Raw genomic sequence first — 72,089 nt, 5'->3', positions numbered from 1 at the left:
GGAGTCTTCAGGCTTGAGGCTAGAGGCTCTAGACGAGGCGAGGCTTGGCAGGAGGCAGGAGGATGGAGTCTTCAAGCTTGAGGCTAGGCAGGAGGCTGGAGTCTTCAGGCTTGAGGCTAGGCAGGAGGCTGGAGTCTTCAGGCTTGAGGCTAGGCAGGAGGCTGGAGTCTTCAGGCTTGAGGCTAGGCAGGCTCCTCCTGGGCAGGGTGCGGTTCACCTGGGCAGGGCGCGGTACTCCTGGGCAGGGCGCGGATCACCACCCGACGGAGGCATGGAACAGGAAGGGACAGAACCAACCGTAGGTAATGGGAAGACGGCTTGGCTTACCCAACAGAGGCAAGGGACAGGAAGGGACAGAACTAACCACAGGTAACAGCAAGACAGCCTAGCTTTTCTGGGTGGAGGCAAGGGACAGGAGGGAGCTAGGAACAGGGTTGCTCCAGGACAAGACTGCAGGCAAGACGAGGCGAGAGTTACCAGCAAGACAAGGCAAGGCTTCAGGCAATGCAAAGAGAAATGAGAACTTCAGGCAAGGTGAGAGTTACCAGCAAGACAAGGCAAGGCTTCAGGCAGGAAACAGAAGGCAGAGGAAGGGATACAAGGAGTAAGGACTAGAACAATCCAGCAGCCACACCCTGGTCTCTGAAGGTATTTATGCAGCCAGACCCAACGAGCATCAGCTGCCTCAATTAGAGCTCAACAAGAACAGAAACAGGGTAGACAGGAAAACCTGGAACAAGGGTCAATGGACCGGACCATGACAGTCCTTCGAACTCCTTTTAAAAGTCACCAACTGTGCCTTTAACAAAGAGGACCAGTTTTCTGTGGTGGAGCTATCCCCCAGGCGAGGTGGACACATGGACAATTCCCCACCAGTCAACCCCTTTTCCTTTTTTCACTCCAAGAGCAACTGGTTGATCGGCCTCATCGATCCTCCACAACCCACCTTTTCTGCGGGTGCAACAATGCTCATTCAGTGTCCAAACCCTGTGTCTGAGGTCTATCATCTGACCTCCTATTTTATCTTCCCATGATGAGCATCAACTGTCATTCAAATAACTCCTCCTTCCTCTCTCTGTATAAGAAATGCAAGCAGGCAAAAATCCTTGAGAAGTATCAACAACCTGCTGAAAATCATAATATCAAGTGTCCATTAAATTATGCCCTCGGTCACCATAGCAACTTACTAGCTGCTCGGTGCTGTCTCCAATTCAGCAGAAATCCAAAAGATACTTCCAGTGCCTTAAAGTTATAGTCCAACAGTTAGTCTTCATCTCTCTCTCTCTCTCTCTCTCTCTCTCTTTCAAAACGACATGTCAATGTTAAATAACTCTCTCTCTCTTTTCAAAAGCACAGTTAGCAGGAGTAAACGAGCACAGTTCATAGGGGTAATTCAGGACCCCGTCACATAAGGAACACAACGGAGAGGGAGATCACCTTTAAGTGCGGGATGCCCCTCGCGCACTTGTTCCCAGTGACGGTGATGTCTAGTGCCCCCGTGAGGCCCGCTGGAGGAAAACTATTAGAGAACAGGGGGCTGACCGAGGAGGCCTTGAATTTTGAGGACTTCCCTGTGCCGCTGGAGTGTAAGAGAAGGTTGGTGGAGAAGATATTGAAGCTAGAGGATGTCTTTTCTCAGAGCAAGTTTGACATGGGTTGTTCCAAGAGCACTCTTCACACTATCTGGGTGACAAATGACACCCCGTTTAGAGCAAGGTCGCGGTGGCTGGCCCCAGCAAATGTGGAAGATGTGCGGCAGCACTTGCACCAGGTGAAGGCTGCAGGGATTATCGCAGAGTCCCGAAGCTCCTATGCGTCCCCCTTAGTGGTGGTAAGGAAGCAAAATGGGATGGTACACATGTGCGCGGACTACAGGACCCTGAACCAGCGCACTGTCCCTGACCAGTATACGGTTCCAAGGGTTGATGACACGTTGGCCTGTTTGAGTGGTGCCCAGTGGTTTAGAGTATTGGATTTGCGGAGTGGGTACTACCAGATTCTGATGAGTGAGACCGATAAAGAGAAGGCAGCCTTTATCTGCCCCCTGGGATTTTTCCAGTTCGAACGAATGCCCTAAGGCATATCGGGGGCCCCAGCCACCTTCCAGCAGCTCATGGAGAGGACAGTGGGGGACATGAACCTGCTGGAGGTATTGGTGTACCTGGACGACCTGATAGTGTTTGGATCTGCTTTAGAAGAACATGAGGAGCGGCTGCTGAAGTTGCTGAGTCGGTTGAAGGAGGAAGGGTTGAAACTTTCCCTGGATAAATGTCAGTTCTGCAAGACGTTGGTCAGCTATGTTGGACACATAATCTCGTGAGATGGAGTAGCTACTGATTCGGCTAAGATAGACGTAGTGACCACTTGGCCAACACCCCAGACTGTGAGCGCCCTACGCTCGTTTTTTGGGGTTCTGTGGGTACTATCGGCAAATCGTGAAAGGAAATGAGTCACACATTGAACCAGCTTTTGTGTGGCTATCCCCCGTGGGGAAGAAAAGGAAGGGAGACCGAGGGCAGGAGGCAGGAGGATATCTGAACCCGTCAGAGCCCTTTGGACCGAGGTGGGATGCTCAACGCGAAGAGGTGTTCCAATCGCTGAAAAGGGTGCTGACACAGGCCCCAGTGTTGACTTTTACCAACCGCCAGAAGCCGTATGTGCTACACACTGATGCCAGCCGAGAGGGGCTGAGGGCTGTCCTGTACCAGGAACAGGGCAATGGATTGAGGCCGGTGGCATTTGTCAGCCGAAGTTTGTCACCTTCTGAGAGAAACTATCCCACTCACAAGTTGGAGTTCCTGGCGCTGAAATGGGCGGTGGTGGACAAGTTGGTGACTATCTATATGGGGCCAAGGTTGAAGTGAGGATGGACAACTATCCTTTCACTTATATTCTGACCTCAGCAAAACTGGACGCTACAGGGCATCGGTGGTTGGCGGCCTTGTCTGCCGATGAGTTCAGCCTGAATTACCGGCCAGGGAGCCAGAATATCAATGCAGATGCTTTATCTTGTTGGGCCATGAGGGTTCAGGCACGGACGAGAAGTGGGAAAGTGTCCCTGCCCCGGGAATGAAGGCCATGTGTCAATTTGCTAGCGATGCTAAAGCCGGAGACCCAATGGGGCCAGATCAGGCAGTGGATCAATTGGGGGTAGATAATGAAATGCTACCCACTGTTTACTGTAATGTGACTGCTCTGAAGAACAGGCAGTTGCCGGAGTTGAGCCCCCAGGAAGTGGGGGCGGCTCAGCGGGATGACCTGGGCATTGGCGCTATCTGGTAGGCGGCTAAAAAGAGGGATATGGCTCAGGCAGAGAAGGCAAAACACGACTCAGTGCCCTTCCTACTGAAGGAGTGGCCTCGGTTGAAGCTGAAGAACCACGTCTTGTACCGGGTCACGTCGCCTCCGGACCACCCCCGGCGCTGGCAGCTGGTCATGCCTGAGAAGTATCGAAAGGCTGTGCTCCAGGCTCTACATGATGATTCCGGGCACTTAGGGGTAGAAAGGACCTATGGATTACTCAAGGACCGGTTTTACTGGCCCCGGATGAGGGGGGAGGTGGAAGAATACTGTAAGACCTGTAGCCGTTGCGTCAGGAGGAAGACCCTGCCTGTGCAGGCGGCCCCGTTATCCCACTTGCAGAGTGCGGGACCCATGGACCTGGTGTGTATGGATTTCCTGTCTATTGAGCCAGACACCAGCAACACCGCCAATGTCCTGGTCCTCACGGATCACTACACTAGATATGCGCAGGCTTTTACTACTAAGGACCAGAAAGCAACTACAGTGGCGAAGGTTTTATGGGAGAGGTATTTTGTTCAATATGGCCTCCCCAAACCGATACATGGTGATCAGGGACAGGACTCGAGAGCAGGCTTAACCATGAATTACTGGATATGCTTGGGATTGAGAAATCCAGGACCATGCCCTACAAACCACAGGGTGATCCTCAGCCCGAGAGGTTTAATCGGACCCTGTTGCACATACTCTGACTTTATTTGGTGGGGAGAGAGTGTAAGAGGTTTCTTTTTTTCATGTTACTGCTAAGGCTAATAAAATGGCTTCTTTGTTATGTTATTAAAAAAAGGCTTTTTCTGTAATAATTATTGCAATGTAAGGAGTTCTCTCTCTCTCTGCTTCTTTGGGTTATATAATTGATAAGAGAGTGAACCAACCAACGAGTGTCCATGTTATTCTTTTTATGGGTGATATTCTGTCTCATATGGCGGGGAACCGTGTGGTTTGGCAGGTTTTAGGGAGGAGACCCGAAGAAGAAGGACATGTTGGACGCACTCTGGTCAACCACCGTGGCTGGTCCCAGGCGGCGGGTCGAGGGGGTCGGAGGAGATCGCATGATGGAAAGAGGACCCCATTAATTGAGCTCCAATAGTTGTGCATGAAGTGATTGAACACTGATAAGCCTGGTGCCTTTTACTTTCCCTTTTATATTGTATCTCTATTAATTACATAGTTCCAGTAAGATTTATAAAGTGTAATCTGTAAATCGTACATTGTGTGCTGACTGATATTTGATGCGTGAGTTTGTACCATGTGGCATTACACAGCAAACAGTGAGACACGTTTGGGCGGGCGGACGGGGTTTCCCCTAGATAAACACGAGCCGATAGCCCTGAGCGTTACATTAGTTAAAAAAAAGGGATATTTTGAAATACATATAAAAATTTTGGTGAAATCATCATTTTAACTGCATGAATTCGGCTGGCTAACGAAAGTGTAAGTGGATTCCATATACAAAATAATTGCTTCATGAAATCCACTAAAGGAATCAAATTAGCTTTGTAAAGGTCTTTATGATTTTTAGTAATCATAATACATAAATATTTAAAAGAGTCCATAACTCTAAAAGGAGTGTCATCAGATATAGAAGCAGAATCATTGAGAAACATAGAAACATAGAAAATAGGTGCAGGAGTAGGTCATTCGGCCCTTCGAGCCTGCACCGCCATTCAGTATGATCATGGCTGATCATCCAACTCAGAACCCTATACCTGCATTCCCTCCATGCCCCGTGATCCCTTTAGCCACAAGGACCATATCTAACTCCCTCTTAAATACAGCCAATGAACTGACCTCAACTGTTTCCTGTGGTAGAGAATTCCACAGATTCACCACTCTGTGTGAAGAAGTTAATCTCAGTCCTAAAAGGCTTCCCCTTTATCCTTAAACTGTGACCCCTCATTCTGGACTTCTCTCCAACATCGGGAACAATCTTCCTGCATCTAGCCTGTCCAATCCCTTTAGGATTTTATACGTTTCAATAAGATCCCCCTTCAATCTTCTAAATTTGAGCGAGTATAAGCCTAATCGATCCAGTCTTTCATCACATGAAAGTCCTGCCATCCCAGGAATCAATCTGGTGAACATTCTTTGTACTCCCTCTATGGCAAGAATGTCTTTCCTCAGATTAGGGGACCAAAACTGCACACAATACTCCAGGTGTGGTCTCACCAAGGCCTTGTACAACTGCAGTAGTACCTCCCTGCTCCTGTACTGGAATCCTCTTGCTATAAATGCCAGCATACCATTCGCCTTTTTCACTGCCTGGTGTACCTGCATGCCCACTTTCAATGACTGGTGTATAATGACACCCAGGTCTCGTTGCACCTCCCCTTTTCCTAATCGGCCACCATTCAGATAATAATCTGTTTTCCTGTTTTTGCCACCAAAGTGGATAACCTCACATTTATCCACATTAAATTGCATCTGCCATGAATTTGCCCACTCACCTAACCTATCCAAGTCACCCTGCATCCTCTGAGCATCCTCCTCACAGCTAACACTGTCTCCCAGCTTCGTGTCATCCGCAAACTTGGAGATGCTGCATTTAATTCCCTCATCCAAGTCATTAATATATATTGTAAACAACTGGGTTCCCAGCACTGAGCCTTGTGGTACCCCACTAGTCACTGCCTGCCATTCTGAAAAGGTCCCGTTTATTCCCACTCTTTGCTTCCTGTCTGCCAACCAATTCTCTATCTACATCAATACCATACCCCCAATACCGTAAGCTTTAAGTTTGCACACTAATCTCCTGTTTGGGACTTTGTAAAAGCCTTTTGAAAATCCAAATATACCACATCCACTGATTCTCCCCTATCTACGCTACTAGTTACCTTCTCAAAAAATTCTATGAGATTCGTCAGACATGATTTTCCTTTCACAAATCCATGCTGACTTTGTCCGATGATTTCACCGCTTTCCAAATGTGCTGTTATCACATCTTTGATAACTGACTCTAGCATTTTAAATGCTTGGCATTGCATATCCACCGTCAACCCTTTAGTTATTATTTGCCAGTCTATCTTAGCTAATTCACGTCTCATACCTTCAAAGTTACCCTTCTTTAAGTTCAGAACCTTTGTTTCTGAATTAACTATGTCACTCTCCATCTTAATAAAGAATTCCACCATATTATGGTCACTCTTACCCAAGGGGCCTTTCACGACAAGATTGCTAATTAACCCTTCCTCATTGTTCAGTACCCAGTCCAGAATAGCCTGCTTTCTAGTTGGTTCCTCGACATGTTGCTTCAGAAAACCATCCCGCATACATTCCAAGAAATCTTCTTCCTCAACACTGTTACCAATTTGGTTCACCCAATCTATATGTAGATTGAAGTCACCCATTATAACTGCTGTTCTTTTATTGTATACATTTCTAATTTCCTGTTTAATACCATCCCCAACCTCACTACTACTGTTAGGTGGCCTGTACACAACTCCCACCAGTGTTTTCTGCCCTTTAGTGTTATGCAGCTCTACCCATATCAAATCTACATCCTCCCGGCTAATGTCCTTCCTTTCTATTGCGTTAATCTCCTCTCTTACCAGCAATGCTACCCCACCTCTTTTTCTTTCATGTCTATCCCTCCTGATTATTGAATATCCCTGAATGTTGAGCTCCCACCCTTGGTCACCCTGGAGCCATGTCTCTGTGATCCCAACTATATCATATTCATTAATATCAATCTGCACTTTTAATTCATCCACCTTGTTAGGAATGGTCCTTGCATTGACACACAAAACCTTCAGGCTTGCTTTTACAGCACTCTTAGCCCTTATACAATTATGTTGAAAAGTGGCCCTTTTTGATTTTTGCCCTGAATTTGCCGTCCTGCGACTTTTACTTTTCACCTTACTACTTTTTGCTTCTACCCTCATTTTACACCCCTCTGTCTCTCTGCACTTGTTCCAATCCCTCTGCCACATTAGTTTAAATCCTCTTGAACAACAGTAACAAATGGTCCCCCAGGACATTCGTTCCAGTCCAGCCCAGGTGCAGACCGTCCCATTTGTACCGGTCCCACCTCCTCCAGAATTAGTTCCTATGCCCCAGAAATTTGAATCCCTCCCCCTTGCACCATTTTTCAAGCCACATATTCATCTGATCATATTCATTGAGGGGAAATAATTCATTTTTATGAAGGTTTAGTTTCTGTCAGGTTGTGCTCCCTCAGCCTTGTCTCAACAGACTTACCACAAAGCACTGGGGCTATTTGCCCATGGCTGGGACAGTGTTTGATGGGTGCCAGGGCATGTCCACACAGTGGTGGGCCTACACACCACATCGCTGGGGCCCACTACTGCTCCGAGATCCCCTGTAGTTTAACCTGGGACGGTAAGATACCCAGTTGCCATGTGTGGCTCCGAGGAGGCACTGCAGGAGTCTTGGTGGTGGAGAGGCTCTGTACTGGCAGGAGGAGGCTTACACACTCGGCTCCTTTCTTCACCCTCTATTAAGAAGGCTAGCCAGCGGCAGTAGCTGTAAGCAGAGAGTAGCAAGCAGAGAGCACTGTGCGTCATACAGTATGCAGCATGCACTAACTACAGGCACTACTACACTACTGTACTAGACGCTTCACACACACCCTGTGAGCAAATACTCCCTCCCACACACATACACACACACAGATGCAGGGAACAATCCATTAAACATCACAGGAAAGCATCTCGGGACGTCCCGAGTCTGGGAAAGTTGACAGTTAAATGCAAGTCCCTGATATCAGTGAACAATTGGCTGGGATTCATGGGGTCTGACTGGGTGAGGACAGCAGGTTTCACTCACAAATGGACGGAACTGGACTATTTGGACATTTACACTGAACAACAGCCTCACACTCACTCTCACTGAGTCCAGACAGAACAAGGAACATGGAACAGTACAGCACAGGAACAGGCCCTTCGGCCCACAGTGTTGTACTGAACCAATTAAATTTGTAATCAAATGGCCAACAACTATTCTCTTCTGCCGACACAATGTCCATATCCTTCCATTTCCCTCACATTCATGTGTATATCTGAATTTCCCCAATGTACAATGTACAACATTATGGGCCGAAGGGCCTGCACTGTGCTGTACTATTCTATGTTCTATGTTCTATGTTAAACCACAGTAACTTTACATGATGTAGATGTGGGTAATAACAAACCTATAAAACAACATCTATATCGTATGAATATTGAAAAATGCAAACTTGCTGAACAAGGAATTGAGTATATGTTAGAAAATGATATTATTAGACCTTCTACTTCGGATTTGAATTCACCTTGTGTCATGGTACCTAAACCAGATGATAGTATCAGATTCTGCACTGATTACCGAAAGGTGAACATTATAACAAAAGCCGATGCTTATCCAATCCCTAGAGTGGATGATTGTGTAGACAAGGTTGGAAAAGCTAAGTTTCTTATAAAGATAGATCTGTAAAAAGGATATTGGTGTGTTCCATTAACGGATAGAGGTAGAGAAATTTCTGCGTTTATGACACCTTCTGGGTTGTATGAATACAACGTTTTGCCATTTGGAATGAAAAATGCTCCGGGAACATTCCAGAGAATGATTAATTCTGTGATTCAAGGGTTGAAACACACAGATGTCTATATTGATGATTTACTCATGGGGAATGACACCTGTGAAGCCCTTATCTCTGCAGTGGAAAACCTGTTTGAAGGGCTCTCAAAAGCCAACCTTACAATTAACCTAGCTAAGAGAGACTTTGGCCATGCCACTGTGACCTATCTTGGTTATGTTGTAGGTCAAGGCAGGTTGGCTCCTGTTCAGGCAATTTCTGAGGTTCCCATTCCAACCGGCAAAAGGGCTCTTAGAAGATTTCTGGGAATGGCCGGATATTATTGCAAGTTCTGTAAGAACTTTGCTGATATTGTTCTCCTATTTCCTAACCTCCTGAAGAAGGGTGGAAAGTTTATTTGGACAGAACCTTGTCAGGAGGCATTTGATAAATTGAAAGCTTTCTGATGTCACCAACCTGTGCTCAGGTCACCCGATTTTGCCAAGCCATCCTCCATAGCTGTGGATGCCAGTGATGAAGCTGCAGGAGCAGTGTTACTGCAAAGGGATGATTATGACGATGTTGAACATCCTCATGCCTCACTTTTCAAAGAAATTCAATGAGCATGAAATAAATTATTCCACCATAGAAAAGGAATAATTATCACTTATTTTAGCTTTGCAGCATTTTGATGTGTATGTTTGCACAGCTCAGAAAACACTTGTGGTTTATACATATCATAATCCATTGGTGTTCTTGAGTAAGTTGAAAAACAAAAATAGAAGGTTGCTAAGTGGGAGTTTGACTTTGCAAGAATATGATCTCATGATAACTCACATTAAAGACAAAGAAAATGTAATTGCCAATTATCTTTCTAGATGTTAATAGTGCAATGTAATTTTAATAATGGAGTGGACTTTAATATTTGTATGTGCTCCTGAAATATGTTGTATTAGTTTGTAGTGTGCTGAATTATAATCGCATATGTATTGTTCCATATATTGTGTATTGTGGTTAAAATTTTGCTCTTACACATCAAAATTTTCGCTTCTTGGGGGGAGGTGTCACGTGTCCACAGATTCGTTTACTGTGGGTGTCACGTGTCCCCAGATTCATTTTACTGAGGGTCCACAGTTTCGTTTGTGTGAGCGTTACCTTATGACATATGCCGACAGTATAAAAGAAATGTGGACAGTGCTGAGAAGGAGTCGAAGAGAGAGAGAGTGAAGATTGCAGACTTTGAACTATCCGGGAACAGCTCATGATCGAGAAGGGTAAAGTCTAATGCTTACCCAAACCCAAAGGATTTGGTTAATCAATGGCACACTGTGCATTGTGGAGACGTGTCTGTTCTTCATATGATCCATGGGTGTGGATTTCATGACAGTCACTTTGTGAAATCACTCTTCGTGGACTTCAGAACAGTATTCCTCGGCTGGGATCTCTGGTAACTGCTTCTTCGTTCGCTAGCCGTAGAATCTTTGGAATTTGCCGTGATCGCCTCGTCGCTGCATTGTGAATCCACAAGTCTCTCCTCTCACCTATTTCGTGCACTACTGGAACTCTCTGAACTACCATTTTATGACTGTACTTGAGTAAGATTTGTTAAGAACAGGTTCTAAGTTTGACTGTAAGTGAGCCGTAGACGCATAACATTGTTAACTTCTGTTCAAGAAAGTAGTTCATTTAATTTTCTATATTTTCGAGTAAATGTAAATAAATATAGTGATTTCAATATTAAAACCCGACTCAATTTATCATCTTTTGCTGCTGGTTTGTTACGAAATCGTGACACTATCCAAACCAGAAACACTGGATCAACACAGAGCGCGACACAGAGCTTACGTTGCTAGTGATCAGCAGGAACTCAAGAAATGCAGCTACAATCTGTGCAAAGTTATCAAGGCAGCGAAACAGCAATACAGGGACAAGATTCAGACACAACTCTCCACCAACAAGACATGCAGCTTATGGCAAGGTCTGCACACCATCGCAGACTTCAAAGCTAAATCCAGTGGAATTTCCAACATCACTGCCTCTCTCGCAGATGAGCTAAATCTTTTTCACGCTTGATTCGATGCTGCTAATACTGAGCCCCTGAGGAGACCTATGGCTGATGCGACCGACAGCTTTGTCTTCTCTGAAGCCAAAGTACGCATGTGTTTCCAACGAGTGGACAGTCACAAGGCTGTGGGACCAGATAGAATCCCAGGGCAGGTACTCATGATATGCACGGCACAACTGGCAGATGTGTTTACAGACATTTTTAACCTCTTCATGTCCCAGTGTAGAGGGCCCCCTGCTTCAAAACATCCACCATTGTTCCTGTACCCAAAAAGACCAAGGTAAAATGTCTGATCAACTGGCATTGGTTACACTCACCTCAATAACAAGGAAATACTTTGAGAGGCTGGTCAAGGACTACATCTGCAGTCAGCTGCCACCCACACTGGACCCCCTACAATTCACCTACCGACACAACCAATCGATAGATGACGCAATAACCACAGCTCTACACACCATCCTTACACATCTGGAGAAGAAGGATACTTATGTATGAACGCTGTTTTAGGACTACAGTTCAGCATTCAACACCATAATTTCCACCAGGCTCATCAAGAAGCTTAGAGACCTCGGCCTTCACCCTCCCTCTGTAGCTGGATACTGGACTTCCTGTCAGATCACTGTCAGGTGGTAAGAGTGGGCACCCTCACCTCTGCACCTTTGACCCTCAACACAGGTGCCCCTCAGGGCTGTGTCCTAAGCCCCCTCCTTTACTCTCTGTATCCCATGTCTGTGTCACCGCCCACAACTCCAATCTGCTAATTAAATTCACTGATCACACTGTACTGTTTGGCCTAATCTCAAATAATAATGAGGCAGTCTACAGAGAAGAAGTGGTGTCAAGAAAACAACCTTTTCCTCATAGTCACAGAAAAAGAGGAGCTGATTGTGGACTACAGAAAGAATGGAGACAGGCTAACCCCTATTGACATCAATGGATCTGGGGATGAGAGGGTAAACAGCTTTAAATTCCTCGGCATAAATATCGGCAAGATCTCACGTGGTCTGTACATACCGGCTATGTGGTGAAAAAGGCACAACAGTGTCTCTTTCACCTCAGGTGGTTGAAGAAGTTTGGTGTGGACCCCCAAATCCTAAGAACTTACTACAGGGGCACAGTTGAGAGCATCCTGACTGGCTGCATTACTGCCTGGTATGGGAACTGTACCTCCCTCAATCGCAGGACTCTGCAGAGAGTGGTGCGGACAGCCCAGCACATCTGTCGATGTGAACATCCCTCTATCCAGGACACTTACAAAGACATGTGGGTAAAAAGGGCTCAAAGGATCATTGGAGACCCGAGTCACCCCAACCACAAACTGTTCCAGCTGCTACCATCTGGGAAACAGTACCGCAGCATAAAACGGTACCGCAGGATCAACATGCTCCAGGACAGCTTCTTCCACCAGGCCATCAGACTGATTAATTCATGTATTTCCATGCTGTACATACTATTTATTACAAATCACTATAATTGCAATTGCACATTTAGACGAAGACATAATGTAAAGATTTTACTCCTCATGTTCATGAAGAATGTAAGTAAAAAAGTCAATTCAATTAAATAATAAATTTATTTATTTCGTGTACATTGAAACATACAGTGAAATCATCATTTAGCATGCAATCAAATCAGCGAGGAATGTGCTGGGCAGCCGACAAGTGTTGCCCACAACTCACTCACCTGAAGTGATTGTGATTTTGAAGAGAGGTTTGGATAGGTACATGGATGGGAGGGCAATGGTTTGGGTGTAGGTTGGTGAGACTAGGCAGGCTAACGGGTTCAGTACAGACTCGCTGACTCTATGACTGTGACAGGAGAAGGGACAAAGCCAGATTACCGGTGCCTTAAAACCAGTCACTTCGGGCAGATTGGGCTCATCAGACATGGTTGCCAGCTCATCTATAGAAAGAAAACTCTGATCTAAAACATCTGATGCCTTTATGGGAAGGCTTTGGAAGTAAACCCGAAGATAAAATCTGGAGCTGGAGATCCTCAGGCAGTCAAACATGAAGCTCAATACTGACTGCAACTCCTGTGATGCCGCTGGTGCCAAACTGTATCAGTTTCTGCTGCTCCTTTGGATTCATCTGCTGTGTGGAGAGGGGGACCCTGCTGCATGGGCAACAACCTGCTCTCCAGATCATACTGCCCGAGCTTGTGTATCACGTAGACAGCTAGGATGCAGTGTCCATGGTCAACCCCAACCAACAGAGAGCCTGGCCTCACTGACAAGGAAAATTCCATTCAAATCTGTAGATAAGAGTTCATAAAATAGAAAGATACTGTTCAATACTCCACCACCAAGATAACCAATGAGAAAGTATTTATTCAAGTAATGCAGAACAAAGAAGCTTCTTGAGTTTTCCAGAATTATACTCTGTATATCCACTAGAGACATATTAAACTGTTATGTGCATATAGAACTATTTAAAATACAAACAGGTAGTTAATTGTTGAACGGAGGAAGCGTGGCTGAAGAGTGGGATTACAAGCGTATTTAAGGAAATGGGGTTTTAAACTCCTTAATCCGACTATCTTGCTGGCAAGCGTACAGTCTCTGGTAAACAAACTCGATGATTTCCAGGGTGTTCAATCAGAGGGACATTAAGACCACGTATGTCCTTGGTTTCATTGAATCCTGGTTAACCCCTTCTGTACCAGATGCAACGATTCAGATTGACAGGTTTACTATACACCGTCAGGATAGATCTATAGAGTCTCTCAAAAGCAGATGTGGAGGAGTATGCCTCATGATCGACTCAAATATATCAGTTGCTGTCCCAGTTCTGCTCACTAGACCTGGAATATCTAGCAGTTAAGTTCCGTCCTTTTTACCTACCACGATAGTTCTCTGGGGTCATTTTGGTAGCAGTCTACAATCCACCTCAGGCCAATATCAATCAGGCTTTAGGTGATCTGAGCAATGGGATCAACATGCACAATCAGCACATCCTCATGCCTTCACCATTGTTTTGGGAGATTTTAACCAGACCGGTCTGAAAAAAATCACTGACCAATAACCATCAACACATCACTTGCAACACTACAGGAAACAACACACTGGACCATTGCTACACCGCCATCAGGAATGCCTACCGTGATATTCCACACCCTCACTTCGGGAAGTCTGATCACCTGGCTGTACTTTTACTCCCTGAGCAGAGGCAGAGACTGAAGACTGAAGACTGCAGCACCAGTAGTGAGGACTAAGAAGGTTTGGACAAGGGAAGCACAGGAGCACCTACAGGACTGCTTTGAATCAGTGGACTGGACTGTATTCAGGGATTCATCTTTGAACCTGGATGAGTATGCTGCAGTTGTTACCAACTTCATTAAAACCTGTGTGGATGAGTGTGTGCCTACAAAGACTTACTGTACATTCCCAAACCAAAAGCCATGGGTGAACCAGGAGGTATGTCGTCTGCTGAAGACTAAATATAGGGCATTCAAGTCATTGACCCAGGCCTGTACCAGAAAACAAGGTATGATTTGTGGAGGGCTATTTCAAGGGTGAAAAGACAATTTCGAAGGAGATTGGAGGTGACATCGGATGTACGGCAACTCTGGCATAGTTTGCAAGACATTACTTCCCACAAAGAGAAACCCAATAACATGAATGGCAGCAATGCTTCACTACCAGATGAACGCCTTCTATGCCCGCTTTGAAAGGGAGAACACAACTACAGCTGTGAAGATCCTTACTGCACCTGATAACCCTGTGATCTCTGTCTCAGAGGCCGATGTTACGCTGTCTTTAAAGAGAGTGAACCCTCGCAAGACAGAAAGTCCAGACGGACTACCTGGTAAGGCTCTGAAAACCTGTACCAACCAACTAGCGAGGGTATACAAGGACATTATCAACCTCTCACTGCTATGAGAGGAAGTTCCCAGTTACTTCAGAAAGGCAATAATTATACCAGCGCTTAAGGAGAATAATGTGAGCTGCCTTAAGTTAGAAACAAGAAGCGGTCAATAACTCTACTGGGTGCTTTTTATAGACCACCCAACAGTAACAGGGACATTGAGGAGCAGATAGGGGACATATTCTGGAAAGGTGTGATAATAACAGGGTTGTCATGGTGGGGGGGTTTTAATTTCCCATATATTGCTTGGCATCTCCCTGGAGCAAGGGGTTTAGGTGGGGTGGAGTTTGTTAGGTATGTTCATGAAGGTTTCCTGACACAATATGCAGATAAGCCTACAAGAGGAGAGGCTGTACTTGATCTGGTATTGGGAAATGAACCTGGTCGGGTGTTAGGTCTCTCAGTGGGAGAGCATTTTGGAGATAGTGATCACAATTCTATCTCCTTTGCCATAGCATTGCAGAGGGATAGGAACAGACAAGTTAATAAAGTGTTTAATTGGACTAAGGGGAAATATGAAGCGATCAGGCAGGAACTTGGAAGCATAAATTGGGAACAGATGTTCTCAGGAAAATGTACGGCAGAAATATAGCAAATGTTCGGGGGATAGTTATGTGGTGTTCTGCATAGGTATGTTCCAATGAGACAAGGAAAGGATGGTAGGGTACAGGAACCATAGTGTACAAAGCCTTTTGAAAATCTAGTCAAGAAGAAAAGAAAAGCTAACAAATGGTTCAAAAAACTAGGTAAGGATAGAGATCCATAGGATTTTATGGCTAGTAGCAAGGAGTTTAAGAATGAAATTTGGAGAGCCAGAAGGGGCCAGGAGAAGGCATTGACAGACAGGATTAGAGGAAACCCCTAGGCATTCTACAAGTATGTGAAGAGCAAGAGGATAAGACATGAGAAAATAGGACTAATCAAGTGTGACAATGGAAAAGTGTATGTGGAACCGGAGGAGATAGCAGAGATACTTAATGAATACTTTGCTTCAGTATTGCTTCAGTATTCTACCTTAGGCTTCAGTATTCACTACGGAAAATTATCTTGGAGATTGTAGGGATGACTTACAGTGGATTGAAAACCTTGAGCATATAGACATTAAGAAAGAGGATGTGCTGGAGCTTTTGGAAATCATCAAGTTGGATAAGTCTCCGGGACAAGATGATATGTACCACAGACTACTGTAGGAGACGAGGGAGGAAATTGCATCATCAATAGGGAGGGGAGAGATTCCAGAGAATTGGGGGCTTGCAGATGTTGTTCCCTTATTCAAGAAAGAGAATAGAGATAGCCCAGGAAATTATAGACAAATGAGTCTTACTTCAGTGGTTGGTAGGTTAATGGAAAAGATCCTGAAAGGCAGGATTTATGAACAGTTAGAGAGACATAGTCAGCAAGCTTTTGTCAAAGGCCGGTCATGCCTTACAAGCCTGACTGAATTTTTTGAGGATGTGACTAAACACATTGATGAAGGTCGAGCAGTAGATGTAGTGTATATGGATTTTAGCAAGGCATTTGATAAGGTACCCCATGCCAGGCTTATTGAGAAAGTAAGGAGGCATGAGATCCAAGTGGACCTTGCTTTGTGCAGAATTGGCTTGCCCACAGAAGGCAAAGAATCGTTGTAGAAGGGTTATGTTCTGCATGGAGGTCAGTGACTACTGTTGTGCCTCAGGGATCTGTTCTGGGGGCCATGCTCTTCGTAATTTTTATAGATGACCTAGATGAGGAAGTGGAGGGATGGGTTAGTAAACTTGTTGATGACACAAAGGTTAAGGGTGCTGTGGATAGTGTGGAGGGCTGTCAGAGGTTACGACGGATGATTGATAAGTTCGTGGCCTAAGGTAGAAAGAGTCAATATTAGAAAACCTAGCACATTTATTTTTCAACATAGTCCCCTCCTATATGTACACACTTAGTCCAGCTGTCGTGGAGTGTACGGATCCCTTCTTCGTAGAAGTGGTCCACAGCAGGGGTGATTGATAAGTTTGTGGCCTAAGGTAGAAGGAGACGAGCTATACAGCTCTCGTTACATGTACGTGCAGTTCAACTCTTTGAGTGAAAATACATCAAGTTTGAAGTTAATAACTCATCTCCTTCTACCCTAGGCCACAAACTTATCAATCACCCCTGCTGTGGACCCCTTCCGGAGGTCCAAGGAAGGGATCCGTATGCTCCACAACCACTGGATTAAGTGTGTAAGCGTAGGAAAAATAAATGTGCTACATTTTTTAAAATTGACTCTGTCTACCTTAGGCCACGAATTTATCAATCACCTCTCGTACAATGGGACATTTATACAATGCAAAACTGGGCTGAGAAGTGGCAGATTGAGTTCAACTCAGATAAGTGTGAGGTGGTTCATTTTGGTAGGTCAAATATGATGGCAGAATATAGTACTAATGGTAAGACTCTTGGCAGTGTGGACGATCAGAGGGATCTTGGGGTCCGAGTCCATAGGACACACAAAGCTGCTGCTCAGCCTGATCTGTAACCAATGGATTGAGTTTAAGAGCTGGGAGTTAATATTACAGCTATACAGGAGCCTGGTCAAGCCCCACTTCGAGTACTGTGCAGTATGAGAATAGGTTGAATGAACTCGGCCTTTTCTCCTTGAGCGACGGTGGATGAGAGGTGACCTGATAGAGGTGTATAAGATGATGAGAGGCATTGATCATGTGGATAGTCAAAGGCTTTTTCCCAGGGCTGAAATGGCTATTATGAGAGGGTACAGTTTTACGGTGCTTGGATGGAGGTACAGAGGAGATGTCGGGGTAAGTTTTTTTACGCAGAGAATGGTAAGTGTGTTGAACGGACTGAAACCATAGAACCATAGAAACTACAGCACAGAAACAGGCCCTTTGGCCCTTCTTGGCTGTGCCGAACCATTTTCTGCCTAGTCCCACTGACCTGCACACGGACCATATCCCTTCATACACCTCCCATCCATGTATCTGTCCAATTTATTCTTAAATGTTAAAAAAGAACCCGCATTTACCACCTCGTCTGGCAGCTCATTCCATACTCCCACCACTCTCTGTGTGAAGAAGCCCTCCCTAATGTTCCCTTTAAACTTTTCCCCCCTCACCCTTAACCCATGTCCTCTGGTTTTTTTCTCCCCTTGCCTCAGTGGAAAAACCTGCTTGCATTCACTCTATCTATACCCATCATAATTTTATATACCTCTATCAAATCTCCCCTCATTCTTCTACACTCCAGGGAATAAAGTCCTAACCTATTCAACCTTTCTCTGTAACTGAGTTTCTCAAGTCCCGGCAACATCCTTGTAAACCTTCTCTGCACTCTTTCAACCTTATTTATATCCTTCCTGTAATTTGGTGACCAAAACTGAACACAATACTCCAGATTCGGCCTCACCAATGCCTTATACAACCTCATCATAACATTCCAGCTCTTACACTCAATACTTCGATTAATAAAGGCCAATGTACCTAAAGCTCTCTTTACGACCCTATCTACCTGTGACGACACTTTTAGGGAATTTTGTATCTGTATTCCCAGATCCCTCTGTTCCTGTGCACTCCTCAGTGCCTTACCATTAACCCTGTATGTTCTACGTTGGTTTGTCCTTCCAACGTGCAATACCTCACACTTGTCAGTATTAAACTCCATCTGCTATTTTTCATCCCATTTTTCCAGCTGGTCCAAGTCCCTCTGCAGGCTCTGAAAACCTTCCTCACTGTCTACTACACCTCCAATCTTTGTATCATCAGCAAATTTGCTGATCCAATTTACCACATTATCATCCAGATCATTGATATAGATGACAAATAACAATGGACCCAGCACTGATTACTGTGGCACACCACTAGTCACAGGCCTCCACTCAGAGAAGCAATTCTCTACCACCACTCTCTGGCTTCTTCCATCGAGCCAATGTCTAATCCAATTTACCACCTCTCCATGTATACCTAGCGACTGAATTTTCCTAACTAACCTCCCATGCGGGACCTTGTCAAAGGCCTTACTGAAGTCCATGTAGACAATATCCACTGCCTTCCCCTCATCCACTTTGCTGGTAACCTCCTCGAAAAACTCCAACAGATCGGTCAAACATGACCTACCACGCACAAAGCCATGTTGACTCTCCCTAATAAGCCCCTGTCTATCCAAATGCTTGTAGATTCTGTCTCTTAGTACTCCCTCCAGTAACTTACCTACTACTGACGTTAAACTCACCGGCCTATAATTTCCCAGATTACTTTTCGATCCTTTTTTAAACAACGGAACAACATGAGCCACTCTCCAATCCTCCGGCACTTCATCCGTAGACCCCAACATTTTAAATATTTCTGCCCCCGCAATTTCAACACTAGTCTCCTTCAAGGTCCGAGGGAACACTCTGTCAGGTCCCAGGGATTTATCCACTTTAATTTTCCTCAAGACAGCAAGCACCTCCTCCTTTTCAATCTGTACAGTTTCCATGGTCTCACTACTTGATTCCCTCAATTCCATAGAGTTCATGCCAGTTTCCTTAGTAAATACAGACGCAAAAAACCTATTTAAGATCTCCCCCATTTCCTTTGGTTCCGCACAAAGCCGACCACTCTGATCGTCAAGAGGACCAATTTTATCCCTTACAATCCTTTTGCTCTTAATATACTTGTAAAAGCTCTTTGGATTATCCTTCACTTTGACTGCCAAGGCAACCTCATGTCTTCTTTTTGCCCTCCTGATTTCTTTCTTAAGTATTTTCTTGCACTTCTTATACTCCTCAAGCACCTGATTTACCCCCTGTTTCCTATACATTTCATACAACTCCCTCTTCTTCTTTATCAGAGTTGCAATATCCCTTGAGAACCAAGGTTCCTTATTCCTATTCAATTTGCCTTTAATCCTGACAGGAACATACAAACTCTACACTCTCAAAATTTCCCCTTTGAAGGCTTCCCACCTACCAATCACATCTTTGCCAGAGAACAACCTGTCCCAATCCACGCTTTTTAGATCCTTTCTCAGTTCTTCAAATTTGGCCTTCCTCCAGTTCAGAACCTCAACCCTAGGACCAGATCTATCTTTGTCCATGATCAAATTGAAACTAATGGTGTTATGATCACTGGAAAGAAAGTGCTCCCCTACACAGACTTCTGTCACTTGCCCTAATTCGTTTCCTAACAGGAGATCCAATATTGCATCCCCTCTAGTTGGTCCCTCTATATACTGATTTAGAAAACTTTCCTGAACACACTTTACAAACTCTAAACCATCTAGACCCCTATCAGTATGGGAGTCCCAATCAATGTATGGAAAATTAAAAGCCCCTACCACCACAACTTTATGTTTCCTGCAGTTGCCTGCTATCTCTCTGCAGATTTGCTCTTCCAAGTCTCGTTGACTATTGGGTGGTCTGTAATACAATCCCACTAATGTGGCCATACCTTTCCTGTTTCTCAGCTCCACCCATAAGGACTCAGTAGACAAGCCCTCTAATCTGTCCTGCCTGAGCACTGCTGTAATATTTTCCCTAACAAGCAATGCTACTCCCCCACCTTTCATTCCTCTGCCTCGATCACATCTGAAACATCGGAATCCTGGAATATTAAGCTGCCAGTCCTGCCCCTCCTGTAGCCAAGTTTCACTAATTGCTATAATGTCATAATTCCTCGTGTCAATCCACGCCCTCAACTCATCCGCCTTCCCCGCAATACACCTAGCATTGAAATATATACACCTCAGAAGATTTTTACCACCACTCACAACCTTTATATCAGTGGATTTGCTTAAACTTTCAACATCATTTATTTTCACCCCAGCCACACTGTCAGCTCTGGCACTCTGGTTCCCATCCCCCTGCAAATCTAGTTTAAAGCCTCCCCAATAGCACTAACAAACCTCCCTGAAAGGATATTGGTCCCCCTGTGGTTCAAGTGTAACCCGTCTCTCTTGTACAGGTCCCACCTGCCCCAGAAGAGGTCCCAATGATCCTGAAATCTGAAACCCTGCCCCCTACACCAGTTCCTCAGCCACTTGTTCCTCCGCCAGAGCATCCTATTCCTACCCTCACTGGCACCTAGCACAGGTAGCAATCCTGAGATTACCACTCTTGAGGTCCTGCTTTTCAGCTTCCTACAGAGCTCTCTATACTCACTGTCCAGGACCTCCTCACTCTTCCTTGCTATGAAATTGGTACCGATGTGCACCACGACATCTGGCTGATCATCCTCCCACTTCAGAATGTCATGCAATCGATCAGAGACATCCTTGACCCTGGCACCTGGGAGGCAACAAACCATCCTGGATTCTCTGTCACGACCACAGAACCTCCTATCTGCACCTCTAACTATCGAGTCCCCTATCACTACCGCTCTCCTCTGCTGGTGTCATGGTGGGGGCGGATATGATAGGTACATGGATACCTGGACAGGTAGATGGAACTTAGAAAAACAGAGGGCTATGGGTAATCCTAGGACTAAAGTAAGTACATGTTCGGCATGTAAGCATTGTGGGCTGAAGGGCCTGTATTGTGCTATAGGTTTTCTCTGTTTCTATGTTCCTATATCATTGCAGCTATAAAGAAGGCAAGACAGCGGCTCTACTTCATTAGGAGTTTGAAGAGATTTGGCATGTCAACAAATACACTCAAAAACTTCTACAGATGTACTGTGGAGAGCTTTCTGACAGACTGCACCACTGTTTGGTATGTGGGGGGGGGGTGCTACTGTAACCGGCTGTAGCAGTGAGGGTCATTACAGTTGACTGACTCTAACTGTGACCACTGTAATAGTGCCCGGCTGTAACAGTGAATGGCTGTAGAGTGACTGGCTCTAACTGTGACCACTGTAACAGTTGAAATCTTGAGGTTTCCTTGGCTGTGTAAGTCCAGGGAAGACACTCTCTGGTTCCGCCAAATCCGTGAGATTGAGATGGCTCTCCCACACCAAACCCGGTTTGTGTGGATGCTGTGTAATTTGCTACCCTGTTACAAATTAATGCTGTGAAATAACAGACAGTACACTGCATACGAGTCAAGGCATTATATATATATCAATCTTAACTTAACTAAAGGGTTAGTAAAGAAAAACAAACAGAAAGGGCCCATTTTAATTAAACAATCAAATGTGTAGAAGTTGGAGCTCAAATTTTCATCATATTGATCAAACCTTGATTGGTCTCGCCCCTGGCTTCGATGAATCACCATCCCCTCCGGGTCGAATCCTACGACCTCCTCTCTCCAGTGTCTTCTATCTTCAGCTCCAGCCAAACAAAAGCCCTAAGCCCAGTCTTAGTGTCTCTCCCCAGAGAAACATCCCCTCAGCTCCACCATCCTAACTGGATGGTACACAGTTCTCCTCATCCCTTATCTTCAGCAATGACCCAAACAAGCTGAAAACAGAACAGACTGCTCTTACAGAGCTGCTAAATGAAATACATACAGCACAACAGTAAAGATGTGAACCAGGGCATTACACTCTCCCCCCACAAAATTAGTCATGTCCACATGACTTTGAAATAATTTGTCATTCCATATTAATAACACCGTTTCCAAAGGAATCCCGTGATGTGAGAGCCTCCAGTCCATTTGTAAATGGTAGTGTAATGCCCTGGTACATATTTTTTACTGTTATACTGTAGGTATTTCATTCAGCACCTCTGTAAGAACTGTTTGTTCTGCTTCCAGCCTGTGTGGGTTATTGTTGCAGATAAGGGATGATGTGGAATATGTGCCATCCAATTAGCGGGAGGTTTTTCTTGGTGAGGGACAATAACGTTGGTCTTGGGCTTTTGTCCAAGAGGAGATGAAGGGAGAAGACGCTGGGGAGAACCAGCCGTGGCATACGATCCGGTGGGGCACCTGTTTGTTCGAGATGGATTATGAGCGACGTTTGGAAGATGGTGTGTGCTTTCACGTTGACCGAGGACCCAGCACGTGAGTGGCGGGAAGTTCAAGATGAGCTCCAACTTGTGTACATTTGGCTGTTTAATTAGAATGAGCTCTTTTCTTTTTGTTATTCTTTACTAACCCTTCAGTTAAGATTCATAAATATAATTCCTGTAATCTTATGCAGTGTTCTGTCTGTTATTTTGTGCCACTAATTTCTAACAGGGTAGCAAATGACACAGCATTCACACAAACTGAGGTTTGGGCTGGGATCCGGTGCACCTCAATCTCATGAGTTTTGCAGGGCCGGACATTGTCTTCCCTAGACTTACACAGCCAAGGAAACCGGGGTGTTTCAGTAGTGACATATCTCACTGGGGGATAGTCGTAGCACTCTCTTCCCCTAGTGCTATATAGGCCAGTCTATCTGGGAGTCTCCTAACTCTTTGAGACCTTCTTATCCCATCATCTACATCCTCAGTATCAGACACTGCTTGGGATACTCCTGGTCTACGTGGCGAGGCCTTCCCCGATCTGTCACTCGTGCCTTCCTGCAACTTGCATCCCTCTTCACTACATAGGGCGTAGTCACCCAGCGGTCAGCTAACTTATGCTACCCAGGTAGCCCCCAATTCTTTATGAGGACTTGCTGTCCAGGCATCAGTTGGGAAAATCAAATCTTTTGATTATACCTCCTCTTATTTCCTTCATTCTGCTTGGCAGCTGAGACCCCAGCTAATTCATAAGCCCTTTTCAGCTCCCTTCTCATATCAGACACATATTTCAGATAGGTCTTTGGTGGTAAGTCGCCCTAGTCAGTCCCAAAACAAAGGTCGATGGGCAACATTGCTTCACACCCAAACATCAGATAATATGGTGAGTACCCGGTAGCTTCATTTCGTGTACAGTTGTAGCAGTGGACCAGTTGTCCAATATGTTGACTCCACTTTTTCTTCTTGCTGATCTCCAAGGTTCCGAGCATGTCTAGCAAGGTCCAATTGAACCTCTCGGGCTTGGGATCACACTGCGGATGATAAGGAGTTGTCCTTGGGTTCTCGACTACAAGCATGCTCAGTAACTCATAGATGAGCCTACTCTCGAAATCCCGTCCTTGATTACTATGTATCTTCCTGGTGAAGCCATAATAGATGAAATACTTCCCCCACAATACATTGGCCACCATGGACTCCCTCTGATCCTTGGTAGGGAAGGCTTTCTCATATCTGGTGTAGAGATCCATGATGACCAAGACATTCGCCATGTTGCTGGCATCGGGTTCTATTGACAGGAAGTCCATGCACTCTGCAAGTGGGACAACAAAGCGGCCATCATAGGCAGTGTTTTCATCCGTATACATGGAATGCACGACCTGCAGTACTCTTCGAGCTTCCAGGTTCATCCAGGGTCAGTAGAACTGATCTCTGAGCAATCCATCTGTCTTTTCAACCCCCAGATGGCCAGAATCATCATGCAGTGACTTCAACACAATCCTCCGATATTTCTCAGGCAGAACCGGTTGTGAATGCTGAGGTCAGTACGGAGGCAACGTGGCCTGGTATAGGATCTGGTTCCTCAACTCCAATCTAGGCCATTCTCTCAGTAATGGAGGCACTGCGGCGAGTTTCGTTCTGAATGCTTCGGCCAGGTCCACCTTTTCTTTCTTTTCAAATTTTTTATTGTTATATTATACAGGAAAAATAACACGAGTACATTGAAGTAACAACACTTACAATGTCTCAAAAAAGACATTATCTTAAAGATTGAAAAAAAATTTTGTGATAACAAAGAAAACCTACTGACAAGAAAAGTGAGAAAAAAAAGAGAACCCATTAGGTGTACAACCCCGGAGCCATGCGTCATACAAAAAGCTTCTAAAAATAAACATCAAACTGCTAGCAAGAAAAGAAAATATACTAAGAAAATTTACAATTAGATCATGGAAAAATTATATCAATTAACTCAAATGATAACGAGCAAATGAGCCCCATCTTTTCTCAAAATCATATAAAGGTTCAAAGGTTCGACTTCTAATTTTCTCCAAACTAAGACATAGCATCACTTGAGAGAACCATTGTGACAAAGTGGGAGCTGATGTATCCTTCCACTTCAACAAAATGGTCCTCCTAGCTATCAATGTAACAAATGCAATAACATGTTGGTCAGACAGAGAACTACCATGAATATTTTGAGGAACTATTCCAAAAAGCACAGTTAATTTATTAGGTTGTAAATTAATTTTAAGTGCTTTAGAAATTGTTGAGAAAACCAACTTCCAGAACTGTTCCAATATAGAACAAAACCAAAACATATGTGTCAGTGTATCTATCTCAGTTTTACATCTATCACAATGACTATCAACATTAGGAAAGATTTTAGAAAGTCTCTCCTTCGTCAAATGATAACGATGTACAATTTTAGATTGAATCAATGAATGGCTAGCACAAATTGAAAAGAGTTAACCAACTTCAAAATCCGCATCCAATCCTCCGTCATAAAAGTCAAATTCAGTTCCTCTTCCCAATCTTGTTTAATCTTAGATAAAGGATGCTTATCCCATTGTAATAATAAATTATAAATTCTTCCAATAGAACCCTTAATCAAAGGATTCATACTCATAATAATATCTAACAGGTCAGCCTCCAATATGTAAGGAAAATAACTTAAGTATTTTTGTAAAAAATGTCTAACTTGAAGGTATTGCAGAAAGTGTGAGTATGAAAGAGAATATCTATCAATTAATTGTTCAAAAGACATCAATCTATCTTCTTTAAAGAAATCCAATAAAGAATTAATGCCTTTATTTTTCCAAAGTAAAAAAATTGGATCACTCAAAGAAGGCTTAAAAAAGTTATTTCGGTAAATTAAACTACAAAGTTTAAATTTTTTAAGATTAAAAAAATTGCGGAACTGGAGCCAAATTTGTAAAGAATACTTAATCACAGGATATAGGTTTAAATTAACAAATTTAACTAATTGCATAGATAAAGGAGCTCCCAATAACGAGGTTAAATAAAACTGTTTTACAACTTTCAGTTCCAGGTCTACCCAAATTGGCCGATCACTCTTATCAACCCAATATAACCAAAAAGACATATATCGCACATTAACAGCCCAATAATACATTCTTAGATTAGGCAAAGCAAGACTTCCATCCTTTTTCAATTTTTGTAAGTGACATTCACTAATTCTTGGTTTTTTATTATTCCAAATAAAAGATAAAATAATCGAATCAATCCGATCAAAAAACTTCCTAGTCAAAAAAAACAGGAATATTCTGAAATAAATATAAGAATTTCGGTAAAATCATCATTTTAACTATATGAATACGACCAACAAGTGAAAATGTAAGTGGACTCCATCTACTAAATAAATACTTCATAGAGTCTACTAAGGGAACAAAATTGGCTTTATAAAGATCCTTATATTTTTTAGTAATCATAATACCTAAATATCTGAAAGAGTCTGTGACTTTAAAAGGAGTATTATCATATATAGAGATAGAATCATTTAAAGGAAACAATTCACTTTTACTAAAATTTATTTTATATCCTGAAAAACCTCCGAATTCATTAATTTTAGCACGGCAGGAATGGATTCGTCAGGGTTAGATATATAAACTGATAAATCATCAGCCTAAGGAGAGATCTTATGCATGGTCTCATTCACAAAAATCCCATGGATATTTTTAGCCTCACGAATTTCAATAGCAAGGGGTTCTAATGTTAAATTGAACAACAAAGGACTTAATGGACAGCCTTGCCTTGTCCCCCGTGAAAGCTGAAAAAAAGTAGACCTACAATTGTTAGTGACAACAGTAGCAATAGGGGCTTTATATATCATTTTAATCCAATTATTAAAATTCGCACCAAAGCCAAATTCCTCTAAAACATTGAATAAATATTTCCATTCGACTTGATCGAACGCTTTTTCAGCATCCAAAGATACAACACATTGTGGAGTTTTAAAAGAGAACGAATATATAATGTTAAATAGTCTCTGAACGTTTGAAAAAGAATAGCGACCCTTTACAAAGCCTGTTTGATCTTTAAATATAATTTTACCCAAAATATTCTCCAACTGTTTGGCCATTATCTTTGACCAAATCTTAGCGTTGACATTCAGGTCTACTTTTTCGACTGCTGACCAGATGGTATCGATGTCCGGGTTATCTCGCTGAGCAGCTGCCACTCCGCCAGGACCCAATTCCAGCAACTGTTCATTTTCAGAGCAGTCAGGTTACAGTAAGATTGTGGAATGGCGACATCAGAAGCTCCCAATTGATCTACCTGGTCTTTCCTCTGCCTTCACCGGGATGGAAAACTGGCACATGGCTTTCACTTCTGGGGCAGGATCACTCTCCCACTCTTCATCCCTGTCCAGTCCCTCATGCAGCCATCGGGACAAAAGCATCAGTATCAATGTTCCTTCTTCCCAGCCGGCTCTTCAGGCTGAAATCATAGGCAGACACCGCTGCAAACCACCTATCGCCTGTGCCATCCAGTTTCACTGAGATCAGGATTTAAATTAAGGGATTATTGTCTGTTCTCACCTCAAACTTGGCACCATAGAGGTAGTCACTTAACTTCTCCACCAGAGCCCATTTCATTGTCAGGAGCTCCAACTTGTCCATGGGATAGTTTTTCTCAGAAGGTGAAAGAGTTTGGCTGATAAATGCAACAGGTCTGAACCCTGTTCCCTCATCGTGATACAGGACAATCCCTAAACCCTCTCTGCTGGCTCTCGTATGCAATACATTCAGCAATCGGGGGTTACAAAAGCCAACACAATCACCTGGGTCAACATCTCCTTCAGCGACTGAAAGGCCTCTTCACATTTCGCATCCCATCTCACTCCAAAATGCTCTGAAGGTTAAAGATAATCTTTATCGTCCTCCTCCCTATCTTCCCCAAGGGAGGGTAACCGCACAGAAGCCGACTTAAAGGGTGACTCACTCACGAGTAGTCCTTCACGAACCTCCAATAGTACCCGCAGAAGCCAAGGAACGTGTGCAGGGTGCTCACAGTCTGGGGCCTTGGCCATGTGGTCACCTCCTCAATCTTAGACAGAACCGTCGCCACTCCATCCCTTGAGATTATGTGCCCAACGTAGCTGACAGACGTCTTACAGAACTGGAACTGGTCCAGAGAAAGTTTGAACCCTTCAGCTTTCAGCCGGCACAGCACCTTCAGCAGCCTCACTTCATCTTCCTCCAAGGTGGACCTGAACAATATGAGATTGTCCAGGTACACCAGCACCTCAAGCAAGTTCACATCCTCGACTGTTTTCTCCATGACACTCGAGAAATTTAACAATGCTTCCGATATGCCCTGGGGCATCTTTTCAAATTGGAAGAATCCCAGGGGACATATGAATGCCGTCTTTGTCAGGTTCACTCATGGGGATCTGATAATACCCACTCCTTAAGTCAAGCATACTGAACCACTTCACACCACTCATACAGGCCAGTGCGTTTTCCATCCTCGGGAACATATACTGGTTGGGGACGGTACATCTGTTCAGAGTCCTATAGTCCCCAGACATTCGCACCTTCCCATTCTCTGAATGGGGTGTCCTCTGTCATCTGGATGGCATGACAAGTGCTCTTGGAACAACCTATATCAAACATGTCAGTAGAAAAGACATCTTCCAGCTTCAACGTCTTCTCTATAACGTCCTCTTCCAGACTCCAGGTTATGGGCAGTTTCCAAAGTTGAATGACTCAGTAGTCAACTTTCCCCTTTTCAGAGAGAGTTTCTCCCTGGCTTGTCTCACAGAGACACTAGACGTTACCATCACCATAAAGACTTGAACCAGTGGCAATCCCTGTGTGAAGTTGACCTCCCTCTTCGTAGTGCTCCTGACACTCATTGCCATCCTGTTCACCTGTACAGCCCAGGACTTCTGCAGTTCAGACCTCACCAGTACCTCACCAGGTAAGCATGGCTCCTCTTCGTGGTCTTCTGGAGTGTCCACCATGAGGGGTTCAGCTTCAGGCATTCTGGGAAATTTGGGGTTTCCCATCACTCTCAGTACTTCCTCAGGCCATAACACGTCTGGTTTTGACTGGGCCAGCTGGTGGTGCAGTGTCATCAGCACTGGACTTCAAGGCAGATGGTCCAGAGTTCAAACTCAGCCAGGTCCCAGTATCTGTGTGCAAGAAAGGCCGGGTAATCTACCATGAAAATCCTATGGACCCCATGATCCATGAGGTTACGAAGAATCGGACTCGACTTAATGACTGAACAACAACAACAAACAACACAGTCCCTCCTCTAAGCTCATGAACCAGCCAAGCACTTCCTCATGAGCAGCTTGAAACACTGGGTGAATGGACACTGTTTTCTCCAAGCTCTCTCCAACTCTCTCCATGCCACGAACCTCCTCACAATAGGAGTATTTGTTCCCACAAGAAATGAAACTCTGCCCTTCTCAATGGGGTCCGGACCAACAAGCCCTTATGTATCAAGGGCCTCAGCTACACACAGAACTACCCCTGAAAACTCCAGCTTCAATGACAAGTAATCTTCATATGGATAATTCTCCACGTTGACGAGCGTGAATTCCAAGTCTGCAATGGTCGTCCCAAAAGTGCGGCACTCAGTCTCCGGCCGGCATTTCTGAGCACTCAGTTCAGTCGCGCAAATCCCCTCTCTCCCCTGTGTCTCATTCAGATCGATGACCTGGGTTTCCTTCCCCCAGTCCACCACCGTCTGTTCCAACACCAGGAATTTCAACTGGTATGTCGGGTCATTTTTCTCACATTGCACCAAACTCCTCCAGCCAAAAACTCCTCCACATGTGACACTTCGCTTCTGTCGCCCGGGCTCAGCCCCTCGCCTCGCCTCATAGTCCCCCCAGGTGAATCCAAGCTCTAGGCGGTCATCCACATACACCAAAACTCCACACACCTTCACTTCCCCCATGGTCTTCCTCATGCCCCGCAGGAAGGATGCAGGGGCTCTGGATATGCCCTTGGGCGTCTTTTCGGATCAGAAGAATCACAGGGAACTAATAACAGCTGTCTTCGGCTCGACAGCCGCACTCCCCGGGGTCTGGCAACATCCACTCCTCAGATCCAGCACATTAAACCACGTCACATAATCTGCACACACACTGCCTTCATCTTCCACGCGCCAGGGTCCAGTTGCCGCGACCTCTCTCTCACTGAGGTGTCTCCAGCGGTCAACTCCCCTCCCTCGTGGCAGTTCAGAGCGTCTACTAAGAGGGTCTCATCCTCAGCTACTTTCCCCAGGCCGTACCACCGCGGGTCTCGTTTAAATTCGGTACCGGCTCAAGGCTGCTACACACGTCCTCAGAAGCAACTCGAGACGCTGGGTGCCCAGACAATGCCCCCATGAACTCCAGGGTCATTAACCAATCATCGTCTTCTGGATAACTACTGCCACTAGTACCCAAAGTCTCCGGTGCCCTTGCGGTTGTCAAGGATAAATGCTTCAGACACCGGTTGTAAAACGAACCGTACAACAACTTGACCTGCGTCCCGGGGTCGAGGATAGCTTTAGCATCGCTTCCCTCTATCCGTAACGACACCCTGGGGCGTGGTCCCTATAAGCCTTCAGGAATAGGGTCTTTTCCCTGTGGAAGTTCATTGGTACATTGCTGGGAACGTGCTTCCCCAGAGACCCCAAGCCGTTCCCCCACTGGCTCTCCACTAAGTTTCCCGACACCTCTCTGATCAGCTGAACAACTGAAATGATCCCCCTGGCACTACAAGCAATTTAGCCACCCTCCAAGCCAGAGAAGACACACTGAAAACTTTCCCCCCCTTTCAAATAACTGACAGCTGTCACTACGGTGTAAGTGAACCTGACAGCTCTAACACCGTCACCAGCCCGCCTACTCAAACTTTCAACCAATCCCTGCCGCTCTCCCTCCACCGAGCACTGCCACTCATCTAACAACTGAGAGATCCGCTCCGCCCACGTCTCGCACGTCTCCGCCCCTCTTGGGGTGGACACAATCCCAAGTGCCAGGCGGAGCCTGCCAGAGCTAGAACATTTATTCCCAGACCCTACCTCCAATTCAGACCACTCTTTCCTCTCTCTCCCAACCGCATGGACAGCCCCGAGTGCCACCTCCAACTCATCAATGCCAGCCTGAACTCGACCAAAGACCTCACCCACAACGCATACACCAATCACCAGCAAATAATCCACAGAGACACACATTACAGATTTAAACAGGACACCCACACAGCATACCAGTAGATCCAATCCCGGACGAGCCCCCACAATGTAGCCCCCTGGCCACCCTCAGGGTCGCTCGGCTCGCTGTTGTCTAGGGAAACAGCCTCAGCCCCACCAAACTGGGTAATTAGTTTGTGTGGATGCTGTGTGATGTACCCCCCCCCCAAATAACAGACAATACACCAGATACGATTAAATGATTTACAGTTTATAGATATTACTGGAACTATATAATTAATAGAGAATAAAATATAAAAGGAAAATAAAAGGCACCACACTTATCAAAGTTCAATCTCTTCGTGCACAAAACAGTTGGAGCTCGGGACACTTCTTCTTCACCCTGTGACCCCTCAACAACGGAGTTCGACCAGACGCTTCACACGAGTCCGTCTCCATCTCCTTGCCGAACATCTTCCTCAGGGTCTGGCCCCGTTAGCGGACATCACAGCACCTGGTCCATTCTCTGTCTCTCCCTCCTGCCTTCTGCCCCAAAACCCCGCGCATACAGTATCTTCAAATACACCGAAACCATAACAACTGTCTCAATTGGTTCATAACATCTTCTTATCAGTAACATGATTCAACAATCTGCTAGCTGGAAGAACTTTCTCAGCGTTTAACATAACAAAGAAGCATTCCTAAGTATAACATAACAAAGAAGCCATTTTAATTAGCCTCCGCAGTAACATAAAAGACGAAAGCCCCTTACATGTCAATGATTTGGACCAAGGTATTCATGGATTTGTGGCTAAATCTGGCGGTTATGCAAAGATAGGTGGAGGAGCGGGTAGTGTTGAGGAAACAGAGAACCTGCAGAGAGACTTAGATAGTTTAGGGGAATGGGGAAAGAAGTGGCAAATGAAATACAATGTTGGAAAGTGTATGGTCATGCACTTTGGTGGAAGATATAAATGGGCAGACTATTATTTAGATGGGGAGAGTATTCAAAATGCAGACATGCAAAGGGATTGACCCTTGTGCAGGCTGCCCTAAAGATTGACCTCCAGGTTGAATCAGTGGTGCAGAAAGTGAATGCTATGTTGGCATTCATTTCTAGAGCTATAGGGTATAAGAGCAGGGGTATGATGTTGAGGCTCTATGAGGTATTCATGAAACCACACTTGCAGTTTTGGGCTCCTTATTTTGGAAAGGATATACTGACTTTGGAGAGAGTTTGGAGAAGATTCACGAGAAGGATTCCTTGAGGGAAAGAATGAGGAATGTCTGGCAGCTCTTGGGCTGCACTGTAGTCCCTGGAGTTCAGGAGAATGAGGGGAGAATCCCATTGAAACTTTTTGAATGTTAAAAGGCTTGAACAGATTAGATATGGCAAAATTATTTCCCGTGGTAGAGGAGTCCAGGACAAGAAGGCAGGACTTCAGAATTGAGATGCGGAGAAATTACTTTAGTCAGAGGGTGGTAAATCTGTGGAATTTGTTGCCATGAGCAGCTGTGGAGGCCAAGCCATTGGGTGCATTTAAGGCAGAGATAGATAGGTTCTTGATTAACTAGGGCATCAAAGGGTATGGGAAGAAGGCAGGGGAGTGGGGATGACTGGAAGAATTGGATCAGCCCATGATTGAATAGCGGAGCAGATGTGATGGGCTGAATGGCCTGCTTCTGCTCCTATATTTTACGGTCTTATGGTCTTTTTGCTGGGAACGTATTCCAACCCACCCTCCCTGCCCCTGAGATGTCAGGCTGTTCCCTCACTGGGACTCTTCTATGTTTTCCGATGTCTCTCTCCGCTTAGGTACCCGAGGGCTCACTCTCCGAGGGGTTTCCCATCGTTCACACTCCCGCAGGAAGTGTCGCTCTTCACCACAGTTATAACAGACAATACCAGGTGTTTCCGTTCTCGCGGAATCCCAGTCACTAGCAGCCCTGTGCGTAGTCCATCCTCTCAGAGGGTCCACATCCCTATCTTTGTCATACAGGGTGGCCACACCCACTGATAATGACCGGACATCCCAGTTCTCAACTCTGCCACAAGCTCCTTTACCACTCCCCGAGGTGGGCTATCAGTGGTCACTTCAGTGCAGAGGACCATGCCCTGCTGATGGAAGACCCACCCCCCACCCCCCACCGACCTGCCTCCGACATGTTCTCCTCCTCTCATACTTCTCTGATGAGCTCAACAAACAAGGGAGTGGAGGGCGCGTCTTACAAGACAGTCCAAGACCCCAAGCGATCATGTCCTGAGCCAGGGCAGCTTTTGCTGTTTGGTCAATTCACGTATCTTAATCACATTACCAGACAATAGTTTAGCACACACCCACTGGATCAATGCTCAGGGTAATCACACAGCATCCAATGGAATCAATCCTGGATGATACCCCCACAGTGAACGTGGTTTCCTTGGCCACGTTAGTCGAGGGAAAACACTCTCTGGTTCCGCCAAGCTCGCGAGACTGAGACGGGTTTCCAGCACGAAACCCTGGTTTGTGTGGATACTGTGTAATTGCTACACAAGTCCAAGGCTCCAAGTTCCGAGTTCCAAGTCTAAGGCCCTGAGTTCTGAGTTCCAAGTCCAAGGTTCTTTGTTCCAAGTTCCCAGTCCAAGTCCGGGTCCCGATTCCCAGTCCAAGTCCAGGGCCGGAGTCCGAATCCAGCCATGCCTATTCTCGCTTCTGTTTTCCTCACTCCTTGATTTCCCTCTGAACAATCCTCACTTCCTGGCTTTCTTAGTAAGTATAATAAACTATATTTTTGTTAATGCTACAGAACATGTTTATGTCCTGCATTTGGGTCCACCCATGCTCTGCACTTGTGACAGAACCGTCTAGCCAAACATGAACCCAGCAGACACAAACACTGTTTTTCAAACTCTCACTAGCCAGAGTCCCCTACTGGAATCCTGCCCAGAGTGCAACTTGTAGAATTCAAGAAAGTGACTCAAAGTTCCCAGGTATCAGTTTAGAAAAATTGTGCAATTACAACGTCAGTTACAAAAGGTCAATATGTTGTTAGCCAGTTTTGCCCATAGGCCAAAACCTCCTGCACCCGCCCGGGTCATCGATAATCCGGGCAAACCGATTGGATCGCCTGGATGCTCCCATTGGGGGGGTTACTCTTTATTCCCTGGTTCCCTTGAAATTTTCTTTGTTTGCATCACGATCGGGACCATTGACTTCTTGTTTTCCTTTAATTCCTTGTTTCCCTGTGTTTCTTGGGCTCTTTAATTAAAGGCACTTGATTCTCAGTATTTAGTGTCCGGCTTACAGCTACTTGGTGCTAGATTGTCACCGGATGTCACCTTACGTCACCTTACGTCACCTTACGTCACCTTACGTCACCAAGGCAAGTGTGAGCAAGTCACCTTGCCGGAGCAAGTCAAGTCTTCTCCTCGAAGACAGTGCCAGTAAGTCGCCTCTCCTTGCTGGAGTCAGCCCGTTAAGTTACCTTGCCTGAGCAGGTCTGTCAAGTTAACCTGCTGGAGTGAGGCAAGGGCCACTGTGTGTAGTTCCAGGGCCAAGTCGAGACTTGCTGCTACTTGGAACCAATTCGTGTCAAGATAAAGAACTGTCTATCGTTGTGTGGTTTTGTCTCTCCGTGTCCTTGGCTCTGCTGGGTAGGTCTGGCCGTTTTGCCACTACCCTGAATGGGGAATTGTCTCTTCGTGTTCTCGTCTCCGCTGAGGAGGTCCTGCCATTTTGCCGCTACTCTGATTTGGGAACTGTCTCTTCGTGTCCTGTGTCCTATATTCAAGAAGAGTCCCGGCTCTATTTTCCGTGTTCCGAGTTCCAAGTCCAAGGCTCCAAGTTCCAAGTTCCAAGTCCAAGGTTCTGTGTTCCAAGTTCCAAGTCCAAGTCCAAGTCTGGGTTGCCAGTTCCAAGACCAAGTCCAAATCCAGGTCCCGAGTACCAAGTCCAAGTCTGGAGACCTATTTCAAGTCCGGGTCCCGAGTTCGCAGTTCAAGTCCGGGTCCCGAGTTCCCAGTCCAAGTTTGGGTCCCGATTCCCAGTCCAAGTCCGGGCCCCAAGTCCAAGTCCAAGCCCGGGCCCTGAGTCCCAGTCTAAGTCCAGGGCCAGAGTCCGAATCCAGCCATGCCTATTCCTGTTTCTGTTTTCCTCACTCCTTGATTTCCCTCTGAACAATCCTTGTTTCCCAGCTTTCCTAGTAACTATTAATAAACTCTATTTTTGTTAACACTACAAAACGTGTTTGTGTCCTGCATTTGGGTCCACCCGTGCTCCGCACTTGTGACAGTGACTGGCTGTAACTATGACTGACTGTAATGTTGACAGGCTGTAGGAATGTCTGGCTATACCAGTGACTGTCTGTAATTGTGACTGGCTGTAACTGTGACTGACTGTAACAGTTACCGTCTGTAACTCTGACTGGCTGTATCTGTGACCATGCGTAACTGTGACTGGCTGTAACCTTGACCGGCTGTATCTGTGACCAGCTATAACTGTGTCTGGCTGTAAAAGTGACTGGCTCTAAACTGTGACCATTATATCTGTGATTGGCAGTCACAGTGACCATCCATAACTGTGACCAGCTGTGATTGTGTCCAGCTGCAACAGTGATTAGCTGTAACAGTGACTGGTTGTAGCAGTGATTATCTATAACAGTAAATGGCTGTACCAGTGACCATCCATAACTGTTATTAGCTGTAACTGTGATCACTGTAACTGTGAGTGGCTGTAACTGTAACTGGTTGGACAGTGACTGGCTGTAACAGAGACCATCCATAACCATAACTGTCTGCAGCTGTGTCTGTCAGTAAAGTTGACCAGCTGTAACTGTGACCGGCTGTAAAACTGACTGTCTGTAATGGTGACCATGTGAACAGTGACAATCCATAAGTGTGTTGTAGATTCAGAATCAGAATCAGGTTTATTATCACCGGCATGTATCGTGAAATGTGTTAACTTAGCAGCAGCAGTTCAAGGCAATGCATACTGTAGAAGAAGAAAAAAAGTACAAATACATAAATAAATAAATAAATAAATAAATTACAGTATATGTATATCGAGCAGATTAAAAATCATGCAAAAACAGAAATAATATATATTAAAAAAGTGAGGTTGTGTTCCTGGGTTCAATGTTGATTTAGGAATTGGAAGACAGAAGGGAAGAAGCTGTTCCTGAATCGCTGAGTGTTTGCCTTCAGGCTTCTGTACCTCCTACCTGATGGTAACAGTGAGAAAAGGGCATGCCCTGGGTGCTGGAGGTCCTTAATAATGAACGCCGCCTTTCTGAGACACTGCTTCTTGAAGATGTCCTGGGTACTTTGTAGGCTAGTTCCCAAGATGGAACTGACTAAATTTACGATCCTCTTCGGCTTCTTTCAGTCCGGTGTAGTAGTGCCCCCCACTAGACCAGACAGTGATGCAGCCTGTCAGAATGCTCTCCATGGTACATTTACATATGTTTCTGAGTATCTGCAATATGTGCCAACTTTAACAATGAATGGCTGTACCTCTGACCACTAAAACCATAACTGTCTGTAACTTTCACCAGCTCCAACTGTAACCGGCTTTAACTGTGACCATTTGTAATTGTGACAAGCTGTAACTGTGACTAGCTGTAACTATGACTGGCTGTAACTGTGACTGGCAGTAACTGTGACCACTGTACCTATAACCAGCTGTAGTAGTGACTGGCTGTAACTGTGACTACCTGCAACAGTGACCGGCTGTGACTGTGACCAGCTTAGCAGTGATGAGCTGTAACACTGAAGGGCAGTAACTGTGCTGGTGGTAGCTGTGACTGGCTGTAACTGTAACTGCTGTAACAGTGAATGGTTGTAATGGTGACTGGCTGTACGTATGACCAGCTGTAAAAGGGACTTGCTGTAACTGTGACTGTTGTACCTGTGACCAGCTGTAATAGTGACTGACTGTGTCTGTGACTGCTATAACAGTGACCTTCCGTAACTGTGACCAGCTGAGCAGTGACTGGCTGTAACATTGATGGGCTTCAACTGTGACTGGCTCTAACTGTGACCAGCTGTAAAAGGGACTGACTGTAACTGTGACTGTCTGTATCTGTGACTGGCTGTAACAGAGACTGTCTGTAACTGTGACTGACTGTAACTGTGACTGTCTGTATCTGTGACTGGCTGTAACAGAGACTGTCTGTAACTGTGACTGACTGTAACTGTGACTGTCTGTATCTGTGACTGGCTGTAACAGAGACTGTCTGTAACTGTGACTGACTGTAACTGTGACTGTCTGTATCTGTGACTGGCTGTAACTGTGACCGCTGTACCTGTAACCAGCTGTATTAGTGACTGGCAGTATCTGTGACTACTATAACAGTTACCATCCGTAAATGTGATCAGCTGAGCAGTAACTGCTGCAACTCTGACTGGCTGTATCAGTGACCATCCATAAGTGGAAACATCTGTAACTGTGACCATCCGTAATTGTGAACAGCTGTTAATGTGCCATCTGTAACAATGAAAGGCTGTACCTCTGACCACTGTAACCGTTACTGTCTGTAACTTTGACCAGCTGTAACTGTAACCACTGTAACTGTAACCACCTGCAAAAGTGATCATCTCAAATTGTGACTGGCTTTTCTGTGATCAACTGTAACAGTGACCGTCCTTAAATGTGACTGGCTGTAACTTTGAGTGCTGTATCTGTGACTGGCTGTACCTGTGACAGGTTGTAACTGTGACTGCCGTAACTGTGAATGGCTGTAACTCTGACTGCTGTAACCCTGACCATCCACAATAGTGACCATCAATAAATGTCACCAGCTGTAACTGTGAATGTCTGTAACTATGACTGGCTGTAACTGTAACAGGCTGTAGCAGTGACCGGACGTAACAGTGACCATCTCTAATTGTCACTGTCTGTAATTGTGACTAACTGTGCAGTGAATAGCTGTAATAGTGATTGCTGTAACAATGACCACTGGAACTGTGACCATCTGTAACTTTGGCTGTAATTGTGACAGGCCGTAGCAGTGACCATCTGTGATTGTGTCTGGCTGTAATTGTAACTGGCTTTAACTGTATGTGGCTGTAACTGTGTTTGCTGTTTCTGTGACTGGCTGTAACTGTGATTGCTGTGACTGTGACCGCTGTGACTGTAACGGGCTGTAACTGTGACCACTGTACTGTATCATGCTGTAACAATGAATGACTGTAACTGTAACAGGCTGTAATAGTGACCGACTGTAACAGTGACTGTCAGTGGCTGTACCTGTGACTGGCTGTAACTGTGACCAACTGTAACAGTGGCAATCCATAACTGTGACTGACTGAGCAGTAATCGGATGTAACACTGATGGGCCGTAACTGTGACTGGCTACAGCCGTGACTGGTTGTAGCAATGACTGCTATAACAGTGACCATCCGTAACTGTGACCACCGTAACTGTGACTGGCTGTTACTGTGACAGGCTGTAACTGTGAACGGCAGTAAGAGTGACAGATTGTAATTGTGACTGGCTGCACCTAGGACTGGCTGTAAGAATGACCATCTGTAACTGTGAAAGGTTAGAACAGTGACCATCCATAACTGTGATCAGCTGTGAACAGTTGTAAATGTACCAACTGTAACAATGAATGGCTGTACCTCTGACCACTGTAACTCTGACTGCAGTATCTACAACTGGCTGTAACTATGACTGCTCGAACTGTGACCGATGGTAACAGTGACTGTCTGTAACTGTGTCTGACTGTAACTGTGACAACTGCAACGGTAACTGGCTGCAACAGTGAATGGCTGCAACAGAGACCGGCTGTATCTGTGACCGCTATAGCTGTGTCGGGTTACAAATTTGAGTGGCAGTAACTGTGACAGGTTGTAGCAGTGACTGGCTGTAACTGTGACTGGCTGAGCAATGACTGGCTATAACAGTGACAGCTGTGACTATGATCACTGTAACTGTGACCAGCTGTAACAGTGACAGGTTGTAGCAGTGACTGGCTGTAACTGTGACTGCTATAACTGTGGCTGGCTGTAGCAGTGACTGGCTGTAACAGTGACCATCGGTAATTGTCTCTGGCTGTAACTGTGACCAACTGTAGCAGTTACCATCCGTAAAGTCACAATCTGTAATTGTGACTAGCTATAACTGTGACTGGCTGTAACAGTGACCAGCTGTAACAGTAACTGGCTGTAACTATGACAGGCTATAACTGTGACAGACTGTAACAGTTACCGGCTGTAAAAGTCACCATCTGTAACTGTAAATGTCTGTAACTTTGACCAGCTATAACTGTGACGGTCTGTAGCAGTAAATAGCCATAATGGTAAACGTCTGTAATTGTGACTGTTTGTAACTGTGACTGTAATAGTGACTGTCTGTAACTGTAACTGGCTTTAACTGTGTGTGGCTGTCACTGAAACTTCTGCAACAGTGACTGGCTGTTACAGAGACTCGCTGTAACTGTGACCACTGTGACTGAAATGGGCCGTAACTATGACTGGCTGTAACTGCGATAGGCTGTAGCAATAACAGGCTGTAACTGTGACAGGCTATAATTGTGACCAACTGTAACAGTGACTGACTGTAACTGAGACAGGATATAATTGTGACCAACTGTAACTGTGACTAGCTGTAACTGTCTGTGGTTGTAACACTGGCTGTTACTGTGACAAGCTGTAACAGTGACCATCCATAACAATGACCGGTTGTAATAGTGACCATCCATAACTGTGAATGGCTGTAAATGTGCCAACTGTAACAATGAATGGCTGCACCTCTGACTACTGCAACTGTAACTTGGACAAGTTGTAACTGTAACCAGCTGTAATTGAGACCTGCTGTAACAGTGACCATCTGTAACTGTGACTGGCTGTAGCAATAAGTAGTTGTAACAGTGACCATCTGTAACTGTGACTGGCTGTAACTGTGACCGACTGTAACAGTGGCTGTCTGTAACTGTGACTGGCTGTAACTGTGACTGCTGTACCTGCAACTAGCTAAAACTGTGAACTCTGTAACCGCAACTGGCTGTAATAGTGACTGGCTGTATCTGTGACCGCTGTACCTGTGACCATGCATAACAGTGACCATTCGTAACTGTCACCGACTGTAACAGTGACTGTCTATAACTGGCTGGCTCTATCTCTGTGTGGCTTAACTGTGACTGCTTTAGCTGTGACTGACTGTAACTGTGATGGGCTGTAACAGTGACCGTCTGTTCCTGTGACTGACTGAGTAGTGACCGGCTCTAACTGTGACCGGCTGTAAAAATTACTGGCTGTAACGGTGACCTGCTGTAGCAGGGACTGACTGTAACTGTGACTGCTGCATCTGTGACTGGCTGAGCAGTGACAGCAGTACAAGTGATGGGCTGTAACTGACCAGCTGTAACGGTAATTGGCTGTACCAGTGAGTGGCTGTAATAGTGACCATCTGTAACTGTGACTGACTGTAAATGTGACAGACTTTAACAATGAATGGCTGTAACGCTGACCACTATAACTCTGACTGTCTGTAATTGTGACTGTCTGTAACTGTGACTGATTGCAACAGTGATTGGCTATAATTGTGACCACTGTAGCTGCTACCAACTCCCACAGTGACCATCTGTAACAAAGGACCATGAGCACGTGGTTTGCCATTATCCTACCAAGTGGTCTAGGCCAGTTTATTTGAGAAACCAATTCACCCTTCAGCTTTGCAGGGAAAGAAACTAAAGAAGAATAGAACCAATTATACATCAAGATACTTAAAGTCTACAAACAGGTGATTGTACAAGTATACATACAAGCATAAAGAATGCTAAAACTGCAGGGAAAACAATAAAAACATCAATCCCACAGTGGTGTCCGTGCTCCTGAAACTGGATCGGATTCACAGCACTGGACAAGGTCAGCTGTGATCATTTCACTGCTTTGAGAAGTCGGTCAATGTTTCTGACCATATTATCCAGAACATACAGGGCCAGGATGCATTTTATCATCTCGATCTGACCACCTCTCCACTGATTCGAAACCACAAAAATGGAACGCCTTTCCATCCCAGTAAATGCTGCCAAATTCTCAAACTGAGGGAAAGGAAGGAGAGAGAGGGTATTAATGGAATTATAAACTCCACAGGCTTCAGATTCACGGGCAATGGTAGCAGTAAAGGAGACGGAGAGAGCTGTTCCATTGGGATGGGCTTCAGCTGAACTGTGTTGTGCCCAGTGTCCTGGGGAATCACGTGAATACTGTGTAGACCAGGCTTCAGACTAGACAGAAAGGGGAGGGTTCCAAGGGCAGAATGCTTAATAACTGAAGAGGAAGTGAGAGACCGGTGGCTCAGAGGAGTGAGGGGGGATTTGACAAACAAAGTGTGGCAGGAGGGGGCAGAAAATATCAGTAAAATGAGGCAGCACAAAGTAAAGCCTGAGTAATCGAGTTTAACACGTGGCTAAGGAGATGGTGCAGGAGGAGGAGGGCTTCAGATTATTGGATCATTGGGCTCTCTTCCAGGGAAGGTGGGACCTGTACAGATGAGATGGTTTGCACCTGAACTGGAGTGGAACGAATATCCAAGCAGGAAGGTTTGCTCGTGCTGCAAGGGGGGTGGGGATGGTGGGGGTGGTGTTTAAACTAGAACTACACAGGATGGGGACCAGAGCGCCTGAACAGATAGTGGAGTGGTTGTGGGGAAAGATGTTGCTGAGCCTACACACAGGTCAGGAATCAAAAGGTTGACCATGGTGGGACTAATGTTCTGAGTTTGTATATTTCAATGCAGGGAGTATCGTGGGAAAGGCGGATGAACTTAGGGCATTCAAAGTACATTTATTATCAAAGTATGCATAAATTATACAACCCTGAGATTCATCTGTTTGTAGCCACAAAGCAACAAACCCGCAAAAACAATTTAAAAAAGACCACATCCCAATGTGCAGAGAGAGGAGAAAAACACACAAATGATGCAAACAATAGGAACAAGCGACAGCATTCTGAACCAAATTGAGTCCATAGACCCAAATCCCAGATAACCCGGAGTCGGCCCACAGCCTCGGTCTCAGTTCGTTAGACAGCGGGACAAATCACCGTGAAGATCGCAGACACGAAACGCGAAGCAGTCGTTGAAGTCTCACAGGTTCAGGGTGAAAGGTGAAAAGTTTAAGGGGAACATGAGGGGAAACGTCTTCACTCAGAGATGCAAGCCCGATTTCATTTAACAGAAGTTGAAAACAGAGATGCAGAGAAATTTCTTTAGCCAGAGGGTGGTGAATTTGTGGAATTTGTTGCCACATGCAGCTGTGGAGGCCAGGTTGTTTTGTGTATTTAAGGCAGAGATTGACAGGTTCTTGATTGGACATGGCACCAAAGGTTACGGGGAGAAAGCCGGGAACAGGGCTTGAAGAGGAGATAGAAAAAAAAGGATCAGCCATGATTGAGCAGACTCGATGGGCCAAATGGCCTAATTCTGCTCTTATGTCTTATGGTCTAAGTTTGGATCGGTACATGGATTGTAGGGGTATGGTGGGCCATGGTTCAGGTGCAGGTCGATGGGAGTAGGCAGTTTAAATGGTTCAGCACGGATCAGATGGGCTGAAGGGTCTGTTTCTGTGCTGTATTTCTCTACGACTCTCTGACTCGAAGCATAACTTGGAGTACTGTCTGCAGTTTTGGTCACCTATCCACTGGATAAGTGTTTGGAAGGTTGGGGGTCAAGAGTGCAGGGAACTGGGACAGAAGGAGATGAGGTCCGAGACAGATCAGCTGAATCATAGTGACTGGGACAGGATAGAGAGGCCCAGTGACCTCCTTCTGCCTCCCGTGTTTACCTCCTGTGTTTACCTCTCTGCTGTCAGTGGGATCATGCCATGCACAGATGGGTGCTTTGTTTCCCACACCAATGTCAGCAACAACAAGGAACTGAGTATTAACTTTAAAAGGAGGAAACCAGACGTCTATGAGCCAATCCTCTTCGGGATTCAGAGGTGGAGAGCATCAGCTACTTCAAATTCCTCAGTGTTACTACTTCAGAAGATCTGTTCTGGGCCCAAAAATTAAGTGCGTTTACAAACAAAGCACAGCAGCACCTCTGCTTCCTTAGACTTTTGCGAAGATTTGTTATGACATCTAAAACGTTGACAAACTTCTATGGTTGTGTAGTGGCAAGTATACTGACTGGCTGCATCTTTCATGGTCTGGTCCATGAAGTCCGCATTCCGGTTCATGGTCCGGACTTGGGAATCCGGACTCCGGCTCTTCCGGCTGTCCCTTGTTTCAGTTGGGCTTAATCAAAGGCACCTGATGCTCATCTTGAGGCTGGGAATATAAGTGGCCCTGGGATTGAGTGTGGGTGCTGGTTCATCTTGTCAGTCTCCCCTTGGAGCAACCTGCTGATAGAAGGCTAAAGCAGTCATTTGTGAACTCTAGGCCTGGTTGGAGGACCACTGCTTCATGGAGCCTTGTTGTTTCTAGTTGGAGCAGTCATTGTGGTATATTGACTTGTCTGTTTCTGTAATCAGCCAAGGTTGCTGGCTGCCCCAGGACTCGGAGCCACCCTGGATTGAGCTCCCCTCCTGACTTTGTCTATGTTGGGTAAGCCAGGCCATTCTTGCTGTTACCCTGTGGTTTGATCTGTCCCTTCCTGTCCCCATCTGAATCCCTGATAGTTTCCCCGGTGGTTTACCTCAGCAGTCATCCTGGTCCTGCATCCTAGTGAGAATCCTGGCCTAGCATCCAAGGAAGGGTCCTGACCCTGCGTTCCAAGAAGGAGTACCTCATCTTGCCCAGGAAAGCCTTGAAGAATCCAAGCCTTGTTCAGTCCTGTAGCCATGTCATGTCTTCGCCTAGTTCTGAAGTCCGAACCCGAGTCAAGACCCAGGTTCTGAGTCCTTGCCCTGTCTCTGGCTCAGAGTCCATACTCAAAAACTCACGGAGTCTGGCCTCGAAGAACCCAAGCCTCGCCCAGTCTTGTAGCCATGTCATGTCCTCGCCTAGTTCTGTGGTCCGAGCCCAAGTTAAAACCCAGATTCTGGGTCCTTGTCCAGTCTCTGGCTCAGAGTCCAAACCCAGGCTCCTAGTTCCTAGTTCCTGGTCCTGCTTTACCAGCCAAAGTCCTAGCCCAAGTCTGTGTTCCTGTCCCAGCTCCTAGACTGTGCCCAGTCCCATCCCTAACTCCAGTCCAGTCCAGTTCAGTTCCCAGTACCTCAGTGTCTGTGTCTTGCATTTGAGTCTGCCGTCAGCACCCACCATATGACAACATCACAGCCTGGTGTGGAACCACCAATGCCCTTGAACGGAAAGTCCTACAAAAACTAGCAAATATAGCCCAGTCCATCATGGGTAAAGTCCCCTCCACCATTGAGCACATCGATATGGAGCGTTGTTGCATCATCTGGGACACATGCCACCCAGGACATGTTCTCTTTCTGCTGCTGCTCTCAGGAAGAAGGTACAGGAGCGCCAAGACTCATTCACTGGGTTCAGGAAGTTATTACCCCTCAGTCATCAGGCTCTTAAATCAAAGTGAATAACATCACTCAACTTTCCCCCTTCATTGAGACGTTCCCACATCGTCCCGATTCACTTTCAGGGACACTATCTCAGGGTAAAATGGAGGTAAGGAGGAAGTTTTTAGCCAGGGAGTAGTAAATCTGTGGTCAGAGAGCTGTGGAGGCCAAGTTCGTGGGTATATTTAAAGCAAAAGCTGATAGTTTCCTGATGATAGTTTGTTACACCCAGGGAAAGGTTTCACTGCTAAGGTAATGGTCGTTCTGTTAAGCAGTGTTTGGGTTATGGTTAGAGATAACGGGTGCTTTGCAATGTGAGCCGACCAATGAGGGGAGTGGGTTTTGTGTTGTGTGCCTGACACCGGTGTGAGCTGGGTCCTTTGTTTGGCAGGAGATGAAGGGAGAAGACTGTTTAATTATAATGGGCCTTTATTCCGCTTGAGGGGTAGCTCAAACAGAGCGGCCTGTGGAAAGCGGCCAGTGAGTGAGTGGGCCAGTGAAGGAATGGAGCTTTGAGGCTTTGACTCGAGAGATTCTGGCAGTTCTGGCAGTTGGTCTGTGCAATCAAGTCAATCAAGATTTGAATAGATCAGCAGAAAGCCGTTGATTAGACAATCAAGATTTGAATAGCTCAGACTCAGCAGAAAGCGGCTGATTGGGCAATCGAGGTCAGGTGACAAAGCATTTTGAAAAGCTCAAACAGATAAATAGAGGGATAGCTCAAGCGAAGCGGCCAGTGAGTGAGTGGAGCTTTGAGGCTTTGACTCGAGAGGCATCGACGTGAAGAGGCGGAGGACGTGCATAGAAACATAGAAACATAGAAAATAGGTGCAGGAGTAGGCCATTCGGCCCTTCGAGCCTGCACCGCCATTTATTATGATCATGGCTGATCATCCAACTCAGAACCCCACCCCAGCCTTCCCTCCATACCCCCTGACCCCCGTAGCCACAAGGGCCATATCTAACTCCCTCTTAAATATAGCCAATGAACTGGCCTCAACTGTTTCCTGTGGCAGAGAATTCCACAGATTCACCACTCTCTGTGTGAAGAAGTTTTTCCTAATCTCGGTCCTAAAAGGCTTCCCCTCTATCCTCAAACTGTGGCCCCTTGTTCTGGACTTCCCCAACATCAGGAACAATCTTCCTCCATCTAGCCTGTCCAATCCCTTTAGGATCTTATATGTTTCAATCAGATCCCCCCTCAATCTTCAAAATTCCAACGAGTACAAGCCCAGTTCATCCAGTCTTTGTTTATATGAAAGTCCTGCCATCCCAGGAATCAATCTGGTGAACCGTCTTTATACTCCATCTATGGCAAGGATGTCTTTCCTCAGATTAGGGGACCAAAACTGCACACAATACTCCAGGTGTGGTCTCACCAAGGCCTTGTACAACTGCAGTAGTACCTCCCTGCTCCTGTACTCGAATCCTCTCGCTATAAATGCCAGCATACCATTCGCCTTTTTCACCGCCTGCTGTACCTGCATGCCCACTTTAAATGACTGGTGTATAATGACATGTTCCCAGTTAGTCTCTACAATGTCTCCTGAGACGGTGATGTTCCTCTCATGTGAGATGTGACAGTCTTGGGGGTATGCCCCTCTCCCGCAGCGTCACATCTGCCGGAAGTGCATACGACTGGGCGATCTGGAAGACCATGTAAGGAATCTGGAGCATCAGCTGGATGACCTTCGACTCATAAGTCATAGATGAGAGCTACAGGGAGGTCGTCACACCTACGCTGTTGGAAGCAGGTTGTTGGGTGACAGTCAGAGTGGGAAAAGTGAAGGTAAGCAGACAGGTAGTGCAGAGCACCCCTGTAGCCATTCCCCTAAATAATAAGTTTACTGTCCTGGATACTGTTGGCGGGGATGACCGACCAGGTGTGAGCCACGGTGGCAGGGCCTCCGGCACTGAGTTTGACCCGGTGGTGCAGAAGGGTGGGACAGAGAAGAGGAGAGCTGTCGTCATTGGAGACTCTATAGTCAGGGAAGCAGACAGGAGATTTTGTGGACATGAGAAGGACACCCGCATGATTTGTTGCCTCCCGGGTGCCAGGGTCCGGGATGTCTCTGACCGGGTGCAAGACATCCTGGTACGAGAGGGGAAGCAACCAGAAGTTGTGATACATGTTGGTACCAATGACATAGGCAGGAAGAGGGATGAGGTCCTGAAGTGTGAGTTTCGGGAACTAGGCAGAAGGCTGAAGAACAGGACCCCAAGGGTGAAATTCTCAGGATTGCTGCCAGTGCTACGTGACAGAGATGGTAAGAATTGGAGGAGATGGCAGTTGAATGCGTGGCTGAGGAGTTGGTGCAGGGAGCAGGGTTTTAGATTTTTGGATCTTTGGGATCTCTTCTGGGGAAGGTGGGATCTGTACAGATTAGATCTGTTGCACCTGAACTCGAGGGGGAGCAATATCCTTGCAGGTAAGTTTGCTAGCATGGTTCGGGAGTATTTAAACTAATTTGCAAGGGGGATGGGACCCGGAGCGATAGAGCAGTGAAAGAAGTGCATGGAGTTAAGCCAGATCTAACATACAGAGAGGCTTTGAGGAAAGAGAAGCAGAACAAACAGTGTAAAGACAGTAAGGTAGAAGGGCTGAAGTGTGTGTACCTCAATGCAAGAAGCATCACGAACAAAGGTGATGAACTGAGAGCTTGGATACATACATGGAAATATGATGTTGTGGCCATTACAGAGACTTGGCTGGCACCAGGGCAGGAATGGATTCTCAATATTCCTGGATTTCAGTACTTTAAAAAGGATAGAGAGGGGGGGATAAAGGGGAGGAGGGGTGGCATTACTGGTCAGGGATACTATTACAGCTACAAAAAGGTGGGTAATGTAGCAGGATCCTCTTTTGAGTCAGTATAGGTGAATGCCATACTAGATCTAGTACTAGGTAATGAACCGGGTCAGGTCACAGATCTCTCAGTGGGTGAGCATCTGGGGGACAGTGACCACCGCTCCCTGGCCTTTAGCATTAACATGGAAAAGGACAGAATAAGAGGACAGGAAAATTTTTAATTGGGGAAGGGCAAATTATGAGGCTGTAAGGCTAGAACTTGCAGGTGTGAATTGGGATGATGTTTTTGCAGGGAAATGTACTATGGACATGTGGTCGATGTTTAGAGATCTCTTGCAGGATGTTAGGGATAAATTTGTCCCGGTGAGGAAGATAAAAAACGGTAGGGTGAAGGAACCATGGGTGACAAGTGAGGTGGAAAATCTAGTCAGGTGGAAGAAGGTAGCATACATGAGGTTTAGAAAGCAAGGATCAGATGAGTCTATTGAGGAATATAGGGAAGCAAGAAAGGAGCTTAAGAAGGGGCTGAGAAGAGCAAGAAGGGGGCATGAGAAGGCCTTGGCGAGTAGGGTAAAGGACAATCCCAAAGCATTCTTCAATTATGTGAAGAACAAAAGGATGACAGGAGTAAAGGTAGGACTGATTAGAGAAAGAGGTGGGAAGGTGTGCCTGGAGGCTGTGGAAGTGAGCGAGGTCCTCAATGAATACAGGTGGATAGGGTAGTTAAGAAAGCTTCTGGGGTGTTAGCTTTCATAAGTCGAGGGATAGAGTTTAAGAGTCACGATGTAATGATGCAGCTCTATAAAACTCTGGTTAGGCCACACTTGGAGTACTGTGTCCAGTTCTGGTCGCCTCACTATAGGAAGGATGTGGAAGCATTGGAAAGGGTACAGAGGAGATTTACTAGGATGCTGCCTGGTTTAGAGAGTATGCATTATGATCAGAGATTAAGAGAGCTAGGGCTTTACTCTTTGGAGAGAAGGAGGATGAGAGGAGACATGATAGAGGTGTACAAGATAATAAGAGGAATAGATAGAGTGGATAGCTAGCGCCTCTTCCCCAGGGCACCACTGCTCAATACAAGAGGACGTGGCTCTAAGGTAAGGGGTGGGAAGTTCAAGGGGGATATTAGAGGAAGGTTTTTTACTCAGAGTGGTTGGTGCGTGGAATGCACTGCCTGAGTCAGTGGTGGAGGCAGATACACTAGTGAAGTTTAAGAGACTACTAGACAGGTAGATGGAGGAATTTAAGGTGGGGGGTTATATGGGAGGCAGGGTTTGAGGGTCGGCACAACGTTGTGGGCCGCAGGGCCTGTACTGTGCTCTACTGTTCTATGTTTTCTTTCTTGTCTTTTCTAACCGTTTAGTTAAGATTCATAAATATAATTCCTTCAATCACATGCAGTGTGCTGTCTGTTATTAGTTGGTACTGAGTTGAACAGGGCAGCAAATTACACAGAGGCTTGGGGTGCGAGAGCCGTCACAATCTCATGGGTCTGGCGGACCGGAGTGTGTATTCCCTCGACTTACACAGCGGGGGGGGGGGGGGCGGGGTTCAGTGTGGAGTTATCGTCCCGGATCGATTTTGTTCGATGCTGTGCGATTGCCCCGAGTATTGATCCAGTGGGTTGTGTGTTTAAGCCCGTGCTAAGCCATTCATTGTCCGGTAAAGCGATTACAGTACGTGGTTATGAATTGTGCAGGGGTTGAGCGGTTGGGCGAATCCACGGGGTTACCGGTAACGAATGCGTGTGAATTGAGTGGAGTAGCATTTGTAGCCCCAATGAATTGTTAATTACGACTCTGTGTACCGGTAAAACATTAGGAACAGTTACGATCATGGAGCGGTGGTTTGACAAAATGGCAGGCAAAGACTTTGTTTCAGTTCAGACACTCGCTGAGGTAACGACAGTGGATCTGCCCGGTTCTATCGGGGCCCAGGAAGAGAGAGGGGGGCCGTGGGCCATCCATACTTTCCGGGAGGAGGGGAGTGTAGACGAGGGTGCCGAATCGGAAACTCAGTTTCCCGGAGCTGGGGGCAGAGAATTTAAAGACAAGTTGCTCTTGTTTCTGCGGAGCGAGGGGAAGGAGTGGTCTGATATGGAGGGTCTAATGACCCTCCAGCGAGGGAGGAGCATTCTGAGTTGGTATCGGCCCTTACCCCCCTGGCAAATAAATGGCAAAGTGCCCAGGTGCAAAGTGCCAGTTGTCGTAGGCGGAGGATGTTCTCGGGAATAACGCCCACCCGTCGGGGAAGGGGAGTATGAGACTTGGGCAGAGCAGATCTCTCAGATGCTGGATGAGTGCCAGAGCTCGGATGACGTAAAAAGACAGAAACTAGTAGAGAGCCTGAGGGGGCCGGCTGATGACGTGAGAGATCCTTAAAGAACCCCTTTGCTACTTCTGCGGGATACATGCAAGGGCTAGAAAATGTTTTTGCTGCAACGGGAAGCCCAGTGGAGTTTATGAGTGGGTTTTGGACAATGGAGATGGGGGAGAAACTTTCCACTTACATTTCTCAGCTAGAGGGGCACTTTGAGTTGCTTGCAGCGTCGGGATGAATCAGTTAAAATGGTCCAAGTGGCGAAAGACACACAGTCACAGGACATGATCTCTTGGGGTCTCTGAATGTCTCGTAAGACGTGTCCCCCTCCCTCGTTTGTCAAGCTGATTAGAGAAGTAAGGGAGGAGGAGGATGTGACGTGGGAGCTCTCTGTCAGCCGGGTACAGTCCGTGGTAGTAGCCCCCTTGGCTGCAGTGACCACTGGAAGCCCACCCCAGTGGTGGTAAAGGAGCTGGTGGCAGAGTGTAGAACCGACATGTCCCAGTCGTTATCGGCGGGTACGGCCACCCCACATGACAAAGTCGATGAGGAGTCGGACCCCTGAGGCAATGGAATAAACAGAGGGCTGCTAATGAACGGGGTCCCGCGAGAGGGGGGTGACCGGTAGTGTCTGCTATAACTGTGGGGAAGAGGGATACTTCAGGCGGAAGTGTGAACACTGGGAAAGCCTTTGGAGAATGAGCCCCCGGGTACCCAAGGAGCGGGAGACATCAGGAAACCTAGAAGAGACCCAATGAGGAAATGACCTGGCATCTTGCGGGGTGGGGGGGGGGGGAGCACGTTCCCGGCAATATATCTAGGGATACCCTAAAGCAAAGAAAAACCCCATTTCTGAAGGCTAAATGGGGCCCAGTTCCAGTAGACCGCTACAGACTGAGGCTATTTATGCTGGAGTCATACATGACACAAACTCTCAGGTTACTTTGCTGTACTGTTCGTTTTACACCCGGTATTGACACATTTACCATTGACGCCACTCAGTGGACTAGGGATCTGGGGTCTTAGTACGGATGACTATACTTCAATTCTTGTGGGGGCGAATACTCCTATTGTGAGGAGGCTAGTGGGAGTCTGTAGGGAGAAAGTTGAAGAGAGCTCTCTGAAAGCACTGTCCGTTCACCCTGTTTTTGAGGAAGTGTGTGGCCACACTGGGCTGGATGTCGAGCATAAACGAGGGACTGTGTGGTTCACCCAGTCAAAACCAGTCGTCTTACGGCCTGGGGAAGTAGCTGAAGTGATGGGAAACACTAGATTTCCCGGAATACCTGAGGCTGAAGCCCACTTGGTGGATGCTCTGGAAGACCATGAAGATGAGTCCTGTTTACCTGCTGGGGTTCTGGTGAGGCGCGAACTGCAGAAGCCCTCGGTTGTGCAGGTGAACAGGATGACAGTGATTGTCAGGAACACCTCGGGGCGGGAGGTCACTCTCAGGCGGGGGATGTCAATGGCTCAACTCTCTCCAGTGACGGTAATGTCTAGTGTCCCTGTGAGACAAGCCAGAGAGAAATTCTCTCCGAAAAAGGGAAAGTTGACAACTGAGTCATTCAAATATGGCGACTCCCCGGTACCTGGAGGTTGCAAGACAATGTTGGTAAAGATGTTGAAGCTGGAAGATGTCTTTTCTACTGACATGTTTGGTGTGGGTTGTTCCAACAGCACTCGCCACACCATCTAGATGAAAGAGAACACCCTGTTCAGAGAAAGGTCACGGCAACTAGTGCCTGTAGAAGTGGAAGACATTTAGTAGCATCTGTGGAAGGTGAAGGAAGCTGGGATCATCACTGAGTCCATAAGCCCCGATGAGTCTCCAATAGTGGTGGCCAGGAAGAAGAATGGGAAGGTACAGATGTGTGTGGACTATAGGACTCTGAACAGAAGTACCATCCCAAGAATTGATGACACGCTGGCCTGCCTGAGTGGTGCGAATAGGTTCAGTGTGCTAGACTTGAGGAGTGGGCATTATCAAATCCCCATGAGTGAGGCTGACAAAGAGAAGACTGCATTTGTCCACTGGGATTCTTCCAGTTTGAAAGCGTGCCCCAGGGCATATCGAGAGCCCTGGCAACTTTCCAGCGTGTTATAGAGGAAACAGTGGGGGATACAAACATGCTTGAGGTGTTGCTGTACCTGGATCATCTCAGAGTGTTTGGGTTCACCTTGCAGGAACATGAAGTGAGGCTACTGAAGGTGCTAGGATGCCTGAAAACTGAAGGGTTAAAACTTTCCCTGGACAAGTGCCAGTACTGCAAGATATCTGTTAGCTATGTTGGGCATATAGTCTCAAGATAGAGGCAACGACCACGTGGCCAAGGCCCCAGACTGTGACTGCCCTGTGCTCATTGCTTGGGTTCTCTGGATACTATCGGAGGTTCGTGAAGGACTACTTTAAAGTGAGTTGCCCTTTAAATCAGCCTCTGTGGGGTTACCCTCCCTTGGGGCTGAAAGGAGAGGATGGTAAATATTATCTTAGCCCTGCAGAGCTTTTTGGAGTGAGATGGGATGCGAAATGTGAAGAGGACTTTCAGTTGCTGAAGGAGCTGCTGACGAAAGCGTCTGTACTGGCTTTTGCGGTCCCCATTTGCTGTATGTATCGCATACAGATGCCAGCAGAGAGGGCTTAGGGGTATTCTGTATCAGGATCAGGGCACAGGGTTGAGACCTGTTGTGTTTGTCAGCCGAAGTCTGTCACCCCCTAAGCGAAAGTACCCACACACCACTGAGTTACAAGCATTGAAGTGGGCTGTGGTGGATAAGCTAAGTGACTATCTTTATGGAGCCAAGTTTGAGGTGAGGACGGACAACAACCCATTAACATATATCCTGACCTTGGTGAAACTGGATGCCACAGGCCATTAGTGGGTGGCGGCATTATCTGCCTATGATTTCAGCCTGAAGTACCAGTCGGGAAGTAGCAACATTGATGCCGATGCGTTGTCCCAACGTGTACATGAAGGGCTGGACAGGGACAGAGAGTGGGAGAGTGTTCCTGCCCCTGGAGTGACAGCCATGTGCCCATTTTCTATCATGGTAAGGCAGAGGAAAGGCAAGGGCAGAATCGAGCAGTAGATCATTTGGGAGCTTCTCATGCTGCCATTTCACAAGCTCACTACAACCTGACTGCTCTGAAGACAAAGCAGTTGCCAGAATTGAGTCCCTGGGAAGTGGCAGCCGCTCAGGGAAATGACCCGGACATCGGCACCGTTTGGTCAGCGGTTGCGGAGGGGGACGTGGCACAAGAGGACAAAATGAAACACTCTGCAGTGTCTCTACTACTGAGAGAATGGCCCAGATTGGAGTTGATGAACCAGTTCCTATACCAGGTCACGTCGCCTCCAGACCAGTCTCGATGTTCCCAGCTGGTTCTGCTTGAGAAGTATCAGAGGATTGTGTTGAAGTCACTTCATGATTATTCCAGCCACTTGGGGGTTGACAAGACCTGTGGATTGCTCAGAGATCAGCACTACTGACCCCGAATGAAGCTGGAGGTCAAAGAATTCTGTAAGTCATGCATTCAATGTATACGGAGGAAGACACTGCCTATGAGGGCTGCTCTATTGTCCCATTTGCAGAGTATGAGGCCATTTGACCCAGTGTGCATGGATTTTCTATCAACAGTCTGATGTCAGCAACATGGTCAATGTCTTTGTCATTACGGATCACTACAGCAGATATGTGCAAGCCTTCCCTACCAAGGATCAGATTGGCTGAAGTGTTCTGGGAGAAGTATTCCATTTATTATGGTCTCCCCAGGGGGATACATATTGATCAGGGATGAGATTTCGAGAGTAGGCTGATACATGAGTTTCTGAGCATGCTTGGAGTTGAGAAGTTGAGAACTACGCCTTATCACCTGCAGGGTGAGCTCCAGCCCAAGAGCTTCAACCAGACCTTGCTAGACATGCTCGGAACCTTGGAGATCAGTAAAAAGAACAAGTGGAGTCAACATGTTGGACATCTAGTCCACTGCTACAACTGTACACAGAATGAAGCTACTGGGTATCTGATGTTTGGGCATGAAGCAAAGTTGCCTGTTGACCTCTGTTTTGGGATTAGCGAGAAAGATCTACAACAGAAGACTTATGTGTCTGATATGAGAAGGGATCTGAAAAAGATTTAAGAACTAACTGAGGTCTCAGCTACTAAGCAGAATCAAGGAAATTAGAGGAGGTATGATCAAACGGTTAGGTTCTTCCAACTAATGCCTGGAGACTGAATCCTCATAAAGAATTTGGGGCTACCTGGGAAGCATAATTTGGCTGACCACTGGGTGTCCACCCTATGTAGTGGAGTGTCTGATGCCAAACGTACCAGTTTTCTGGGTGAATCCAAAGGATGGCAATGGGCCTGTCAAGATTCTCCATCGGAACCACCTTCTACCTCTGGGGCATGAGGTAGGTGTTGACCCAGAGCTTGACCTCGACCGTACATCAAGAAGAGGACTCTGTGGGGACGAGGGTGAACTGAAGGACCAGCAGCAGAAAGGACTAGACCAGGCCTTCCCCGCTGAATGTGATATGGATTCAGAGGCTGAGAAAATAGGGGTGTGGTTGAGGCTGCCCTTCGCAAATTCCCCAATAACTGACGAAGAGATTCTCAACCGTTATCACGCTGAGGCGGCTGAAATGGGGGAAACTAGCAGAGGACAGGCAGGTTTATGGTTAGAAAATGTGAGGCTGGACTGTAAAGCAACTGGGCATGAAACCGAGATCAGTCAAGTGACGAGGGAACCTGAGTTGTCGGGAGGCATGAGTAAGGGACAGGGAGGGGCTCCCCAGGTAGACAGGGAAGAGCCCAGGGAGGGTCTGAAGCTGAAGAATAGATGATGAGGTAAGGAGGTTTCGAAGAATCAGAAGATCTCCAGACAGACTGGCCTATATCACACCTGGGGAAGAGAGTGTGGCACCTATCCCCTTGGTGAAATACGTCACTGCCATGTACACCTGGGTTGGATGTTGTTGTCACAACCATTGATTTAGCAGCGCAGTAGATATGGCAATTGCGCTTGTGAATTTGCATGTGTCAGGTAATTATTATTTAATTGTGATAGTATTTAACTCCATTCTTATCATTGTCGTGCTTGGCGAGACTTGGACAGAACATAGCAACACTTCACTGCTGTTTTGTATTCGGCCTTCCCTGAGATATTGGACTTTCAAATCAACTGACTCTGAAGACTAGTGGTATTCGTTTAATGTTAGATGTCCTTTTCAGCCACAGTGCAGGCTTTGCTTTCCTTTGAGAGCTTGAGTTAACGGCCCTGTTTGGCCTTGCGATTATTGTTTTATTTTTCTCTTTAACACTGTTCGTATTAAAGTCTGTGCAGTATTGACCTGCTTCAGTGTCTCGCACTCTGCACTTGGGCTATATCCGAACCGAGGTGACAGCTGTGCTTTGTATCACGGGGTGACAAATCTCAACACCATGAGGACAGGATTAATATGGAGGGAGAGTGCAACACCCTGGGAAAGGTTTCAGTGCTAACGTAACAGTCATTCTGTAGAAGCCGTGTTTGGGTTGTGGTTAGAGATAACGGGTGCTTTGAAATGTGAACCATCCAGTGAGGGGAGTGGGTTTTTGTGTTGTGTGCCTGACATCGGTGTGAGCTGGGTCCTTTGTTCAGCGGGAGGTGAAGGGAGAAGATGCTGAAGAGAACCAGTGATAGGATTTGACCCGGTAGTGCAACCATGATTCGATGGAGCAAGGTACTGAGATCGACTGAGGATCAGTAAATATAAATTTCAGGAAGAGTTGAGCTCCAACTCATGCAGATTTGACTGTTTAATTATAATGGGCCCTTTTTGTTTCTTTTCATTACTAACCTTGTAGGTAAGTGAAAATTCATCAATATAATTCATTTAATCGTATGCAGTGTGCTGTCTGTTATTTCTTGGCACTGAGTTGTAACAGGGCAGCAAATTACACAGCATCCACACAAACTGTGGTCTGAGTAGAAGAGCCATCTCAATCTCACGGGTTTGCAGTAGCAGAGTGTGTCTTCCCTAGACCTACGTAGCCAGTGAAACCGGGGGATTTCACTGGAAAGCAGTATCCACCATCAGGGACAAACACCTCCCAGGACATGTTCTCTTCTTGCTGCTGCCATCAGGAAGAAGGTACAGGAGCCCTAAGACTCACTCCGCTGGGTTCAGGAAGTTGATACCCTCAGTCCTCAGGCTCTTGAATCAAAGTGGATAACGTCACTCAACTTCACTTGTCCCCTTCATTGAGATGTTCCCACACCCACTGGACTCACTTTTAGGGACTCTTAATCATGTTAAAATGGAAGTAAGGAGGATTTTTATTTTAGCCAGAGAGTAGTGAATCAGTGGACAGAGAGAGGTGGAGGCCAAGTCCATGGGTGTATTGAAGGCAAAAGTTGATCATTTCCTGATTGTTCAGAGCATCAAAGGTTCTGGCAAAAAGGCAGATGTACGGGGTTGAGTGGGATCCAGGATCAGCCATGATAGGATAGCGGGGCAGACTCAATGGGCTGAATGGCCTAATTCTGCTCTTATGTCTAATGGTCTTGAGGTCTTATGTTCTTGATATTTATTGTTTAGTTATTTATTTTATTATTATTTCTTCCTTTTTGTGTTTGCAGTTTGTTGTCTTTTACACACTGGTTGATCACCCAGGTTGGTGCTGTCAATCACTGATCCTGTTATGGTTAATATTCTGTGGATTATTGAATATGCCCACAGGAAAATGAATCTCAGGGTTGTATATGGTGACATTTATAATCTTTGATCACAATTTACTTTGAACTGAGGTTTTTCCTATGGTTATCAATACAATGGCATGGAAATGATGGTTCACTGTTACCTGTCCGAGTCTGATCAAGGATGGACAATAAGTGGTGGATGTGTCTGCACACTCACAAAGTGGGACCGTTACACTGTAAAAATACCATATTGATATCACTTCTCCAATTCTACAGATTATTACCTTCTGCTGCAGTGACTTGTATTCATAAATCCATGCATTGTGTTTCTCTGGTATCCCTAATAATTCAAACTTGGTCCCAATCACAACCCTGTGAATATCTGGAAAAGAGAGATGATCCAGATATCAATATGAAGCTGCAATGCTGAGGTGACAATGGTTACACAGACCAAACAAAAGCACTTACATTTCTCTGCCACCACCGTCTGGAACTTCTGAAACTCTTTCATTTTATCGTCACTGATGCAACCTATGATGTCGATGTTAAATATGAGTGCGACTCCATGAATTACATTTTCCGGAATAACAGGATAGTTGGAATCCGAGTCAGGATTGAAACTGTGTAACTAAATGAGACAATGAAGAACTGGTTACAGAGGAAGCAGCAAGAATGCTGATGATCACAATCACTCAGCACTGAGTGACCAGTCCCATCAGACAAAGTCCAGTGGTCACGGTCACTAAACTACTGAAATCCAGATGGGCTCTGACCTCACTCTTGCTTCTGGGATCAGTGGGATTTCTCTAACCCTGTCAATTTCCAGCTGGGAAAGTTGCTCTGTCCAGTTCACTGTTACTTTTCAGTTCCTTTCATTGTGGGTCCACTCTGTCCCCACGAGCTGTTTCAGAATTTGCTCTGAGCTCCTCAATACTCAGTCCCTTCCTCTGTTTAATGAATCAACATTTTCAACTAAATGTCAGGGCATGATAACAAAGTTTTCAAATGATTCAGAAACTGTTTGATCCTTCAATGAATTATGCTTGAACAAAGGAGACTACAATGGGAAGAGGGAGGAGTTGGCTAATGTGGATTCGGAGCACACAGGCTATTTGGTAGGACAGTTGGGGAATAGTGGAATACTTTCAAAGAGATTTTTCACGGTGTACAACAAAAGTGTATTCCAGTCAAAAGTAAGGACAGTAAGTGTGGGGAGAACCAGCCCAGGATAACTGAGGAAATAAAAGATAGTATCAAATTAAAAGCTCATGTGTACAAAGTCGCAAAGGGTTGTGGGAGACTGGAGGATTGGGAAAACTTTAAAAAGCGACAAAGAACAACTAAACATGAAATAAGGAAAGGGAAGATAGAGTATGAAAGTAAATTAGTACAAAATATAAAAACAGATAGCAAAAGTTTTTATAAAGCGGAAGAGGGTGGCTAAAGTCAACGTAGGTCCCTTGTAAGGCGAGAAGGGGAAATTGATATTGGGTGATAAGGAAATTGCTGAGGCATTGAATGACTATTTTGTGTTGGTCTTCACAGTGGAAGACACATCTAATATGCCAAAGAATTATATTATTAACGAAATGGGAGGTGAGGACCTCGATAAAATCACTGTCACTGAAGAGATAGTGATGAGCAAATTAGAGGGCCTGAAGGTAGATAAGTCCCCTGGTCCTGATAGGATGAATCCTAGGGTGCTGAGCGAATTGACAGGGGTATAGTAGACGCGTTGGTAATCATTTACCAAAACACTCTAGACTCTGAGTAGGGCCCGGCGGACTGGAAGACAGCAAATGTCCCGCCACTTTTTTTTAACAGCATGTAGGCAAAAGACGGGCAACTATAAGCCAGTTAGCTTAACATCTGTAGTCCGGAAAATGCTTGAAGCTGTCACTAAGGAAGAAATAGTGAAACATTTAGAAAGGAGTGGTTCCATTAGACAGACACAACATGGATTCAGAAAGGGCTGGTCCTGTTTGACAAACTTACTGGAGTTCTTTGAGGACATAATGAGTGCAGTGGATAGAGGGGAACAGGTGGATGTCGTATACTTGGATTTCCAGAAGGCTTTCGATAAGGTGCCGCACAAGAGACTTATAAATAAGATACGGATGCATGGAGTTGGAGGAAGTGTATTGGCATGGATAGTGGATTGGTTAACCAATAGAAGGCAGAGCGTTGGTATAAATGGGTGTTTCTCCGGTTGGCAGTCAGTGGTGAGTGGGGTGACGAGGGGTCGGTGCTGGGCCAGCAGATGTTTACGTCTTACATTGATGATTTGGAAGAGGGGACTGAGTATAGTGTAGCAAAATTTACTGTTGACACTAAACTGAGTGGAAAAGCAAATTGTACAGAGGATGTGAAGAGTCTGCAGAGGGATATAGATAGGTTAAGTGAGTGGGCCAAGGTCTGGCAGATGGAATAGTTTGTAAATAGTTAGTAAATGCGAGATCATCCACTTTGGAAGGAATAATAGAAGAGCAGGTTATTATTTAAATGGTGAAAGATTGCAACATGCTGTTGTGCAGAGGGACTTGGGAGTGCTTGTTCATGAATCGTAAGAAGTTGGCTTGTAGCTACAACAGGTTATTAAGAAGGCAAACGGACTGTTGGCCTTCATTGTTAGAGGGATTGAATTCAAGAGTAGGGAGGTTATGCTGCAACTATACAGGGTACTGGTGAGTTTGCACCTGGAGTACTGTGTGCATTTCTGGTCTCCGTATTTGAGGAAGGATATGCTGTCTTTGGAGGCAGTGCAGAGGAGGTTCAACAGGTTGATTCCAGAGATGAAGGGGATAACCTATGAAGAGAGATTGAGTCGCCTGGGACTATTCTGTCTGGAATTCAGAAGAATGAGAGGGGATCTTATAGAAACAAAAAATTTTGAAAGGGATAGGAAAGCGAAAGTTGTTTCCATTAGTAGATGAGACGAGAAATAGGGGATATTACCTCAAGATTCAGGGGAGAAGATTGTCCAAAATGGATAAGATTTAGGAAGGATTTGAGGAGAATTTTTTTTTTCCCTAGACAGTGGTAAATCTGTGGAATTCTCTGCCCGGGGAAGCAGTTGAGGCTTCTTCACTAAATATATTTAAGATACAGTTAGATAGATTTTTGCATAGTTATGGGGAAAAGGCAGGAAGATGGAGCTGAGTTTAAGGACAGATCAGCCGTTATCTTATTGAATGGCGGGGCAGACTCGATGGGCCGGATGGCCTGCTCCTGCTCCTATTTTTGATGTTTTTATGTTCACACTGCAGGATGATACAGATGGTTGGTCAGTGTGTAAACTGATGGGAAATTTAATCCTGAGGAGTGTGAGCTGTTCATCTCCATCAGTAATGTGGGAGAGACAATCGTGTGTATTGTATCCAGGTTACTGGGTGATAGGAAGGTAAATGGTGAGTTCAGCAGTTTTTGTTCATGTTATTTGCCTTTGGCCATTCAGCCAGTCTAGTCTATGCTAGCCCTTAGTCAGTTCACACTTCTCTCATCTCCCCATCAATTCCCCACCATTCTGACAACCCACTGGAAATGACAGCAGCAGACTGACCCAATGACCTGCACGTCATTGGGATGTGGGAGCCAGAAACCAGGATCATCAGGGAGAAACCCACATTATCGCAGGAAGGGGAATGTAATGGGAGACAGATGGAAAATATTGTTCATAATAGAAACTGTTCTACATAATTCACAGACTCCATCATTGAGTTGTCGTGTTGACTTTAAGAAACCGAACAGGTGTGAGCCACAGTGGCAGGGCCTTCGGCACTGAGTATGACCCTGTGGTGCAGGAGGGGGGGACGGAGAAAAGGAGAGCTGTCGTCATTGGAGACTCTATAGTCAGGGGAGCAGACAGGAGATTTTGTGGACGTGAGAAGGACACCCGCATGGTTTGTTGCCTCCCGGGTGCCAGGGTCCGGGAGGTCTCTGACCGGGTGCAAGACATCCTGGTACGAGAGGGGAAGCAACCAGAAGTCGTGATACATGTTGGGACCAACAACATAGTCAGGAAGAGGGATGAGGTCCTGAAGTGTGAGTTTCGGGAACTGGGCAGAAGGCTGAAGAACAGGACCTCAAGGGTGGCATTCTCAGAATTGCTGCCAGTGCTATGTGACAGTGATGGTAAGAATTGGAGGAGATGGCAGTTGAATGCGTGGCTGAGGAGTTGGTGCAGGGAGCAGGGTTTTTGATTTTTGGATCATTGGGATCGCTTCTGGGGAACGTGGGACCTGTACAGATTGGATGGGTTGTACCTGAACTCGAGGGGGAAGCAATATCCTTGCAGGTAGGTTTGCTAGCATGGTTCGGGAGGGTTTAAACTAAGTTACGAGGGAGATGGGACCCGGAGCGATAGAACAGTGAAAGAAGTGCATGAGGTAAAGCCAGCTCTAACATACAGAGAGGCGTTGAGGAAACAGAAGCAGAATAAACAGTGTAAAGACGGTAAGGTAGAAGGGCTGAAATGTGTGTACCTCAATGCAAGAAGCATCACGAACAAAGGTGATGAACTGAGAGCTTGGATACATACATGGAATTATGATGTAGAATTGTGATACAGAAACTTGGCTGGCACCAGGGCAGGAATGGATTCTCAATATTCCTGGATTTCAGTGCTTTGAAAGGGATAGAGAGGGCGGGAAAAGGGGAGGAGGTGTGGGATTACTGGTCAGGGATACTATTACAGTGACAGAAAGGGTGGGTAATGTAGCAGGATCCTCTTTTGAGTCAATATGGGTGGAAGTCAGGAACAGGAAGGGAGCAGGTACTCTATTGGGGGTTTTCTATAGGCCCCCTGGTAGCAGCAGAGATACAGAGGAGCAGATTGGGAGGCAGATTTTGGAAAGATGCAAAGATAACAGGGTTGTTTTCATGGGTGACTTTAACTTCCCTAATATTGATTGGCACCTGATTAGTTCCAAGGGTTTAGATGGGGCAGAGTTTGTTAAGTGTGTCCAGGATGGATTCCTGTCACAGTATGTGGACAGGCCGACCAGGGGGAATGCCATACTAGGTCTAGTACTAGGTAATGAACCGGGTCAGGTCACAGATCTCTCAGTGTGTGAGCATCTAGGGGGCAGTGACCACCGCTCCCTGGCCTTTAGCATTATCATGGAAAAGGATAGAATCAGAGAGGACAGGAAAATTTTTCATTGGGGAAAGGCAAATTATGAGGCTATAAGGCTAGAACTTGCGGGTGTGAATTGGGATGATGTTTTTGCAGGGAAATGTACTATGGACATGTGGTCGATGTTTAGAGATCTCTTGCGGGATGTTAGGGATAAATTTGTCCCGGTGAGGAAGATAAAGAGTGGTAGGGTGAAGGAACCATGGGTGACAAGTGAGGTGGAAAATCTAGTCAGGTGGAAGATGGCAGCCTACATGAGGTTTAGGAAGCAAGGATCAGATGAGTCTATTGAGGAATATAGGGAAGCAAGAAAGGAGCTTAAGAAGGGGTTGAGAAGAGCAAGAAGGGGGCATGTGAAGGCCTTGGCGAGTAGGGTAAAGGAAAGCCCCAAGGCATTCTTCAATTATGTGAAGAAAAAAAGGATGACAGGCGTGAAGGTAGGACCGATTAGAGATAAAGGTGGGAAGATGTGCCTGGAGGCTGTGGAAGTGAGCGAGGTCCTCAATGAATACTTCTCTTCAGTATTCACCAATGAGAGGGAACTTGATGATGGTGAGGACAATATGAGTGAGGTTGATGTTCTGGAGCATGTTGATATTAAGGGAGAGGAGGTGTTGGAGTTGTTAAAATACATTAGGACAGATAAGTCCCCGGGGCCTGACAGAATATTCCCCAGGCTGCTCCACGAGGCGAGGGAAGAGATTGCTGAGCCTCTGGCTAGGATCTTTATGTCCTCGTTGTCCACGGGAATTGTCCACCAGAGGATTGGAGGGAGGCGAATGTTGTCCCCTTGTTCAAGAAAGGTAGTAGGGATAGTCCGGGTAATTATGGGCCAGTGAGCTTTATGTCTGTGGTGGGAAAGCTGTTGGAAAAGATTCTTAGAGATAGGATCTATTGGCATTTAGAGAATTATAGTCTGATCAGGGACAGTCAGCATGGCTTTGTGAAGGGCAGATCGTGTCTAACAAGCCTGATAGAGTTCTTTGAGGAGGTGACCAGGCATATAGATGAGGGTAGTGCAGTGGATGTGATCTATATGGATTTTACTAAGGCATTTGACAAGTTCCACATGGTAGGCTTATTCAGAAAGTTAGAAGGCATGGGATCCAGGGAAGTTTGGCCAGGTGGATTCAGAATTGGCTTGCCTGCAGAAGGCAGAGGGTGGTGGTGGAGGGAGTACATTCAGATTGGGGGATTGTGACTAGTGTCCCACAAGGATCTGTTCTGGGACCTCTACTTTTCGTGATTTTTATTAACGACCTGGATGTTGGGGTAGAAGGGTGGGTTGGCAAGTTTGCAGACGACACAAAGTTTGGTGGTGTTGTAGGTAGTGTAGGGGATTGTCAAAGATTGCAGGAAGACATTGATAGGATGCGGAAGTGGGCTGAGAGGTGGCAGATGGAGTTCAACCCGGAGAAGTGTGAGGTGGTACACTTTGGAAGGACAAACTCCAAGGCAGAGTACAAAGTAAATGGCAGGATACTTGGTAGTGTGGAGGAGCAGAGGGATCTCAGGGTACATGTCCACAGATCCCTGAAAATTGCCTCACAGGTGGATAGGGTAGTTAAGAAAGCTTATGGAGTGTTAGCTTTCATAAGTCGAGGGATAGAGTTTAAGAGTCGCGATGTAATGAGGCTATATAGCTCTATAAAACTCTGGTTAGGCCACACTTGGAGTACTGTGTCCAGTTCTGGTCACCTCACTATAGGAAGGATGTGGAAGCATTTGAAAGGGTACAGAGGAGATTTACCAGGATGCTGCCTGGTATAGAAAGTATGTTTATGATCAGAGATTAAGGGATCTAGGGCTTTACTCTTTGGAGAGAAGGAGGATGAGAGGAGACATGATAGTGGTGTACAGGATAATAAGAGGAATAGATAGAGTGGATAGCCAGCGCCTCTTCCCCAGGGCACCACTGCTCAATACAAGAGGACATGGCTTTAAGGTAAGGGGTGGGAAGTTCAAGGGGGATATTAGAGGAAGGTTTTTTACTCAGAGTGGTTGGTGCGTGGAATGCACTGCCTGAGTCAGTGGTGGAGGCAGATACACTAGTGAAGTTTAAGAGACTACTAGACAGGTATATGGAGGAATTTAAGGTGGGAGCTTTTTTGGGAGGCAGGGTTTGAGGGTTGGCACAACATTGTGGGCCGAATTGCCTGTACTGTGTTGTACTATTCTATATTCTATGTTCGAAACGATGTCTGATAAAATGGCATCAGTTTAAGATGACTGCTTTGGTTTTTCTGTAATGGGAATAAAGAACTGTGGATTTTGTTCAACACAAAAAATGCCTTTCGAATGTTTCACTCACAAAATCCTACAAGGGAAAACATACACCACCCCACCCGTCCCTCCACTAACCCCAGCCTTCTGCTCCAATTCAGTAAGCAGAACTGAACCGCAACACCCTTCTTCTGTTGGCCCATGGCCATTGACTCCTGAGTGTCTGTTCTCACATCAGTTTGGAAGGAAGACATGATCTCATGGCCACACACAGAATTCCAGCATCAAACCCCACATGGTGGAGAGGTTGGCCCATAATGGACGCCAGCAGAAGGCAACTGGTAGGAGACAAGGAGGAGCTGCTCCAGGTGAGTTGGAGCAGGGGTCGGACCATCATGGGGGCAGGTGACCCTGTGACCTTCACTAGCAGTGGAGCGGATGCTGGGGTCATGTGTTGCTGGGATTGATCCATTTCCCCATCACTGCTCCGTCTCCTGACCTGTATCATGTGGAGGATGTCAGCACAACACTCAGTCCTCCCTCACGTGGACAAGAGATCAACGTGTCCCAACAATGTGTAGAGGGCGGGTGAGGTGGGGACAGCCAGTGGTGAGAAAGCCGGCAGAATGGCGTGAAACTCCCCAAACAATCTCTGTCACTGTCCCCATGTGTAACTCCACGACTAATCTCTGTCTCTGTGTGCTATACTAGGACTAATCTCTGTCACTATGTCCCCGTGTGTCATTCCAGGACTATTCTCTGTCACTCTGGCCCTGCGTGTAACACCAGGATTAATCTTTGTCCCAGTGTGTTACTCCAGGACTAATATCTGTCACTCTGGCCATGTATGTTACTCCTGTACAAACCTCTTATTTGTACCCATGTGTAACTCCAGGACTAATCACTATCACTGTGTTCTCAAGAGTTACCCTTTGTTTCATGTTTCCCTCTAATTTCTTTTACAGAGTGCCACCCTCTCTCAATCTACATTGCAGCTTCATCCCGATCAGAATGTGGACCCAGTCTTCTGAACCATGTCTGTTGCATCAGAAACTTGTATTGGAGCCATTTCTCCCTTCGCTCTCTGAGGTTGTTCAGTGTTTAATGGGTTGTGGAAATCAGGAGTATGAAGTAATGGAGAAAACTCACATTTGTTCCTTTGGGAACTCTTCCTTCCAGGATCATCCGTAACACTGTGTTTGCCCGATCAGCATTCTCCAGAGCATTCCATCCAGCTGAATCCCAAAACTTTAAACTTCCTGCTCTGTAGGACATCAGCTGTAAATTTTTAAAAAGTTGTACATTTCTATGACATCTTTCATGGAGAGTGAGGTTCTGTGTAATGTGGAACACAGAACACAGTATTTACACAGCAAGATCCCATAAACTATAGAATGGGGATCGATAGAATATCTGCTTTGGGTCATTGGCTGATGGCTAAAAATGTGCTGTGGGACACAGGAAAACTTTCTTTACCCTCAGTGATGGGACATTCCAATCTTTGGGAGAACTCCTTGCTCTTCCCTCAGTGACAGGACATCCCAGTCTGTGGGAGATCTCCCTGACCTTCTCTCCATCACATGATGTCTCATGACACAAGGAAACTCCGCTTCCCTTGCTGCCCTGGGACTGTTTATATTTCCCTGAGAGGGCAGGTGAATCCCTGGTGTACAGACCCAGAGACACTCTGACTGCAGCAATGTTTCTGGAATCTCTGGATTCCCCTTTCAAACTGCAACATTCCAGTTCACCAAGAAAACCAAATTAATAAGGACAGTCTTGGGATGAGAGAGCAGAAATGTGGAGAATTCTTAGCATATCAGGCAGCATCCATGGAGAAAGGAACAGGGAATGTTCTCAAGAGAAGGAATTTGTAGAATGCCTACAACTTGACCTTTTAGAAGAATTTGAGGTTAAGCCCACTCGGGAGAAGGTCATTCTGGATTTGGTGTTGTGAAATAAACTGGATTTGATATGGGAGTTTGGTAAAGGAACCCTTTGGAGGCAGAGTTCAGAATATGATGGAATTCACCCTGAGATTTTGAGGGAGAATCAAAAAATGGATGCATCAGTTTTACAATGGAGTAAAGGGAATCACAAAGGCATGAGAGAGGAGCTGGCCAACGTTGATTGAAAGGGGACACTAGCAGGGATGGCAGCAGTAGAGCAACAGACAGAGTTTCTGGGAGCAATTCAAAAGGTGCAGGATAGATTCATCCCATAGTGGGAGAAGTATTCTAAAGGGGATGTGGGTGTGATGAGGTAACCATGGCTAGCAATGAAAGTCAAAGACTGCAGTAAAACAAAAGAAAGGGCATATAATGTAGCAAAAAGTAGTGGGAAGTTAGAGTTAAAAACCAGCAGAAGGCAGCTGAAAAATCTAGAAGCAGAGAAAAGAAGAACTTTGAGGATAAGCTATTCAAGAATGTAAAAATTATACCAAAAGATTTTTCAGATATATAGAGTCAAAGAGAGGCAAAAGGGGGTATCAGCCCACTGGAATATAATGCAGGAGAGGATGTAATGGGGAACACAGAACTGGCAGATGAAATCCATAAGTAGTCTGTCAGTCTTCACTGTGGAAGACACCAGCAGAGAGTCAGGGACTCGGAGTGAGTGTAGCTGCTGTTAGTAAGGAGAAGGTGATGGGAAGTGGAAAGGTTTGAATGTAGAAAAGTCACTGAAACCTGATGAACTGCAGCCCAGGCTCTGAAAGGGGTTCCTGAAGAGATTGTGGAGGCATCAGTAGTCATCTTTGAATAAACACTAGATTCTAGATTGGTTCTGAAGGACTGGAAATTGCAAATGCCACTTCACACAACCATTCTCCCAATCTATCTCCATTCTTTCACAGACTCCCTGCTTTCTCAAGCTTACCTTGCTCCTCCACCTATCTTCGTATCACCCACAAAATTGACAACAAAGCAATTGATTCCATCTTAAATCATTCACATATAACGTGAATGAAAGCATCCCTGTGTAACACCAAACAACAGGAATTCTGCAGATGCTAGTTAGTCCTGACGAAGGGTCTCGGCCTGAAACATCGACTGTACCTCTTCCTAGAGATGCTGCCTGGCCTGTTGCGTTCACCAGCAACTTTGAGGTGTGTTGCCTGTGTAACATCACGTCACCAGCAGACAGCCAGGAAAAGCCTCAGCTATTCCTACTCTTTGTCTCCTGACAGTCAGCTAAACTTCTGTCCATGCCAGTAACTCTCCTGTAATACCCTAGGCTATTAACTTGTTTAGAAGTTTCATGTGTGGCTCCTTGTCAAAGCTTTTCAGAAAATCCGAGTAAATATCCATTGTCTCTACTTTGTCTATCCTGCCTGCTATTTCCTCAAAGAATTCCAACAGATTTTTCGGGTAAAATTTCCCCATAAGGAAATCATTCTGATTTTGGCCTGTTTTGTTATGGGCCTCCAGGTGTAGTGAAACCTTATCATAGGTTGATGGAGCCTTTCATTTTCCAGCCACTGGCCTCGGGCTATTTGGCCTATAATTTCCTTTGCCTCCCTCCCTTCTTAATTCCCCAGCAAATTGTACACTGATATCAGAGAGTTGGGTTCAAATGCAACGTTCCCTGCCTCAGGACCTCCCGAGTGCTTTCCAGCCAATAGATTGGAGTGGGGTGACCTTTCACTCCCTCTGGTGTGGACATCAGGGAGACAGAGATAGGGCGGTGAATAGAGCAACGTATAGTGCGTGTTTATTTTAAAGTGACAGCAGTGTGTGTACCTCTTTTGTGAGAGACTGGGGATTCATCCCCGTCGGGACACAGGTTATGGTCGTTCCTTGTGGATCCAGAGCCGAGAGGAAGGTGTTGATGATGGATGATTTCCCAGCCCCCACCATGCCGAAGAGCAGGATGTTTATACAGTCTCCACAGCCCACAGGGGGGTTGTAGTTACGCAAGTAGTTCCTCAGAGTGTCCAGATTCCTGACAAAGACCAGGGAGACAGAGCATCAGCTGTCTGTTTGAAACAGGTTAACGAATTCACACCCTGATTATGGAAACTTACCGTTTGTCCATGGTTGGGAAGTGAAAACAGCCGACCTTTGAAAAATCTGAAATGCAATGTGAAAATGTTAACTTCTTTGTTTTTATCTCGAGAACTGGGGGCGGGATGGTCTCAGTAACGGACTGAAGATATAAACTCACCGCTTCCCATGTTTGTTGTTGTGTAAACTCAGTGATCTGCGCCGGCGTGTTGACTGCGCTTTAGCCCGCAGGGATCCAAGTCTGTTTCTCTTGCTTGTACTTTCACTTTGGCTTGCGACGAATCAAAGTGCGAACTTGGGTAGGGTGATCAAGTGAAGCAGGAAGCAATAAAGAATTTGACAGTGAGACTACAATCATTCTGCATTTGCTGTCATCCGGATTCAGCGACTCCACCCAGAGCGTACATATTAACTCACAAAAAGAGCCCTTCCTGTTTACAGTACAATCACCCACGAACAGGAAACATGACGGGACTTTTCACCGGGAAAGTTCTGTCGCATTGTTCCACCGGGGAACGTTGCTGACCTCCAGACCCTACAGTACCAGCGGGTGAATTCCCATTCCTTCACCTTCCCTGTGAGTCTGTGGACATTGTGCTCAGTCTCCTCACGTCTCCTCCCCTGTCCAACATGTCGGCTTCAACTTTGCTCCTTCACCAGCTGATGTTGTCATAGTTTCCCATATCACTCAATCCCCGATGGAGGTCCTGCCTTCCCACGGGAGCAGTGGGTTCTCAGAGTCATGTGCACCAAGCTTGGGAATGGCTTTAAGAAATGGAGCCATCGCTTCAAATAAGGAGTGGGTGAGGACTGTGGAAATGGACAATTCCAATGACTTTGTTCTTGCCTTTTACTGAAGGAATGTGAGATTGTTCTCCAAACAACGTTTTGTGAACCATCTCATGAACAGCTTTTTTCACGGGAATACATGGAGTCATCGAGAGGTACAGCACAGAAACGGGCCCTTCAGCCCATCTAGTCCATGCTGTAACTATTTAAACTATCTACTCCCATTGATCTTCACCGGGACTATAGCCCTCCAAATCTCTATTATCCATGTATCTATCCAAACTTCTCTTAAACATTGAAATCGAACTCACATGCAGCACTTGTGCTGGCAGCTCATTCCACACTCTCACAACCCTCTGAGTGAAGAAGTTTCCCTTCATGTTCCCTTCAACTTTGCACCTTTCACACTTAACCCATAACTTCTGGTTGTTGTCCCAACGAACCTCAGTGGAAAAATCCTGCTTGCATTTACGCTATATATATCCCTCATAATTCTGCATACCTCCATCAAATCTCCTCTCAAGCTTCTCTGTTCTAAAGAATTCTGTCCTAATCTATTCAATTTCCCTTATAACTGAGGTCCTCCAGAACTGGCAACATCCGGTTTTCTTGGTACTCTTTCAGCCTTGTTTACATCTTTCTCTGAAGATAAGTGACCAAAACAGCAAACAATACTCCAAATTAGTCCTCACCAACAACTTACACAACTTCAACATACATCCCATCTCCAGTACTGAAAACATCAATTTATGAAGGCCAATGTACCAAAAGCTTTCTTTATGACCCTACCTATCTGAGTTACCACTTTTCATGAATTACAGACCTGTATTCCCAGATCCCTTTGTTCTACCACACTCCTCTGTGCCCTACTGTTCACTGTGTAGGACCTACCCTCGTTTGTCCTACCAAAGTGGAATATCTCGCACTTGTCTGCACTAAATCCCATCTGCCATTTTTCATGAAAGCCTTCCTCACTGTCTACCACACCTTTGGCGTTTTGGTGTCATCCGCAAATTTGCTGATCCAGTTAACCATATTATCTTCCAGATCATTGATACAGATGACAAGCAACAAAGGACCCAGCACCGATCCCTGCAGCACACCACCAGTCACAGGCTACCAGAGAGGCAACCCTCTACCACCACTCCCTGGCTTCTCCCACAAAGACAATGTCTAATCCAATTTACTACCACATCCTGAATGCCAAGCAACTAAACCTTCTTGACCAGCCTCCCATATGGGATGTTGTCAAATGCCTTACTGAATTCCATGTAGACAACATCCACTGCCTTGCCTTCATCAACTTTCCTGTTGACTTCCTCGAAAAACTCTATAAGATTGGCTGGACATGACCTACCAAGCACAAAGCCAAGCTGATTATCCTTAATTAACCCATGTCTATCCAAATACCTATAAATCCAGTCACTTAGAATACCTTCTGAAAACTTTCCCACAACTGATGTGAGACTGACTGGTCTATAATTTTGTGGTTTATGTTTAGAGCCTTTTATTTTTAAACAGTGGAACAACATTTGCTATCCTTAATCCTCTGTTATCTCTCCTGTCACTCAGGATGTTTTAAATATCTTTGCTCGGGCCCCAGAAATTTCTGCACTTGTAGGAAGCCAGGAAACATCTTGTCAGATATTGGGGATTTATCCACCTGATTTGCCTCAACGTAGCAAACACGTTGTCCTCTGTGATCTGTAAAGGGACCATGAAGTTGATGCCTCTTTGCTGTACTTCTACAGACAATGTATCCATCCCCTGAGTAAATACAGACACAAAGAATTTGTTTAAGATCTTCCCCAGCTGTTTTGGATCCACACATGAATTACTATTATGGAGCAATTTTGTCCCCATGGATCAAAGACCTTAAAAGTGGACACAGTGACGCCCCTACTGTTGATCTGCTTGAATGGAGATAAAGATCTGTAAGGTTGATGATCTTGTAGCACAGTGAGAGATTGTTAATTGTGGGCATCACTAAGTCATGGCTGAAAGAAGATCCTCGTCGAGAGGTTAACATCCAAGAATACACATCATATGGAAAGGACAGGCAGGTAGACAGAGGGGGTAGTATGGAATGCATTGTTAACGTGGAATGCCATAAGTTGGATTTATGGATTTATTGGCGGTGAGCAAGGTCGGATGGCAGAGGGGACGTGTGGCCTCAGTCATAGCGAGAGCTCACCCTCAAGCCAAGATTTGGCCTGCTTACAGCTGACCGGAGAGAGGCGTTAGAGCCTTTGTGCTCCACTGGGGGAGGTGTAGTGGTTAAATGCTGGAAGTGGTGCTGCCCTCTCCCCACTCCCCAGTGTTTGCTCAGCAGAAGACAAGCTCTGTTTGTGGATGGTGGCAGATTTCAGTGGCATTCAATGGACCCAGAGCCTCAAGCCATGGTGTTGCCGGTTTACAATCACCAGGAGAGAGGTTGGAGCCTGTGTGCCCCACCGGGGGAGAAATGTGGAGCAGCATCCAGGCTGGAGTTGGTGCTGCTTCCCCCCGCCCCCTGGTGTTCACTTGGCAACGAACTCAGAGTCAGTACTAAATATAAATATACATTGCATGGCTATATTCTACCGTTATACAATATGTAGTTGCTATCTTCTACGTGCAAAGACTAGGCCTTAGATCGCAGTATCACCTGTTCCAGCCATCAGAAGAGAGGTGTCGGAGCCAGTGTGCTCCATCGGGGGCAGTGTCGCGCAGTGTCCATGCTGCTCCCCAGCTCCCCCAGTGTTCACTCGGTAGAAGACACGCTCTGTTGTGGTCGTCTGCTGATTGCAGCAGCATTTGATGGCTTGAGTTTGGACTCTTTTATTGAGAGGCTCGATTGTTCCACCCCAGCGGTCCCCAACCAGTGAGCCGCAAAGCATGGGCTACCGGGCCGCGAGGAAACGATATGAGTCAGCTGCACCTTTCCTCATTCCCTATCATGCACTGTTGAACTTGATGATAGGGTTGCCAACTGTCCCATATTAGCCGGGACATCCCATATATTGGGCTAAATTGGTTTGTGCCATACAGGACTGCCCTTGTCCCATATAACCCCCACTAAGGTACAGCGCTCCTATGAAACCTTTCGTGCCGAAATGGCGTAAAGCGAAGAAGCAATTACCATTAATTTATATGGGAAAATTTTTTGAGCGTTCCCAGACCCAAAAAATAACCTACCAAATCATACCAAATAACACATAAAACCTAAAATAAAACTAACGTATAGTAAAAGCAGGAATGATATGATAAATACACAGCCTATATAAAATAGAAATGATGTATGTACAGCGTAGTCGGGAAGATTATGGCAAAACGAATTTGCGGGGGGAAAGATCGGCACATATGCGCATGCGCATGTCACGCGTGCGCACACAGGTACCTGCGCAAGGATTCATGGTCATGGTAGTCTTTTTTGGGGTAAAACACAAGTGTCCCATCAACAAACGCCAAAAATGCTGGTGAACGCAGCAGGCCAGGCAGCATCTATAGCAAGAGGTACAGTCGACGTTTCAGGCTGGGACCCTTCGTCAGGATTTAACTGCTACTTTTGTCCCTTATTTGGGAGTGAGAAAGTTGGCAACCCTAACTGTAAAAGACATGTTGAGGTGAGTTTAACCCTACTTGAACATCCTCCCCCTCCCGCCCCCCCACCGGTCAGCCGGTCCGCAAGAATATTGTCAATATTAAACCGGTCTGCGGTGCAAAATAAGTTGGGGACCCCTGTTCTACCCAAAACATGCTATGTGTGCTTTGTGCTGTGAGTGACTGTTGGTGATGTTGTTTGCACCTTGGCCCTGGAGTAACACTGTCTTATTTGATTGTATTCATGAGTATTCATATATAGTTGAATGACAATTAAACTTGAATTTAATTGAATTGATTGGCAAAATCAGGCTGGTTCTAGATCTCAAGAGGTAGAATTCATAGGATGTCTATGAGGTGACTTGTGAGAGCAG

General features: G+C 45.9%; 1 protein-coding gene across 1 annotated transcript; it reads right to left on the bottom strand.

Moving 5' to 3' along the window:
• Window positions 1-40,299: 40,299 nt before the first annotated feature.
• Window positions 40,300-67,956, bottom strand: LOC134341183 (interferon-induced protein 44-like). The gene is made up of 7 exons (XM_063038995.1): window positions 67,505-67,956; window positions 67,365-67,410; window positions 67,081-67,282; window positions 64,490-64,618; window positions 56,452-56,611; window positions 56,268-56,365; window positions 40,300-40,750 (listed from the first exon to the last, which is right to left on the bottom strand). Exons 1-7 carry the CDS (start codon window positions 67,512-67,514, stop codon window positions 40,586-40,588), a joined length of 810 nt encoding a protein of 269 aa, XP_062895065.1. The 5' UTR covers window positions 67,515-67,956; the 3' UTR covers window positions 40,300-40,585.
• Window positions 67,957-72,089: the final 4,133 nt, after the last annotated feature.

This window comes from Mobula hypostoma (genome assembly GCF_963921235.1).
Source record: "Mobula hypostoma chromosome 8 unlocalized genomic scaffold, sMobHyp1.1 SUPER_8_unloc_3, whole genome shotgun sequence".
In the NCBI taxonomy this organism is placed as follows: Eukaryota; Metazoa; Chordata; class Chondrichthyes; order Myliobatiformes; family Myliobatidae; genus Mobula; species Mobula hypostoma.
This window is presented reverse-complemented; position numbering and strand designations above follow the sequence as displayed.

What these genes read in the sequence shown, in the direction of transcription:
- LOC134341183 (XM_063038995.1), bottom strand. An exon ending in TTCCCAACCATGGACAAACG is followed by an intron (nt 67,283 to 67,364) that starts GTAAGTTTCCAT and finishes GGTCTTTGTCAG; the next exon opens with GAATCTGGACACTCTGAGGA. An exon ending in CCCAGTCTCTCACAAAAGAG is followed by an intron (nt 64,619 to 67,080) that starts GTACACACACTG and finishes AAAAATTTACAG; the next exon opens with CTGATGTCCTACAGAGCAGG.